This window comes from Martes martes (genome assembly GCF_963455335.1).
Source record: "Martes martes genome assembly, chromosome: 5".
NCBI classification, from domain to species: domain Eukaryota; kingdom Metazoa; phylum Chordata; class Mammalia; order Carnivora; family Mustelidae; genus Martes; species Martes martes.
In genome coordinates this window covers 118,430,325-118,502,413 of record NC_137892.1, presented here as the reverse complement: position 1 = coordinate 118,502,413, position 72,089 = coordinate 118,430,325, and the positions used below count along the sequence as shown (strand labels likewise).

At 42.2% G+C, this 72,089-nt stretch overlaps 1 protein-coding gene across 1 annotated transcript; it reads right to left on the bottom strand.

The window, feature by feature from the left end:
- Positions 1–34,718: 34,718 nt before the first annotated feature.
- On the bottom strand, positions 34,719–69,517 carry TIMD4 (T cell immunoglobulin and mucin domain containing 4; the record flags this gene model as incomplete). Its single annotated transcript, XM_080804806.1, is given in 10 exon segments — positions 34,719–37,542; positions 38,458–38,497; positions 39,763–39,856; positions 41,260–41,306; positions 58,528–58,611; positions 59,723–59,806; positions 61,438–61,692; positions 64,060–64,398; positions 69,411–69,486; positions 69,488–69,517. Coding segments are annotated over 10 exon segments (1,134 nt in total). The 3' UTR covers positions 34,719–37,457.
- Between the last annotated feature and the right edge of the window lie 2,572 nt (positions 69,518–72,089).

Sequence of the window (72,089 nt, the reverse complement as noted above, 5' to 3'; positions counted from 1 at the left end):
ATTTCTGCAAAGAAGACATCCAGATGGCCAACAGACACATGAAAAAATGCTCCACATCACTCGGCATCAGGGAAATACAAATCAAAACCACAATGAGATACCACCTCACACCAGTCAGAATGGCTAAAATTAACAAGTCAAGAGATGACAGATGCTGGCGAGGATGTGGAGAGAGGGGAACCCTCCTACACTGCTGGTGGGAATGCAAGCTGGTGCAACCACTCTGGAAAACAGTGTGGAGGTTCCTCAAAAAACTGAAAATAGAGCTACCCTATGACCCAGCAATTGCACTACTGGGTATATATCCTAAAGATACAAACGTGGTGCTCCGAAGGGGCACGTGCACCCAAATGTTTATAGCAGCAATGTCCACAATAGCCAAACTGTGGAAGGAGCCTAGATGTCCATCAACAGATGAATGGATAAAGAAGATGTGGTATATATACACAATGGAATACTATACAGCCATCAAAAGACATGAAATCTTGCCATTTGCGATGACGTGGATGGAACTAGAGTGTATCATGCTTAGCGAAATAAGTCAATCAGAGAAAGACAACTATCATATGATCTCTTTGATATGAGGAAGTGGAGATGCAAGGCGGGGGGGTGTTGGGGGGAGGTAGGAAAAGAAAAAATGAAAAGATGGGATTGGGAGGGAGACAAACCATATCAATCTCAAAAAACAGACTGAGGGTTGCTAGGGGGAGGGGGGACGGGAGAGGGTGGTGGGGAAATGGACATTGGGGAGGGTATGGGCTATGATGAGTGCTGTGAAATGTGTAAACCTGACGATTCACAGACCTGTACCCCTGGGGATAAAAATACATTATATGTTTATTAAAATAAAAAATTTAAAAAAAAACACACAAAAAAAAGAATGCAGCGCAGAAAGACAGAAATGAAAATTCCTGAAATAGAGGCTCACAGAATTAAATGGAAAAAAAAAAAAAAAACCCAAACACCAAAAATCCTAAATAAAGTATTACCAAGTTGATTTTATCAATTTATTAACTATGGCTATATGAATGCAAGAACTATTTAATAGAATAACAGATGGGAAAATATGATCTTAACATATATGGAAAAATATTGATACCTATCAATGTTTATTTATAAAACTAATCAGCAAAAAATAAGAATAGAAATTCCTTAATCTGGTAAAAGACACACATCAAAAACTCCTAACAAATATTATACTTCATAGTGAAAGGATAGGATACTTCCTTTAGGATCAAGTGTAAAATTGATCACTGCTTTTTTTTTTTTTTTAATTTAACTGAAAACTCTAGCTGGAAGAGCAAGACAATGAACAAAATCAAAGGTCTATTCTGTCTGTTGAAAGGATCAAGAAGCAAAGACCTGTCACTAGCAACGGGCATACCTAACAGTCAGATATTGATCTCTAACACTGTTCTCAACTGAAAGAAAACCCAGGTTCCTAAGAGAGGTGACCGACTTCAAGAATCTAAGATATAGGCCAGTTCGTGACAAAACGAGCTTGGGATATCCTGAAATATTCTAGAAAGTTAGAAAGCATGCAAAAAGTGATGAGTGGGGCATCATTAACTGACTGGATGTCTCAGTCAGTTAAGCAACTGCCTTCAGCTCAGGTCATGATCCTGGGGTCCTGGGACTGAGTCCCACATTGGGCTCCCTGCTCACTGGCAAGCTTGCTTCTCCCTCTTCTTCTCTCCCTCCCACCCCTGCTCATGCTCACTCTCTCTTTCATTCTCAAATAAATAAATAAAATCTTGACCAAAAAAGTAATGAGCACCTGTTACAAGGACACAAGAGCCAGCTTTGGAACCAAAATAATTTAGGCGGTAATGAATTATAAACCACTGAGAGAAAATATAAGGATTCATGACTTTATTCCTATAAGAAGTAGGTAGGTAAATAAAGTAGAATTATTACAGAAAAATGCTAAGGGCCTACTGGTGAATATGGAAAGCATACTGAAGTTATAAAATGGTAATTTTTCAGTTTTAATAAGTATACCAAAATTATGAGAAACATTATCATTAAGGGAAGATTTGTAAAGGGTATATGGGAACTCTCTGTACTGTCTTCAGAACTACTCTATAAATTATTTCAAAGTAAAAGGTTTTAAGAAAAAAACAACATAAAAGTCTGTATTTTTTCAAAAATGCCTGTTTTTTAAGACAAAGTCTCTGGAAAGGTTTCAGATTTTTTAAAAGATTTTATTTACTTGAGAGAAAGCAAGCACAGAGGGAGAATGGGAGGGAGTAGCAGACTCCCCACTGACCAGAGAGCCCAATGCAGGGCTTGATCACAGGACCCTGAGATCATGACCTGAGCTAAAGGCAGATGCTTAACCAACTAAGCTGCCCAGGCACCCCTCAGATTTTTTTGAAAAAAATCTAAGGAAAGAGAACAACTAAATGTAATACCTGACTCTTACCATGTCCCATATTGGTAGGATAAAATTGCTGTAAAGATATTGGGTCAACTGGCAAAATTGGAACATGAGTTTTAAAGTATGGTATCAATGTTAAATTCACTGATGTTGATAATTATATTGCAATCAGGGAAGAGAACATATGTATTCTTCAGAAATATCACTGAAGTATTGAGGGAGAATGGTAAGGAGCACACAAATGATAAAGCAAACAGGGTAGGATGTTAACAACAGAGGAATCTGGGTAACAGGTATTGAAATGTAATTCTGACACTATCCACCCAGAATTAACAGCACAGCCCTCCACAAGACTGGCCACAATTCAGACACCATCTATGAGTTCTCAGGTCCCAAGCCACCTATATTTCCTGCACACCTGCCTATAAATTGAGAAATTCTCACTATCCCTTCAGGTTTGATAATTTGCCAAACAACTCATAGAACTCCAGAAAACTCTATACTTATAATTGCAATTGTGTCATAAAGGATACACTTTAGGACCAGCCAGATAAAGAAATGCATAGGGAGATGTTTGGGAGGACACCAAATGTTAAGTTCCAGGTCCTTAGGACATGTCACCTTGCCGGTATTGATTTATAATTACAATCAGGGAGGTTCTCCTGAGACTGTTTTTATTGGGACTTCATGGCATAGACATGATTGACCTCAATCTCCAGGCTTCCTCGCCTCCCCAGAAGTCAGGCTGATGTTACCTGACTCAAAAGCCCCATCTAGTCACATGATTGGCATTTGCAGCCTGGCAGCCCCCATCCTGACTCATTATCTCTAACTTAAACTTGGGAATGGTCCAATGAATAGTGAAGAGCCTCTTATTGCTCAGAAAATGCCATGGATTTAAAGATCACGTCCTAGGAACCAGGGAAAAAAGCCATATACTTTTTTTATTCCAATTTTAGTGAGATAAAATTGACATATAACTTTGTATAATTTTTTATTAACATTATGTATTATTTGTTTCAGGGGTATGCGTCTGTGATTCATGAGTCTTATTATAATACCAGTGGTCATTACAACACATACCCTCCCCAATGTCCCTCACTCAGTTGCCCCATCCCTCTAACCCCACTCCAGCAATGCTGTTTCCTAAGATTAAAAGTTTTAAGTATACAATGTGATGATTTGATGCATGTATATATTGCAAAATGTTTAGCCGAATAAGGTTAACACATTCTTTACTTCACATGTTTACCATCTTTTTAAAATTAACTTATTTTAATTTCAATTAACATATTGTATCAGTTTCAGATGTAGAGTTCAGTAATTCATCAGTTGCATTTAACACTCAGGGCTCATGACATCCTTAATCTCCTTAATGTCCATCACCCTTTACCCCATTCCCCCACACACCTCCCCTCTAGCAACCCTCAGTTTGTTTCCTAGCGTTAAGGGTCTCTTAGGGTTTCTCTCCTTCTCTGATTTCATCTTATTTTTCCCTCTTTCCCCCTATGATCCTCTGTTTTGTTTTTTAAATTCCACATGAGTGAAACCATATGATAATTGTCTTTCTCTGATTTATTTTGCTCAGCACAATACCCTCCAGTTTCATCCATGTCAATGTAAATGGCAAGATTTCATCCTTTTGGTGGCTGAGTAATATTCCATTGTAATATATACACCACATTTTCTTTATCCATTCATCTGTTGAGGGACATCTGGGCTCTTTCCATAGTTTGGCTATTGTAGACATTGCTGCTAAAAACATCGGGGTGCAGATGCCCCTTCAGATCACAACATTTGTATCCTTTGTGTAAATACCTAGTAGTGCAATTGCTGGGTTGTAAGGCAGCTCTATTTTTAACTTCTTGAGGAACCTCCATACTGTTTTACAGAGTGGCTGCACCAGATTGCATTCCCACCAACAATGTAAGAGGATTCCCCTTTCTCCACATGCTCACCAACATCTGTTTTTTCCTAAGTTGTGAATTTTAGCCATTCTGACTAGTGTGAGATGGTATCTCATTGTTGTTTTGATTTGTATTACCCTGATGCCAAGTGGTGTTGAGCATTTTTTCATGTGTTTGTTGGCCATCTTTTTTGTTGTTATAGTGGTAACATTTAAGATTTACTATCCTAACAATTCTCAAATATATGATATAGTATTGTTACCTACAGTCATATTTTATACTAGATTCCCTGGAATTCATTAATCTTTAAGTTTGTATACTTTGACCAAAATCTTTCCTGCCCTCCAGCTCTGTAAATACCAATTTACAATCTGTTTCTGTGAGTTCAATGTTTTTAAGATTCCACAGACACGTAATAACATGTTATATTTCTCCTTTTCTGGCTAGGTTATTTAATGTAGCATAACGCCTTCAAGATCCATGTTGTCATGAATGGCAAGATTTCCTTCTTCTTTATGGCTGAATATTCCATTTTGTGTGTGTGTGTGTGTGTGTGTGTGTCCATCCACTGGTGGGCACTTGGGTTATTTCCATGTCTTAGCTATTTTGATTAATGCCCCAAGGAAGACAGGAGTGAAGTTACTTTTTATAATGTTTTATTTAAATTCCAGTTAAAGAGTGTAATATTAGCTTCAGGTGTACAATATAGTGATTCAACAGTTCCATACAATAGCCAGCATTCCTCACAATAAGAACTCTCTTTAATCGCTATTGGCTATTTAACCCACTCCACTTCCCTTCTGGTAACCAGCAGTTTTTCCTCTATAGTTAAGAACCTGTTTCTTGGTTTGCCTCCTTTTCCCCCTGCTTTGCTCATTTGCTTTGTTTCCTAAATTCCACATATGAGTGAAATCATATGGTATTTGTCTTTCTCGGACTTATTTCACCTAGCATACTTCCTGGCTCCATCCATGTTGTTGCAAATGACGAGATTTCATTCTTTTCAATGGGTGAATGATATTCTATTGTATATATGCCAATATTCCATTGATATCTTTATGGATACCTCTTCTTTCCCAGTTGATGGGCACTTGAGCTCTTTCCATAATTTGGTTATTGTAGATAATGTTGCTATAAACATTGAAGTACATGTATTCCTTTGAGTTAGTATCCTTGTATCCTTTGGATAAGGATATAGTAGTACAATTGCTGGGTCCACAATAGCTCTATTTTAACCTTTTGAGGAACCTCCATACTGTTGTCCACAGTGGCTGCACCAGCTTGCATTCCCACCAATAGTGCAGGAGGCTTCCCCATTCTCCACATCTTTGCCAATACTGTTATTTCTTACGTTGTTGGTTTTAGCCATTCTGACAGGTGTGAGGTGATATCTCATTATAGTTTTGCAGATAGCTCTTTTAGATAACAATTTCATTTCCTTCAGATATGTACCCAGAAGTGGGATTTTGGGGTCACATGGAAGTTCTATTTTTAATTTTTTGAGGAACTAGTTTACATTCCCACCAACAGTGCACAAGGGTTCCTTTTTTCTCCACATCCTCACCAGCATTTATCTCAAATGTTGTTGATAGTCATTCTAACAATGAGGGGGTTAGTCTATTGTGGTCTTAATTTGCATTTTCCTGCAAAAAATGATTACTGATGTTGAGCAACTTTCCATGTACTTGGTCATTTGTAGGTCTTCTTTGTAAAAATGTCTACTTGAGTCTTTTGCCCATTTTCAAATTAGATTATTCATTTTTTGTTATTCATATGAATTCTTTGTATATTTTGAATATTAATTATCAAATATGTGGTTTGCAAATATTTGTTCCCATTTCCTAGGTTGTCTTTTCACTTTGTTCATCCTTCCTTCCCCTCTTCCTTCCTTTTGTTTCTTTTGCTATGTACAAGTTTTTAGGTTGACACAGTCTTACTTGTTCATTTTTGCCTTTGTGATTTGCTTTTTGATATCATATCCAAGAAACTGTTGCTAAGAGGAGGTCAAGGAGCCTTTTCCCATTTTCTTCTAGGAGTCTTATGGTTTCAGGTCTTTAATCTAAGTCTTTAGTCTGTTTTAAGTTAATTTTTGTTAGTGGTGTAACATAGGGGTTCAATTTTATTCTCTTTCATTTGAATGTCCAGTTTCCCCAACACCATTTATTGAAGAGACTATCTTTTCCCTTTATCACCTCTTTTGTGGGAAATCAGTTCACTATTTATGTGTGGGTTTCTTTCTGGGCTCTCAATTCTGTCCCATTGGTCTTTTTGTTTTTATGCCAACACCATACCATTTGGCCACTATAGTTTTGTAGTAAGACTTGAAATGAGGAAGCCTGATACCTCCAGCTTTGTTCTTTCTCATAAGGTTTCTTTGTTCTTTCACAAGGTTGCTTTGGCTTTTGGTGTTCTTTGTTGCTTCCTAAGAATTTTAGTATTTTTTTTCTAATTCTGTAAAAATGCCATTGGAATTTTGACAGGAACTACATTGACTTTATAGCTCATAGATAATATGAACGTTTTAACAATATTAACTCTTCTGGTCCATGAACATGGGATATCTTTCCATTTAACTGTTTCATCCATTTCTTTCACTGATGCCTTAGTCTGTAGACCTTTCACTTCCTTCAATTTATTCCTAAATGTTTTATTGTTTTTGATAGTACTATAAATGGGGTTTTTAAGTTTTTCAGAGAATTCATTTTTAGTATATAAGAGTGCACCTGATTTTTCTACTTGGATTTTGTTTCCTGGAACTTCACTGAATTCATTTATTAGTTCTAACAGGTTTTTAGTGGAGTCTCAAGAATTTTTCTATATATAAGAACATGTCAACAGCAAACAGAGGTAATGTTACTTCCTTTCTGATTTGGATGCCTTTGAATTTTTTCTTGCCTACTTGCTCTGGCTAGGACTTCCAATATATGTTGAGTAGGAGTGGTGAGGGGCATCTTTGCCTTGTTTCTGATCTTAGATGAAATGCTTTCAAGCTTTCACCATTGAATATGATACGGATTTTTTGTATGTGGCCTTCATTAGGTTGAGGTATGTTCCTTTTATACCAAATTTGTTAAGAGTTTTTAAACATGAAAGGATGTTGAATTTAGTCAAATGCTTTTTCTTCACCTATTGAGACCATCATAAGATTTTTATCCTTCATTCTATTAATATAGTATATCACATTTATTTATTTGCATATGTTGAACCATCCTTGTGTCCCAAAGTAAATCCCATTTGATCACTGTGAATAATTCTTTGAATGAGCTGTTGAATTTAGTTTGCTAGTATTCTGTTAAGAATTTTTGCATCTATATTCATCAAGGATATTGGACTTTTTTTTTTTTTTGTAATGTCCTTATTTGGCTTTGGTATCAAGATAACACTGGACTCCTAAAATAAATTTGGGATCTCTCCAGTTTTTTGGAAGAGTTTGGGAAGAAGTGGTTTAATTCTTTAAACATTTGGTAGAATTCACCCATGAAGTCATGTGGCTCTGGGCTTTTTTAAGAGAGATTTTTGATTTCTCATTCAATCTCCTTTCTAGTCTATTAGTCTATTAAGATTTTCTATTTCCTCATGCTTCAGTCTTGGTAGGTTATATGTTTCTAGGAATGTATCCTCTATATACTCTGTTTATATAGTACAAAGACTGCCTAGTAAGAAGAACTAAAAACATTCATAGAAGAGGTATTGTTTATATATGCATTTTCTAAAAACTTAAGCTATAAAACATTAAAGTCCTACATTTAATATATATATTATGTATATGTAAATATATATACACATGCATACACTTATATATATATATACAAATACTATAAACATGATATATGTTATTATAAAGATAGCCATTCTCCTCTAAATTGTCCAGACAGGACTGTAGTTAATGTTCTAGTTGTTATTATTGCTTTTTAAAAGTGTGTGTGTGTATGTGTGTGTGCATATATAAATGGACAAGCAGAATCTTAAATTTATGTGAAGGAGCAATGAACCAAGTATAACCAAATATAATCAAAAAGAATAAAAGGACTGCCCCACCAGGTATTGGGATTTACAATTAAGCCATATTAATTAACACAATGTATAATTTGATGCAGGGATACACAGAGCAAATTTCAGTAATTACTGTAACAAATAGATGCTTTGGGCTGCAAATAATGGGAAAACAGTGACTCAGATGGCTTAAGTGATTTAATAGGAAATCCAAAAGCAGAGTTACTTTTAGGGTTGCTTAACTTTTTGGTTTGACAGCATCATCAAAAAACCAGGTTTGCTGTATTTCTGTTCTGCATCCTCAATGTGGTGGCTTTGTCCCTGGGGCTAGTACTCTGTATAGCCACAAGATGGCTGCCACAGCTCTGGGTATCAGAGCCAGAATCCATGATGACAGAAGCAGAAAGGGTAAATAAATATCTTCCTTTTTTTTTCCTCTAAGTTTTTTTTTTTTTTCTCCTAAGTTATCTTCTCCTAAGTTAGGAAACCTTTTCAAAAAATCCCCCCAAAAGTTTACCCTCATGTCTTCATGGCCCCTGTTACATCACTCAATTCCCAAACCAAATATATGCATTCCTAAATCAGATACTGGCAAGGGGATTGAGGTCATCATGGTTGTCTTAGACATGTAATTTTAGGTAGAATGGATGTTGAGATGTCATATATCAAGACAGTAACGTTCATCCTGGTTGATGAGAAAAAGACTTTTTGATGTTATTCTTTAAACTTTTCCCCCCAAAACAAAAAAAGCTAAATTAATACATCACTGAAAGAAATTCAGATGTCCTACCTAAAAACCATCATATTCCATCTTCTCTTTAGATGCAGACAGTTGAAAAACATTTGTTGAGTTTCTACAAAATATCAGACACTGTGCTGAGTACACCATTATATTCAATCCTTACAAACTTCTTCTAATTTCAGTGATTCTCATTCTATGAATGATGAAATGAAGCCTAGGGAAGGAACAGGATTTGCATGGAGTAACTGGTTGAGTATGTGGTTGATCTAAAACTATATTCTGACCTTTGAATGAGGGCCCTATTCTTCGACCTGGCCCCTGTTCTCTACCATTATTGAACTACCCTTATTTGACCCCACCATCTAGCAAACCCTGGAGACTCCAAGGCAGTGCTCTGGAAGACAAGATGGTCCCAGAGCTGTCTCTCCAGGGCCTGAACAAGAGACAAGGCAGAAGGGTGGGCCAGTCCCCCTCCAATCCCCCCAGGAAAGAAGGGATGCATTCGGGACATCAGTCTCTCAAATCTTATGATTTGACATATGAACCCATATACCAAGAAGAGTTGTCAAATATCTCCCAAGAGTGAGGTTTTCTTCCCCATGAACTATAAGAATAAAGGATGATAAATTTCAGAATTCTTAAGACCTACTCTCAACCAACAGACAATGTGTTGGATTCATAGGAAATAAATCTGTCAACCCAGCCTGAAAGAATTTAAGAAACACAGACATTCTGTGTAAGGCAAACATTCCTGTGTCTCTCCCTCACTCTCCCACTGCCACCCCACTCACAATACTTCTAACACCAGATGGGTGGACATTCCACACATCAAGCGACTCTGTAATACCAGCTGGGTGTCCTATATTTCAATTCTAACACTAAGCGCTCTAACACTAAGAGGAGTTAACACAGACTCCGAGGTCAAAGTCTCAGTCCCAGGAGAGATGGCCTCCCGCTTCAGATGTCAACCTCAAGTAAAATGTCCCAGGTTCCCAGGTTCCCATGACCACTCCCCCACCTTGGATTCCATTATTTGCTAGAACATCTCACAGAACTCAGGGAAAACTTACCGACACTTACCGTTTCTTAGTGGTTTTTTTTTTTTCTTTTTTATTACAAAGGATACTGTGAAGGTTACAAGTGAACAGCACGATGAAGAACTACCTAGGGCAAGGTCCAGAAGGGTCCCAAACATGAGAGCGTCTGTCCCTGTGGGGTTGGGGTGTGCTGCCTTCAGCACATGATGAGTTTACCAACCCAGAAGCTCCCTGAACCCATACTATTGGGATTTTTTAATTAAGGTTTTCACATGGAGGCATGATCAATTACCAACTGAATTTTAAACCCCTCTCTTCTCTCTGAACAGTAGGAGATAAGACTGAAAATTCTAAACTTCTAACTATGGCTTGATCTTTCTGGTGACCAGCCCCCATTTGGGAATACAGTCACCTCATTAGAATAAAAGACTCTGCTACCAAGCGGGAAGTTCCAAGGAATTAGGAGCCCTAGGTCAGGAACCTGGATCAAAGCCCAAATATTAGAATGAAAGGTACTCCTAGTGCTCTTCTCACTTAGGACATTACAAGGATTTTAGTAGGTCTCCATCAGGAACTGGGGTCAATAATTAAACGTTAGTACACAAGATTCTCCTAGCCCCCCCCCCATTTACAAGGGTTTGGGGAGCACTGTGCTAGGAACTGGAAGCAGGAATCTCTATGTATATAGTCAATATGATAATTATCTCCCAGTTCAGCCTCCCCATCGTACCCATTCATGAAAACCAACTTTCATAAACCTTAGGACACCTTGGCTTCCTGAAGGTGTGCGTGCATTAGGGATGTCACCAATCTAGGTGGATGAGACATCAGGTAATGAAGGGCAGAGCACCAGGGGGAAAGTCCTGAGAAGGATAAAGGTCAACCTGGCGGGTCAGGCGGGAACTAAACAGGCCGGTGCTACAGAGGATCGCCAGGCCAGTGGTGCAGGTGTGATGGATAGGCTCCTCTGAGGCTGCCTGTGATTGAAGCCACGTTGTCAAAAACAGACAGTAAACCAGGAGAGAGAAGCAGGAAGTTAGATGGTGCTGTCAACGTGCCAGGGGATATGCAGCAAAGAGTATGGACTTGCATGAAGAGTATGGAGAGGAAAAAAGGAGAAAAAAAGGAGGTGAGGTTGTGGATGAGTTTTTAAACAGCCTCCAAGGACACCCGTGAGAAAATCTGGGCCATCTGATAGTCTAACAATGATGAGTTTGCAAAAGGTAATCTTCTCACCTCCCAGGACAGGAGGTTCTCTGCTGGGACCTGGTCTGTAACCTGGCTGGAACTCGCGGAGGGCCCCCACCACCTAGCAAACCCCAGAGATTCCAGTGCAGTGCTGTGCAAGATGGGATGGTCCCAAAACCATCTCTCTAGGACCTGGACAGCAGACAAGGCAGAAGGGTGGGCCAGTCCACCTCCATCCCCCCCAGGAAGGAAGGGATGCATCTGGGGCCATTAGGAAGGCTTGGCTCTGTTCTAGAGCTGCGGCTCATAACTCCTGAGAACCATGGGGCAGCTGCTTCATGAATTTCATCTTAAATTTTACTGTAGAAGGACAAGCCTGTTAATCTGCAGCAGACCACGAAATCCAAAACCCCAGGGGAAAACTGGCAATGTGCTCTACAAAGTCCTAGGCATTCTGTGAGAATGTCTCAAGGAAATAAGTGGTGGGCAGGGGGGACAAACAGCAGACGGGTCTCCTAGGGGAACAGCTTCCCCTCCACGGGTGTCAAGTTTCAGCTAACATTTATGAAGGATTTACACATGCCAGGCACTGTGCTGAGCAGTTCCACCTGCTTAGTTCTCATAGCAGCCCCAGTATGGGGATGCTGTTAATATTTCCATTATAAAGGAGAGGAAACGGAGGCCCAGAGAGGTTAAGTAACTTCCCCAGTGTCACACAGCAGGTATAATCGGCAGTGGTGGCATTTTAACAGAGCTCGTTACAACTGTGTTCTCAGAGGTCCTCTGTAAGACTCCCTGTGATGGAAGGGTTTTCTACCCACCCCCTGCCACCAACAGAAGAGCGTTTATTTCACAGGCAGCCACCTTAAGACTGACAGACTGAGTTGATCAAAATCTCTGATGGCAGCTCTGAAGAAGTGAGTGTCACAGCTGCTCTGCAGTTTACTCTGCCATCTGTTAAAATGAGGAGAATATTAAATATTGACCTCTTGTGGATCAGGCAGGCTTTGTGAGTTTTAAGGATTTAATGTCTGAAAAGTGCCTCTTGCAGTAACGCTAAGCACCTTACAGTAGCCCTCTGGCAGCATCAGGCTTTTTCTTTTCCTCACCCCAGAGATGATGAAGGAGCAGAAGCCCATGTGAGGGCTTTCCCCACACAGTCACCGCTGAGGGCAGTGTCAAGAAAAGGAGGAAGGAGAGAAACTGGGAGACAGAGGTCTGGAGGTGCAGATGACGGAGAGAACTCAGAGTAAACATGGGAAATGAATAAATTGATGTCTTTTACACTAAAGAAGGAAACAGTTTGTCTTCTGATGAGTCTCTGTGTTGTCATGAGACCACTGAAAGACAGCCCTGGTGTTTCTACTTTGCCTGTAAGAGGACTTGGTTACATTTTATGTCTGATTTCAATCTATTTCCTTAGCTTAGAATTTCGGCAAGCAGCTTCGCCCTGACAATAAAACCCAAAACTATCCAAAATGAGGTAACTGTGTCTTGTTATGATCAGGCTTCATATTCTTTTTGGGGAAGTGGGCAGAACGTAATACATTATTATGCTAAGATGAAAGAGTATACACTGGCCCAGGAAATGCGCTAAAAGAGATTCAGTCCTTGATCACCCAGGATTTTCTCTGAAACAATCTTCACTTCGGAAACAAATTCTTAGAAAAAGAATAATAAGTTGCTTTTTTAAAACATTGTACTTAATTTAGAAGTGTTCAAATTTTTTTAATTAACTTAAAATGTTGATGATACAGAAAGAATCTGAAATAAACATGGAAATACTAGCATCTCAGTAGCAGGCACGTGGCTCTTTCTACGATTTTGAAATAGATCACACTTTTGAAAATAAACCCAAATTACTGAGAAGAGAGAAGTCCAGCTGGCATGAGAATTAGAAGCTCTGGACAGCCTGGTTTGGGGGATATAAAGAGCTCATAATTGGAATCTGAAGTCGAGTGAGATTAAGGTAAGGAACAAAACTCTGAACAATCAGGAGGCTGCCAATTAAATCATTTGAAGACATTTATAGAGCTCTACTGTATACCTGGGACTTTTCCAGGCCTTGAGGATATAAGGTTGAACAGAATAGATGTGATGCCTAACTCCGAGCTTCCAGCCTAGTGGAAGACCAGACAAGAAATAAACAAACGAGTGAATAGTTACGCAGTGTGGTAAGTGTTCTGACAGGGGTGCCTGGGTGGCTCAGTGGGTTAAAGCCTCTGCCTCCAGGGACGCCTGGGTGGCTCAGTTGGTTAAGCAGCTGCCTTCGGCTCAGGTCATGATCTCAGCGTCCTGGGATAGAGTCCCACATCGGGCTCCTTGCTCGGCGGGGAGCCTGCTTCTCCCTCTGCCTCTGCCTACCACTCTGTCTGCCTGTGCTCGCTCGCTCTCTCTCTCTAACAAATAAATAAATTAAAAAAAAAAAAAACTTTTAAAAAACTTTTAAAGCCTCTGCCTCTGGCTCAGGTCATGGTCTCAGAGTCCTGGGATCAATCCCAGCAGGGAGCCTGCTTCCCCCTTTCTCTCTGCCTGCCTTTCTGCCTACTTGTGATCTCTCTTTCTGTGTCCAATAAATAAACAAAATCTTAAAAAAAAAAAAAAAGTGTTCTGACAAACAAGCATGTAGGGCTGAGATAAAAATGATGAAGGGGCTTTGCTCAATTTAGACAAGGTGATTATAGACAGCCTCTATGAGCAAGTTCAATTTAGCTAAAAACCAAAGCAGAAGAAACAAGAGAGGAACAATCCAGAGTGGGGTCAGTGGATACGTACATGCCTGAAGCAGGATTATGCTGTATAAGGCCCCAGGGACAGAAGACCAGAGTGGCTGGCATACGTCCTTGAGGAGAGAGAGGAGGGAAGGTGTGGTTCAAGAAATAGTCAGGGGCCAGACCAGGCATCGCTCTGGACACACGGGAAGGAGCTGACTTTTTATCCAAAACAAATATGGCAGCCACTACACATTGCAGTTACAATGGACTAACAGGTTCTGAGGATACCCTGAAAAAGATCACTCTGGCAACTAACGTGAAGAGTTGGCTTCGAGATTGGTCGGAGTGGAGGCAGGGAGAGGAGGAGAACAGGGATTGGCTAACGGCAGCCTGAGAGCCAAATCCGGTGGACTGCGCTGCCTCTTTTGTACGTAAAGTTTCATTGCAACACTACATGCTCCTGTTCCTGTATAGTCTCTGGCTACTCTCACACTACAACAACAGAGTTCACTGGTCGAGACAGAGGCTATATGGCCCATCAACCCCCAAGTATTTCCTATTTGGCCCTTTACAGAAAAGATATGCAGTCTCCTGAGTTTGAAGTTAGCGTCACTAGCCCCAATAAAATATGGTAATAGCCAATCAGCTTTCATCCAACAGTTATTGAACATCTCCTGTGTTCTCAAGGGAAAGAAGGACCCTAGAAAGAAAAATACTGCTAATAGACCAGATATTTTCTTTGATAACTGTCCATCCCATCAGATCGGTCTCCTCACTTAGCCTTACCTAGTCCTACTCTTCTGATGCCTCCGCTGTTTTCTGAAGCTGGAAATCTGGGTCAAGTCCTAGACCATCCATAAAGCATTTCCTGACTTACACCTTACCCTATTTTTTTTTTTTGAAGATTTTATTTATTTATTTGACAGACAGAGATCAGAAGTAGGCAGAGAGGCAGGCAGAGAGAGAGGAGGAAGCAGGCTCCCTGCTGAGCAGAGAACCCGATGTGGGGCTCAATCCCAGGACCCTGGGATCATGACCTGAGCCAAAGGCAGAGGCTTAACCCACTGAGCCACCCAGGTGCCCCATCCTTACCCTATTTTTGAGCCCCAGCCATAAGCATCTCCTATGTTATGTTCTTAGCCCTTGATTAGGCTCTATATACTTATGGTTTTAGATGACCAAAATAGTTTTCCTATGGTTAGGAAAAGATGAACTCTCCCCACCTTGTCCCCTAGCCTTTGGGGTACCACTCAAGCTTTTAACCCAATGAGAGAACTCTAGTTCCAAGGTGACAGCAGTTGGTTCAGAGAAAGAACATGACCCTAACAGAAACTTTCCTCCAGGGTCATCTGCCAGAACCAATGAAAATGATCATCTCTTGTCTTTGCTGTGATGGTACTAAAAGCTTCTGAAAGCCAAGGATTGCCAACATCCTGCCAAATGGGCCTGTTCGGATACACACACCTGACCCACCCTCAGGAAGGGGAGAGGCAATGGTGAAAGAAGCAAATGGGAGTCCTGATGGTTTTTCCCACGCCCTGCCTCTCACAGGACCTCTCATTTTTACTAAGGACACAAGGTGATAAGTCTTGACTATTTAAGTTGATTGGGTTTTTGCCATTTCCAACAGAAATCCTGGCCATTATAATAGCCTTCATCAGCTCTCCCAAAAGAAGACCAGGTTGGGGTCATTGGGTAGCTCTATAACCCTCCTCCTGGTGCCAGGAAAACACAAATTACTAATACACTAAATGCTGGCTGTTTGGCAGGCACACAGGCCTTTACACTTTGATCTTGGCAGTGAAGGCTTCACCTACAATCAGACTCTGCTAAGAATAAATCTAGGGAGGGTCTAGTACAAAACCAGGATACTCTACCTTTCATTACGGCAGAGGCTGGCTTGGTCACAAACTTGCTGTGTGACTTCAGGTAAGCCCTCAATACCCTCAAGCTTTTCCCCCCTAGAAAATGAAGAAACTGGTCTTTCTGAACAACCATCTCCATGCCCATTCCTGAGCTTGGGTCTGCCCAGTTCCTCCAGGAAAAAGTGTATTTGTATCCCACCACTTTGGGACCAAGGGGACTGTTTCCACAGAGCATTATTTGATTTTGTTCTAGAAAATTTAATCTCCGAGCCACATGGAGAAGCAGGAGCCTGCTATTTACACTGGACTTCTGGGTCGGCCCGGACTGGGCAGCCTCCACACACCAGGCAGGGACAGGCTAAGGGCAACAGGAACACTTTTGGTTTTGACTGTGGTTGCATCATGGGTCTCCTGAAATACCTCAAGAGCTTCTTGAAAAATGTATCAAAAAAGGATAAAAAGAAGATTTTAAAAAGTCTTAGAGGCCAGTATGACCTATGAAGAATTCTAAAGCCGGCTGAAACTGTTGGTTTTCTTGTTTCCTACAAAGGCACCTTATTAAAAACAAAACAAAAAACAAACGATCTCTGGCAATGGTTCCTTGTTTCTGTCCTTAGCTGCATTTCTCATGAGCTCTGTTAGTCCTGGACCGCCTGGCTATAATACAGGTCAAGGTCATCACAGTGTTTCTCAGCTAGGGCACCATTAACATTTTAAATGAGGTTTTTCTTTGTGCTTCAAGGTTCCCTGCATTACAAAACATGGACCCTCCCAGCTAAATGCCAGTCGCACAGTCTCCTATCATCATGATGCACAGTCCAAAAGACTCCTAATCATTTCCAATAATCCGAGGTGGGCGGGTACTTACTTTTACGAACGAGAGAACTGGGATCCAAAGATGTGACATGATTCCCCAAGATCACACATGTGAGACAGGGCTAAGGGACGAACCTGAAGCCACATATTTTGACATCCAATCCCAGTAATCCTTATGCTACCTTAACCCATCTCTGATAGCTGTGGGTTTCAATTCTACAGCTGATGTTGTTATAAAACTTACAACCAACCTATTAATATTAATCCCAATATCAGCCATTAACTTCCAATTATACTTTGATTGCACTTGATACATTCCCATACTGTAGTTCAGCAAGTTTTTTCATATTCATGAGGGTCTTCCCTATCCTATGTAGCTCATCATACTCACATTTGTTAGTAGAGAAGAAGTGGCCTACAGAATCCAAAAGCAGACTCCTAATTCTTGCCCATTGTCCTCAAGAAGCAGAGAGAGGAACCGGTGGGCATGCCCCCAGAAGGTGGTAATCAAAAGATATTCAGCAACCGAGGAAGCTACTTGGTCCATAAAATCCTAGCATTTCTGACATTTGGAGTCCTGTTTGGTCAATGTTCAGGTCTTCTCATGAGTTGCTCCTAGTGAGTGATTCCACAAGTTGTCTAGGATACTTACAGGGGGATGGTCTAAGTTTCTAGCAGTAATCAGGTGTTAGGGGGAAATCAGCTCCTCTCCTATCCATCACAGCTCCCCAGATCCCACCCCGTCACTAAGTGCTAGAGGAGATGCACAGATAGGAAAAGAGAGAGGTTGGTTACATTATTACAGTAGCTGGCATTTGCTCTGCACGGTCTTCTCACAATAGAGTTGCTGGCAACAAGGATGGAAAAGCCTGCCCACATATCCTTGGTCTCAGAAGCCTCCTCACACTCCTGCACACCATATCCATCAATATTGTAGGAAGGTGAAAAAGGACAGAGCCTCAGGACTCTATGTTCTCATGGTATTTTCAGAGCAATTCATGAGCCTCTTTTAATGCATTTGCCTCCGCCAAGGTGTGCTTCAGACAAGCTCATATGATCAATGATCGAGCGATGCCCAGTCACTTTTTCGGAGTTTGGTAGACCAACAGGTCTGGAGTTGCATTTTAATAGCCAACTCTTGCCTATAATCCAGAGTCTTTTTTTTTCCCCCTGCATAAGAAATTTGAAGACAGAAAATAGATTGACTCAAAAGTTTAATGCAAGAACAAAGCTAAGGTCCTAGGTTTGTAAGCATTTAAAGCGGTAAATATAAGGTCATGGGAATACCAATTTATAGCTAATAAACATCAGGGGAAAATGAAAAATAAATATATGTGTGACTGTGTGTCTGTGTGCATGCAAACCTCAAAAAAAATGTGGTAGTGGCAGAGTTTTCTTTCCCGTTTTTAGCAGTGGTATTAGAAACTCATTAGGAGTCAATTACCATTTTATTTCTCTGTAATATCCAATTACTGTTTTGCTGTCGAAATGATCCTGCATATCACATAGGCCATTTAAAACTAAAATTTTGCCTTTTTTTCTCTCCCCCACCGCCAAAAGAGGGTCAGTTTTGAAATACAAGCTCCAAAAGTCCTTTTTCACTTTTGACTCTTATCTTTCAGGGAAACCAGAGAGACTGGCCAATTCCTACAAAAATGCTGGCAGCTAAGCACAAGGATGCCCTCTTAATCTCCCCTCCCTTTGTAAAGCTGAGAGCTATCCAGACTGTTTATCCAAATCCATTCTTCAACAAATATTTGTTGCAAACAAGGAGAAAGCAATACTGTTAGCAAGGAAAAAAAATGCTACATTTGTGGCGGGGGGGGGGGGGGGGGGGGAGGGGGGAAGACCCTAAAAAAATGCAATTATCCAGCAAGCCTTAAAGCTAGTCGTAACTATTTTAAATTATTTTGTATATAAATAGCAGTTACCCCAATGGGAAAATGTAAAGACCAAAAAGAAATGCCAGAAATAAATCTGGCACTATAGTTGGTAAAGTTATGCAGGACAGAAATGCTCTCCTCCCCACACCCCCAACTCACCTTCAAGTCTTTCCTGTGAGGCATATTTGCATGAAAACTTTCTGATGGGGGGGGGGCGGGGGGCAGGGAATAGAACTTGGAAGCAAATCAAAATAAGGGCTTCAGACAAAAACCACTAAGACTGATCTTCAACTCAATTATTTGCCCTCTAGGGATGAGGAGCTCTTACTACAACATATTTGTAAATAATCTACTAGCATAGATTTGGTTTGCTTAAATACAGCTTTGCACCCTGCTCCTTGCCACTTTTTCATTCTTCTCCTCCCAAGACCTCAGCTTCATCCTCAAGAGGTCCCCATTCAGAAATCATCAGGGAGAAGGTGGTTGTCTTGTTGCAAACTACTGGTGGTAAGTAGTAGTAGATGTATTTTGAAAATCTTGTCACAATGTGGACAGCAGATGTTTCAAAGCTGAAGTGATTCAACTTTGATCATTTTGGCTCCAAATTCTTTGGCCAATAAAGTATCTCAAGCCTTCTGACCCTAAAGAGTCAAAATCCTCAAGCAATAGAAAATGCTCTTTTGTATTCCCCTGGAGACCAATGTTCATGAGTAAAGATGCCCAGGCCAAGCACGTCTTGTGCCTGAGGACCAAAATTTGTTTATTTATTATGTGTGCATGTACACACACACACACACACACACACACAGAGTGGGAGGATTGTTTAAATAAATCCCAAGGGCAGAGTAGATGTTTTAGAAGAGTGGTCATCAGAAATACTGTAGATGAAAAAGGCAAGAACCTAACAAAGATTCTCTCCTAACCAAATATTAGACTCCTTGAAGCCCTTTTCGATTAGACCTTATCCTTGGGCCTTGTTTTCAAGTACAAGAATCCCCTACCCCCCTGGGGGTGGGGGGTGGTGGAGCTGATCATCTAGTCAAATTCCTCATCCCTCCCAACCCCCAGGTGATACCTGATCACTCTGGCCCACCTTCTGCAAGCCTCCTGTGACATTGACTCATCCGGAAATGTCCCATTAGTAAATTTCCCATCCACTGACCCCCACCCTGCTCCTTGGCTCTAAAATCCCCACTGGTTCATATTCTTGTTTGTTTGTTTGTTTGCTTTGTTTGTTAAGATTTTATTTGGGGGAGAGAGAGAACCAGAGAGAGCGAGTGAGCGGGGGGGGGGGGGGGGGGGTGCTAGAGGAAGAGGGAGAAACAGGCTCTGTGCTGAGCGAGGAGCCTGTTGTACCCGAGTTTTCGAGTCTGAGAGACCACCAAGGAGCCAACACTGATGCAATCACACGAGGGTTTATTTAACAAGCTTAAGCTTGGGCCCAAGTACCCAACAAAGCGGAGTAGGGACTTGGACCCCGAGCTTAGTTAAGGCAGGGGTATCAATGGGTTCCTGTTACTAAAGCAGGGTGGGGGTCTCTGGAACCAAAGCAGGGTGGGGTTCTTGGAACTAAAGTAAAGTAGGGGAAAGTTCAGCCTTTGGACACAGGGGTGAGATGGCTGCCGGAGCTAAGATGGCTGTACTTATGCTAAGGCTAAACCTGAGGTGGGATGGCCTTAATTTTTCTTGGCCTCCACAGCACCCAGTGTGGGGCTCTCAATCCCAGGACCCTGGGATCATGACCTGAGCTCAAGGCAGATACTTTTTTGTTCATGTTCTATTTGGAACTGAGCCCAGTTCTACACTGAGGTCTCCGTTCCCTGTTGCAATAGTTTTGAGTAAATCCGTTTTTACCACTTTCACTACTGTTTAGCTCTGGTTTGCCTTGATGGAAAATCATGGAAGTGCAAAAAATAAAAAGTGTCTGTGGGAGGGCATTTCTGGGGGTAGTCTGCATTCATGTGAGCACCTCCTGTCTTTTTGTGGGTTTTGTTGTTGTTGTTTTATTTTGTTTTTCCATCCAATGGCCTCTAATGTTCACAACACCATGAATGCAAGTATCTCTTTTCTTTTTGTTTTCAAGTCTTAGCTCAAAAATCCTCTCCTGGGGCACCTGGGTGGCTCAGTGGGTTAAGCCTCTGCCTTCGGCTCGGGTCATGATCTCAGGGTCCTGGAATCGAGCCCCACATTGGCCTCTCTGCTCAGCGGGGAGCCTGCTTCCCTTCCTCTCTCTCTGCCTGCCTCTCTGCCTACTCATTATCTCTGTCTGTCAAGTGAATAAATAAAATCTTTAAAAAAAAAAATCCTCTCCTCACTTTCTCACTTCCACAGAAGTGGGTGATGGCTACATGAATTCAGGGTTTCCTGTGGCTCCTATGCTCCAAGTCTTAAAAGTGGCTTTTTATTCAGAGAAGGAGCCAAACGGGAGGGGTTGGGTGGGGAGGGGTGGCGCAGAGAAGACCATCCTGGGTAACTGATCTAAAAACAAACTTTCAAGGTGGTCAGGTCACTGAAGCTTAATTGCTTCAACCTTTTGTTTCCCCCTCGACCTAGAATCTTCAACGATTACTGAGGTTCAGAATGTTACCCTAATAAAATTTTCTCTTTGTCATGTCAGCAACTACTAAGAGAATAGAAACAAACATTTGGAAATGGTTTTAACAACAAAATCCAGGGGAGTTAGCTGTGATTTGAGGATGGGTTAAGGAAAAAAGAAATTTTTAACAATGCAGGAAATGCAGTTCACCCAGAAAATGCCAATCCCCACACATTCTGGTTTATTAAAGATGTGGAGCTTGCTTCTGAAATTGTCTTATAGGATAAAAAGCAGTGACATCAACTAGCAAGGCAGTGATGAGGGTATGGGTTCTAACCTCTATTTTGACCATTTTGGCAGAACAGAAGGCACTCCAAGGAAATGGTAGGAGCTACACTTGGAAAGGGAGTTGGGGGGGATGGGCAAGGTGAACCAAAGATTTTGAAGAAAAGAATGGCTTTGATTGGAATTATGACTTAGAAAGCTCCCTGGGAGAGCTGATCCTTGATGAACTGACAGGGGGTAAACACCGTAGGTGGAGGAACCCGTTAGGAGGGTCCTGGGGCCGTGCGGACAGCAGTGAGCCGGGGAGCAAGCATAGGAGAGGGTGGATCCCAGGAAGCTCTGGAAGGAGAAGCAAGGTAAGAGGCTTGGTTTGGAACACGCTGGCTTCCACGAATGGCATTTGGACCAGAACTGTTTGGAACAATGGGACATGAGGGTGAAATGAGGAACAGGTTATCAGAAATACAGAACCAGAGAATCAGAACCAGTTAAAATTCATGGATTTCCTGCAAGGTGCCAGGCCCCTTTAACTGTATAGGAGGTATTAACACAGCAAATTCGTCTATACAACCAAACAGATGCCACCTGCTGCAAAAACCAAAGAGCACGAAGAGACCTCAGGAGTAGCCCTGCTCCAACAGCCGGGCCTGGAAATGGCTTCACATATGCCGCCCTTGCTTGGAAAACCCTTGGCCGTGTACTTGGGTTCCTCGGCGACCGTGTCCAGCCAGTCACTAGATTAATCCTATAATCCAGCTCCTCTTTCCTGGGGGGAGGGTACGGTGAGCTGATAAATGCTGCAGCTGGACCAAGGGGCCGGTGTGCCTTGACCCCAAGAGAGGGTTGTATTTGGCCGCTCCCTTTGAGCCCATCTCTGAGAACTTGAACACTAGCGTTTTGTTCCTCTGCCTTGGTAATAGCCTTCTTCTCCCAGATCTTCATGGCCCCCAATCAGGGAAAAGGTCTTCCTCTCAGTAAGGATCCCCCAAAGACTCAAGTGGACCCCAACATTCAGGCCGTGTCACTCACTTATCTGGCTTCAGGCAACCATGAGCTTTCTTCCCTTTGTCCCACTCTCTACTTAGTAAAACTGCCAGTTAAAAATAATGGAAAACCTCCTAAGTGCCCAGCAACACTGCAATTGGTTAATAAATTAAGGATCCTTCATGCAGTCCAGCCCCATTCAACACTTAAAAATTCAACGAAGCTTATCTACTTACCACTGATATGGAACAATCCCTAGACGCTCAGTTAAATGAAGAAAAATGCTAATAGTGTGTTTTACCACCATTTGAGCCAGGAAAGAGGCTCTGGGTACTTGTATCCAACAGCTCTGGCACAACACTGTTTTTTGAATTACAAGCGGTCACTCTTGGAACGTAGCGCCCACAGGCTTGTCCCAGGGGTGGGGCTGGGGGGTGGTGTCGGGGGAAACAAAACTTACAAGGAAATGAAGGATTCTAGCCACTACTTGACTTCTATTCTACGGAAATCGGTAAAAACAAGTTTTCTGTTAGTGTCTTGTTACCAGGATACCATTTTTCCAATTACTCACAAAGAGCAGAGATTATTAACCCTGTGATTTTCTTCCAGTGGGACTATTCAAGATCGCACTTCCTGCCATCTACCGAGGTTAAATAATGAATTACGAATGGCACAATGGTAATGAAATTCTCAGAGTGAACTTCTGTACACTCCAAATAGGTTTTCTGGGCAGGGTGGAAGGGGCCAGAGAGGAAAGGCAAGCATTAAGAGTGTGAAGGTCTGATGGACCCAATTTGATTTTGTAGAACAGTGAGGAAGCCCCCAGAGCCTCTGCGAATGTACCCAAATTCCATTCAACAAACATGAAGCCACAGTGTCTGGGAGATTTTAGAATGAAATGCAGCAGGAACCAGTTGCAATGGTGCCCGCTGTAGAATTACCTTTGGAAGAACCTTTTTGCAATTTCCAGTGAAAGAGGACGGCTTGTCAAACTCTGACCTCAGCAGCCTTCCCCGTACAGAAAGGGGGTCATCTGGAAAAGCCTGCCCTGGCTCATTATCCCTTATATTGAGTTCATGGGAGATCTGTGAGGCTCTCATGTGAGCCCCCCACGTGCAGGTCACTGAGGGGCAGAAATGGGTACAGCTGGTTCTAGGAGGGGCTGAGGGCTGAGCCTGGGGCTCTGGCTGTTTATCACACCAGCAAGCCAAGGAAAAGCCAGAGCAGCCCCTGAGAGCTTGTCGAAAATGCAGAATCATGGGCCCTATCCCACACCTTCAGAAGATGCATTTTAACAAGATCCCCAGGTTATCTGTATGCACATATAGTTTGAGTTGTACTGATGTTAAGTAACAGCCATGAGAAATGCTGCATTGAATACAAAGCAGCGGGGGGGGGGGGGGGGAATGCCTCCCTTTTCAGCCTAGGCTTGCAGAATGTTCCAAATTTATTATTTTCTCAAATTTCGGCATGGCACGGAGACTTTGGGAAGATACTCCTGCCGAGAAGCATGGCCTCCCTCGTTCACCCCGTGCCAAGAGGTGGAAGAAGTAGGAACACTGCAGTGAAGGTTCTGTTGCAGGTGTAATTACTAATTCAGTCTGATGTCGGGCAAGTTCTCTGCCATTTCTGCATGTCATTTGCCCCGCAAGTGACATGAAGACTTTAGAAAGAGACCATCTTCTAAGGCAGTGACTGTCTTCAGTTCTATCCATGACAAGAACACTATCTGCTATGAGGTCTTCAATTTCCCCCCTTCACTGGCCCCTGGATTAGACAAGGCCCTCTTGCCGGAGCCTGTTTTGATCTTTTAGGCTTTCTTGGTTGTGCTTAGCAGCCTTTCACTCTGCCAGAAGCACTCAGATTTACCTGGAGACCAGCCTGGTCTGCATTTCCAGGACTCTTTGCTTTAGGGGACCTCTTAGTCATTCAAAGACACAGATTGTGAAAGTCTAAGCTTCTCTCAGGACATAAGGCTCCTTCACAGAAGGAGGGATTGCACCAATACACAGAGAGAGAGAGTTTATGAAGATGAATAGTTTAGCTTCTCTGGTATTTGCTATGTAGTGATAAGTGCTAATATTTGCTATGTAGTGATAAAAATCTACCACAACATAAGCCCAGCTGATTACCCGTAACATAGAATCCCAGGGTGAAAAGTCTCCTTAAAGATCAAGTACCCCAATTATTATTTAAATATCCCCTTTAGAACACAATGACAAGCACATCTTTCAATCACTGATTAAGTACCCTGATTTGGGGGAAACTAATGACCTCCAAGAGAGCCCATACCATTCCACTTGCTCTCTAGAAGTTTCCCTCAGCTTATGGGTCACTTCTGGCCACTCTGCAAACTGAGTCTGTTCTTCCTCATAAAGCCCCTTGGCCCCTCTTCTTCGGGGTAGGCTTCCAGCTACTGTTTTCTAATGAAGCGTCCCAGCCCCAGTTCCTCCTAAGACATCGTTCCAACAGCACCCGGACTTGACATCTGTACTCTGGCTGTGGAAGGGAGCAGGACTCATCGTGGCTGTTTTGCTCGCTCTTTTTCAGGAAGGACGTGAAGGGAAGGCATGATATGGAAGGATGATGTGTTGAGATACACTTTATGTTTTGTGCTTCCTCTTTGTCTGACCATGCTACCCAGACCAGGTAGGGGACCTTTGTGCTCCCATACTTCTGGGGTGGTTTGCATTGCAAAATTAAGAACAGAAGTTGCTCTCGGAACATTCTTGACTTTTGTTTTCCAGGATCTTATACTCCTTGACAGACGTGGGGGATGGCAGGAAGAGCAGAGAGAAGGGGTGATGGCCCTTGAAGCAGAATGGGTGAAGCCAAAGAAAAAATTGAGAGATTCTTCAAGAATGAAAAGGGGATGGAGGTAATCCACAAAGTAGTGGCGATCTTTGCCAACGTGATGCTTAAGAGATGTGGCATCCCATGCAGAGGATCCTATTACATTTTCAATAACCATTGGATATATTGCTTAGGCTATGGTTTAAAACCTTGAGCCCAAAGCCAGAACATCCGGGTTTAAACCCTGGCTCTGTGTGAGTCTGTGTAACTCTGGACAAGATCGTTACCCAGCCAACATTTCAATGTCTTTATAAAATGGAGATAATAATAGTAGCTGGTTTGTAAGGTTTTGTGAGAATTAAATAATATAATCCCTGTAATGTGCTTGGTACATTTCTAAGTGCTAATTAACTATTATACATGGAGGAAGTTGACGTGAAAACATTTGACAAAATTAAACACATCATAAAAATGTAAGTCATCATTATTAAGTATTTGGTATTTCAGTTGACTTGAAAAGAAATTTCCCCATTTCCTAAAATAAATTAAACATCTGGATCTAAACATATAGAATTGTAACAACAAAAGGAGAGAAAACGTTTACATCCACAGATGGGGAATATTACTTATTTAGGCCTAAAAATAACCCAACACTGTCATATAACTTGGATCCTGTTCCATAAATAATCATAGGAAGGTTAGTGATGGGACGTTAAAGTACAGTATTCAAAACTTCTTTTCTGCATATGCATCTGAATACGAACATCTTTTAAAATTAAAGTTTTCCTTCATCTGCCAGGCAGATAATACAAAGGTCTTATCAATAATTCATCCTGCCAAAGAAACTCATTACTCAGCCAAGGCTATGACGAAAATCCTGTCAAGAAGCCTTGTTTTGGCTAAATAAGACAACTTAATTTAGTGCAAAGTGAATAATCCGACTCTAAATCATTCATTCTGGGATTAAACATTATGGATTTCTCCATTATATATGCATCCCAGGCCTGGACATGTGTTAACTTCTGTATTGCTTGGCCCTGAGGGATGGCCCCAAGGGATGGCCAACCCAGTGTTCTTGGAGCTCTCTGGGGCTACGAGGTCTGGTGGGCAGAACAAAAGCCAAGTAAAGGAGAGTTTTGGAGAAGCTAAGAATTTAGAGTTGGAAGTTCTCAAAGTCAACCTTTTGCATAATCTGGGTGTCCCTTCCATAACTACTCCAAAGGTTGGTCATCCCCTTCTATGGGAATACTATCATGAATATGGAGTTTCCTACCCATTTTAGTTAAAACTTTCTACATTAAAAAGAACAGAAAAGCCAACTCAAGCTAGTAAAAGCAAAATGGCAATTTATTTCCTCATGTAATACCACAAGAACAGTCTAAGATTATACTTTCAGTCTTGGCATGATTGAGACTCAACCAATGTCACCAGGGTTTGCTTTTTATTCCCCTGTCTGAGCTGCACTTCCCCTTGAAGAGTCGCCCTTGTGTGTGCAAGCACAGTGGCAGCGGCAGCCTCCCATTCTCTTCTTCACAGTCAGCAGGAAAAGATCAACATCCTGCATAACTGAAACAAAAAGCTTGGAATTGGGTCCTTGGGGCTCTAATTGGCCTAACTTGGGTCTTGTGTCCATCCCTGACCTACTCATTAGTGCAGAGAAGAGGGTAGGGTGATGCAGTGCTCTGATATCCCAGGCTCGGTTGGATAGAGGATAAGTCAGGTGCAAGGAAACTACAAATAATGGAAAGACAGAAGAGAAGTATCAAAGAAATCAGAACAGATGAATGCTACGTAGCTAAAACCCTATTCACCACATATTCGAAGATTTCTGGTAAAGCATTCCTTTGGTTAGATAGAAATTGTTTTCTGGAATTTAAAATTCCCAGTCCTAAACTTGCCTTCTGGAATTACATAGAACAAAACTACTTCCTCTTTCCAGTGGCGGTTCTTCAACTGTTTGTAACACATGTCAAATCTCCCTTGCTCTATTCTCCTCCAATTAAATGTACCAACATACCAGAAAGAAGACTTTTGGGATTAGAAATAAATCAATGCATACTATTAAACAGTAGAATCTTATTGTGGGAGTAAATACATTTTCGTTCTGTTCATCTTTGTTTCAAAGAAAATGGTTTTATTAATAAATTTGGTAATGGTTAGTATTAGCAAGGCTATTGGGGAAATATACATTTTTAAGACCAATGAGTTCTGAAAATGTTCGTTGGGTAATTTGGACTAACCATTGAAGACACAGAAGCCCAAACAAAATGCTTCTCAGTTTTCTTTAAAATATCAAAGAGCTGGGCACCTAGGTGGCTCAGTGGGTTAAGCCTCCGCCTTGGGCTCAGGTCACAATCTCAGAGTCCTGGGACTGAGGCCCGCATCAGGTTCTCTGCTCGGCAGGGTGCCTGCTTCCCCTTCTCTCTCTCTGCCTGCCTCTCTGCCTACTTGTGACCTCTTTCTCTCTCTGTCAAATAAATAAATAAAATCTTAAAAAAATAAAATAAAATATCAATGAGCTAACAAAATAATGAAAAATCACTAGGCCTAAAACCAAAGAACATGCTAAATCAGAAAGGAAGTCTAGAACACAAAGTTGCCTTTGTTTTGGAAGTGTTTTCTAATCTGGAAAAATATATCTGCAAAATTAAATTGTGGTTTTGGCTGCCTTATGAAGTTAGATGAAAAATGTCAGGGTGTAGAACTCATCAAATTTAGGGAGGTTGATAAACCATTCTCAGTATTAGCTAGATCAAAAAGGGCTATACCCTCAGGATAAGGGTGAACCAGTAGGAACTCTGGGCTCTCAGGATCTTACAACCTGACTTCAAGTCATCTAAGTAATCCATGGAGCTTTAAGCAGTGGACTTGAGTTATGATCGTCCTAGACTGATGACACACAATATAGCAAATGCAAGTTCTTTCTGGAAAAGATCACAATATGCTGGGACTCAAATTATTCCTACAAATAAACATCAAATGGAATAACTTTATACAATCAAGATAGCCAGGCAGACAAGAAATTAAGACACCATGAGTAAGAATATGACAAGACAAAAGACAACAAAAACAGAGCCCAAAAGACCCCAAAGAGTGGAATTATCAGACAAGCATGTATAGTATTTTCAAAGAAATAAAGTTAAACTTGAGTTCCAAGTCCATTCAATGGCAAAAAGGAACATCTCTTTAATAGATGGTGCTGGCACAACGGGATGTCCACATTCAAAATAAATAAATAGATAAATAAAGTTGGACTCCCTACCTCATACTACACACAAATCAAAATGAACCAAAGGCCTAAATATAAGACCAAACCAAAACACTCTTAGAAGAAAACAGAAGTATATTTTCATGACTTTGGATTCTTAGATATGACACTAAGATAAAAAGCAACAAAAGAAATCATATACAAAATGGACTTGATTAAAATTAAAAACCTATGTGTAAAGGGCACTATCAAGAAATTGAAAGACTAAATATAGAATGGGAGATATTTTCCAATCATATATCTGAGAAGAAATCAATATCCAGAATATATAAAGAACGCCTACAACTCAACAACAAAAAGACAAAAACCCAATTTAAAAATGAGCACAGGACTTCAATAGACATCTGTCCAAATAAGATGTACAGATGACCAGTAAGCATATGAAAAGATGCTCAACACTAGTAGTCATTAGTGAAATGTAAATCAAAACCAGAAGATATTACTTCATACCTACCAGGATGACTATATGTTTTTTTTTTCTTCAAATAGGCAAATAACAAGTGTTGATGAGGATATAGAAAAATTGGAACTCTCATACATTGCTAGTGGGAACTTAAAAAGGTACAGTCACTGTGGAAAACAGCAGGATGGCTCCTCAAAAAACTAAACACCCAGAATTACCATATGACCCAGCAATTCTACCCTCAGGCATATGGCCAACAAAATTCAAAGCCAGTACTTGAATGAAGACTTGTATGCCAGTGTTCACTGCCGCATTATTCATGACAGCTAAAACACTGAAACAACCTAAGTGTCCATCTTTAGACGAATGGATAAACAAAGTGTTGTATATACCTACAATGGAGTGTTACTCATCCATAAAAAGGAATGAAGTTCTGATATATGCTGCAACACAGACACACCTTGAAAACATTACACTATGTGAAATAAGCCATATATAAAAGGACAAATAGTATACAGTGCTACTTACATGAAATATCTAGAATAGGGGAATTCATAGAGGCAAAAAAAGTACATGGTCATCACCAGGGGCTGAGGGAACAGGTAATGGAGAATTATTGCCTAATAGTTACAGAGTTTCTGTTTGGGATGACAAAACATTTTGGGAATAGATCACGGCAATATTTGTACAGCATATAAATGTAATTAATACCACTGACTTGTACACTTAAAATGGTTAAAATGAAAAATTTCGTATTATATATATATATAAATAACAGAAATAAATAAATTTCATTTAATGAATTTTTTCATTTTACCATTTTAAGTATACATGTATTTAAGTGTACATATATATATATATCTCTCTCCACAATTTTTAAAAATTATATATCTATTTATCTATCTATATATCCACAATGTAAAAAGAAAAAAAGAATCCAGATAGAACCCAGAGCCTTTTTCTTATATTCTTCACCATTTGGCAGGGATGAAAACGCCCCACAAGGAACCAAGATATATGAGGTGGATTTAAAATTAAAATGAAAAGTAACCCAGCATACATCCTAGGGGCAATAAAAATTCAGTGCAGGGTCCACTCTCCACATTTCTGGTGCTTTAAAATTATGATCCAAATTCAAAATGGTGCCTCTGCCATCTTTCTAGATCTTCATCCCATTGGAAGCCCAGTGGGGTGGCGAGTACAAAAGGCATGCATGAGAGGCAGGAGACGATGGCAAATGACAGCCGTAACTAGTGCATAGAAGCTTCAGGAGTGACAGGGTCACTTTGGAACAGTTTCATGTGGAACACAAGATTAAGCCAGAGCCAAAGCTCAGGCAGGTAGGGGAAGCTGACGGTATGAACCAGCGGGTGAGAATGTTCTGGGGCTGGCTACGGTGAACCAAGAAAGGACAGAATCAGAGCAAAACCAGAGTAGGGCACAGGGTCCGAAGACAAAGGAAGGTAAAAACAGGATCAGAATCCAGGAAAAGGTGTCAGGGCAGAGTGGTCAGGAATCAGGCTAACTACCATGAGGGCTGCTTAAATGTCAACCTGTGAGACACACTCTCAGAGGATCCACTGCCCCATGCTTCAGATCTCTACCAAGATCACTAAAAATTCAGGTAGCAGGGCCCAATTCCAACTCAGTGAATCAGCATCTCTGGGGGGTGGACCCAAGTAAATGCATTTTAACATACTCTCAGATGAATTTTAGGCCATCTAAAGTATGAGAACCCAGATCAGGGGACACATGTGCAGCTCCTGAGGTAGACCAGAAGTCCACAAGTTCAACATTCCAGTTTTGCAAGTGCACCATATGTATCCTCAGTGTAGAACTCTGCAGATCCTGCCAGCAACTTCAGTTAACATAGACTTATAACTCTACACTGATTAGTGCTGTGGACCTGAGCTAACAACAGTGCCTGCTACTCATAGAGCCGCTACCCTGTGCCAAGCACCGGGCCAACTGCTTTTCTGGTATTGCTACACTTAATGCTTACTTAGGAGGGTCCCATGACTATCCCATATTTACAAACGATCAAGCTGAGGCTAAGAGATGGCAAGCAACATGTCCTGGGCCACCCAGCCGGGCAAGAGCAGCTTTGGGCTCTAGGCCAGTTTAACTCCAAGACCTGTGCTCTTTCCACACACCAAATGTTGCAAAATTTTCAACAATAGTTTAAAAAAAAAAAAAGGCAAGAAAGCAGGGGCTGGTGGTGGAGGTTATAGCATTAATTGATGGTGAGTCTTAGGTTAATTAAAAAACTTTTCTCACTACAGCATACCCAGGGTACGGTGGTGAAGCAAGACTCTGCTGTCTTTTCTAATCATCTTGATCCCCAAGCCAGAAGGTATTGTCAGGTAATGTAATCTTGTTCTGGCCTTTTCTTCATCTAAGTGAAGAAGGGGCTGAGATTAAGTTTGGGAAGAGATTGAAAAGCAAAGCTCAGAGGAACAGATTAAAATGATGCTGAGGCATCCCGGAGCAGGAGAAAAAAAAATGATAGGACTTTATTGATGGAGCTGCTGAAGGGAGATAAGACACATCTCAGAGGGACCAGAGAAGGGAAGGAAAGAAGCTGAGGAGGGAACAGAGATAAACAGGGTAGAGAGAAGAGATAAGAGGCAGCATGAGGGCGAGGCAGGGAAGAGGAAGACGGGATCAGGGGCTCTGTGGGAGAGTGGGACCCAGGCCCTCTGCTTTCTCTTTGTTCAGGTATATTTTTAAAGGGGGAGGGAGCCACACTCATGGAATAAGTTAAGTGCCAGATCCTGATTAATCTCCAAGCCCAAACAGTCCCATTTGAAAGTAAGGCTACACTTGAGTCTCTTCAAGAATGTGAGACCCTCTGGCTTTGTGCCCTTCACACTCCCCCATCCATTTCCAGGTTGGCCCAATCAGACAGATTTAGAAAGGGAGGACACCGAACCTAAGACCCCCAGTGCAATCCGGTCCACCTCACAAGGGAGTAGAGTCATGAAGAGCTCACTAAGGCCCTTCATACACCTGGAAGGTCCAGAGTGCAGGGGTTGAGGACATGGGCTTTGAAGCTGCTCCAGGGTTTGAACCCCAGCTCAACTGAGGGCTGGCTACCTACTTTATGAATCTGGACTTCCATTTCCTCACCTGTCAAACAAGGATAAAACTGGCAACCCCCTCATAGAGAGATTCTTATGATTCTATAAAATCATGCATATAAAGGGCTTAGGGTAGCGTCTGACATCCAGAAAGGGCTCAGGTAATATTAGTGATGACTACTAGTGCTTTTATTAGGCTCAGGCACAAAACTACATACACACAGTAGGCACCCCATGAAAATACTTATCCATTGGATTGAGGGGAAATCAGGACATTTGCTTCTAGTCCTGTCTCACTCACCACGGTGGGAACACAGGCCATGACTTGACTTCTCTGTGCTTCCATTTTTCTCCCCTATCAAATGGGGATGTGCTCTTGCTCTGAGTATTGTGGGTTTGGAAACTCTTAGAAAAGTAGGAAACAGCGTAGAAATACAGAAGAGGTTATTTCCCTTACTCTACCATTGCACTTTGACTCCTAGCTGCCTACTCTCTGACATACTTACGAAGTTTCACCATGGCTAAGAATTTTTGCCACAGTTTTCTTTACTGACCTGGGCTGAATATTTCTGCCTCATTCTTCTACTGATGCCTGACATTCGCATGAGAGGTTCAGTTCCCTGGCTTCAAGAAGGTGTGTATGCGGAATTTCTAAGCTTTTATCCTGTTTATATCCCTCCATTCTTTTTGCTACTCAGGTACATTAAAAATGATCCAAACATTTGGAATCACAAAATGCATAATACAGACGGAAGTGGTTCTGTAGACTGTAAGCTGTCAGAGAAGAGGGACTAGGTCTGTCCCATTCATTTATCTGCCCCAGCTCCCAAAAGGGCCCTTTGGCACACAGGAGACACTCAGGATACTTCCATTGGATGAATGTGTCAGAAATCAAGGTCGTTGACCCAACAACCACTCCCAGTTTCTCCCTTGCTGATTGATTGTAAGTTTTGGCTAAATGACTATGTGTACATCCTGGGGCTGAGTCATGATTGGTGTAAATCAGTCCCAGATATCTCATTCTCCTTGGCCAAAGGGTAGGCATGTGATCCAGTGAAGTATATGGCCGATGAAACATATGGGAGGGTTTTCTGGTAACTTCTACGGCAGATTTCCATTTTTGATAAAGGGTAAGAGTCATATTAGGGGAAGAGTCCTATTCCTTTCCATGTCCTTCCTTCCTGTTTGGCATCCTTTTGTGTGAGGGCACATCAGAGTTGTGACAGCCATCTTGCAACCATGGGGGAGGAGCCAAAAGAAGTCACAGAGACTCTAATATCTCATTTCCATGAAGCTGCTGAACCAACCCTCAAACAGCCTATATCCAGATTTCTAGTTACATGAAATAATTAAGTCTTTAAGTCACCACTTTTTAGTATTCTCTTACTTGCCGCTGAATACAATCTTTCTAAGTCAATGAATAACTGTGCCCTGAGAAGGGTCTCCCATTATTTTTAGGTACAAGAGGGCAGAGAGTTGCCGATTTCCAAGTTCTTTACTCTGCAATGAAGGTTTCCACTTAACCAGTCTTCCATGTTTCTCTTACAATCTTAGCATCATCCCATTACCCCTCTGATGTCTCTGAAAGATTAATAGCACCACCTTGACCCCCAGACATTCTCTCTCCATTTATCTTTTCTGTTTTCTCATTATCACTTTCCATAGACCAAATATTATATCTTGGTTTTTAATTACTTTAATGGGCCTCATCCATAGTAATTGGGACATTTAGGTCATTATCCTGTCTCCTCAGATCTTCTTGAACAATTTTATTGATCATCTCTTTGAGCAAAATCATGTGGGGGTACTAGACCCACATAAACTTGTAACTTAGGCCAAAAGTTGTCCTGATTAATTAGCAACATTTCCTTCTGGCGCAAAGCTGCCCTCCCTTTAGAATCGTGGTTCACAGTCATTGCTGCGTATTCAGGTGGCCTAAAAGCTCCCCTGATAGCCAGGTCTCCCCCATGCCCATTAAAATCAGGATCTCAGACGGGAGTCAAACATCATTATATTTTGTTACTGAAATCCCCATACGATTTCCATGTGCAGCTGACTTTGAAAATCAATCAATGCTTTAGGCCAGTTCTCAGTCTTTAATGTTCATACGAGTAACATGAAAACCTCATTAAAATGCAGATTCTGATTCCGGCCTCTACGGTGGGGACTGACACTCTGCACTGCTAACAAGCTCGCAGGTGATGACCGTGATATGGTCTGAGCCCCACATTTTGATTAACAAGGGTCTAGCATCTAGATTTAATAGTCCATTTTAAGACTGGACCATTGCAGCGAAAAAACGATCACTGCAAGAGAGTCGAGAACTCAGGGTGGTTGTTTCCATTTCTGGTTTAGTTACAGACTTCAGTGGACAAATCATCCCAGTTTGCCTGGATTTGTGAACATGTTATAGTCATTAGGGGTTCCTGAAGGGGTTCCCAGCATGCAGGACTTTGAGTTTTAAAATGGGAAAAGTGGGACCACCTGGGTGGCTCAGTCGTTGGGCATCTGCCTTCGGCTTGGGTCATGATCCTGGCGTCCTGGGATCGAGCCCCGCATCAGGCTCCCTGCTTGGTGGGAGGCCTGCTTCTCCCTCTCCCACTCCCCCTGCTTGTGTTCTCTCTCTTGCTGTGTCTCTCTCTGTCAGGAGTATGGATGGAATCTTAAAAAAAAAAGGGGGGGGGGACAAGTTGGTCACCCTCATTACAGGGTGTTCTTCAAAAAGGAACAGAACAGCCAAGCTTCACAGTTCCACATTCTCATTCCTCTTTCTGGGTATGGGAGTCCACCCCAGGGTCAAGGGTGTTCTGGGAAAGATGGTTCAAGGGAAAGAAACACTGAGTTGCATGAACCAGGAATTTAATGTGACCTCAAAAGGATAAACAAACAGGTAGCTCCAGGTTGACCTAGAAAAATCCAAGAACAGTTTTATGACATGGCCACAGAGAGAAGTCCAGGAGACGTGGTTTAGGTCTGCCCTCTGGCCCTGTGTAGCCTGGGGTAACTCAGTCCCCTTATCTGGCCCTCAGTTTCATCAGATAAAACATGAGAGTTGAATTGCTGGATGTGTCCGGATTTTTCCCGGACACCCTCCCAGCCCCCACTCCCCACACAGCACTGATAAAGCACACAACTGCAGAACAGCACCTTTCCAGCTCAGATGGAAAGTAAACCCATCTTCTGTTTCATGAGCAGCTAGCTCCAGCACGCCCCAAGACCCTCATAACAATACCAGCATTCATCTTACTCCAGCATCCTTCTCTTTGCTGTCCTTTGATGTTCAGAGAGCTGAGAACTCACGATGCTTTTTTTTTTAATGGCGATAACATGTTGACAAATCCAAATGAAATTCTATTTTGAGACCCAGCCTTTTGGTTACAAGTGGCTTCCTCCTTCTGATGTTGCCTTCACCCAGGGAGCTCACTTCTCAACTTTTTGTTTTCTTTGGAGAGACAAAGAGTCTCCCCAGCCACCCATTGCTGGATTCCTGTTAACCTTTCATTAAGCCGCTGACAGCTGGCTCCAGCTCTCCATGAGTTAGTTCAACACATTCCCATTTAAATGTGTCCCACCTGGCTTCATTAAGGTTCCTGCCAGGTTCTCCACTTGCGGCTTCCTCTGCAAATGCAAATAAGATTCTGAGTAAATAATATGGAGACAAGGGAAGATTGAGCTATAAAGGGGTTGGGATGGGAGAACCATCAAAACACTCAGGTCACCGTGGATTTGAGCAAACTGAAACCCATTTGGGACCCACGCAGGCCAATACTGCAGTTCTGTATGCACTAAATGTTAAACTAAGGCCCCGGTTGTGAAGTACAGGGTAGTGGTTAAGAGCGTGGAGTCCTTCCAGCCTGCTTCAAGGCCCTGCTCTGTCATGGGGGATTGGTCCATGCGACCTTGGGCAAGTTCCCTCACCTCTCTCTGCTTTGTTTTCTCAATGCCAAAAGCAGGAGTAATAAGCCTGTTTTGCTGGGCTGCTGGGAGGATTCAGTGAGAAATGGCCTTGAAACATAGTCAAGTACCTAGACCATAGCAAATGCTACTTAAGGATTGGATGTTATCTCTGATTTAGCCTAGAAAGACCAAGGTCAAGGTTGCAGAATTAGTTTGCCGTAAATCCTCAAGATTGGATTGTGGACCCACCATGTAAAAATCAATTGTAAGAACCACATCTCCATCAAAGTCCTTCCTTGTGCAAATGGAAAATCAACACTGATTCCATTCTGTTGCATTTCCCATGTGTGTTTCATCTCATTTAAATTTTTAAGCTGTCTAAGGGAAGCAATCTTCTCTCCTGGGCCCTAGATACTAGGAAGTTATTTGTACGTGGCTACCAATTCATCCTGATTGCATGGAGAGGGAAAGAGGAATTACTAGACCAACAGTCTCCTCTGACTGGGGAGTCTCAGCTTAAGATTTATGTATTTATTAATTCATCATTTGGTAAAACCCACACCCTGCCTCCTGGACTTTGGAGTCTCAGACTGGTTTCCTTGTTCTATCCTGTTGTCCTGGGTTGCCCAGGACGTTACTCTAAGTTGGAGTGGTAAGGCCGTCCAGTGGACACAGACATGTTCCACTCTGAACCGCACCGGCACTTCCCTAGCCTCACTCATCTGTGGTAGCTGCCTGGCCTCAGGCAGAGCCCAGGGGCTTCTTCCACACTATGGCTAGAAGTTGGGAGACAGGACTCTCTGATCTGCATTTAAAAAAGGAGATTTCTGCCACAGGTGGAGAACAAATTGGAGGGGGGAGGACTGAAGATGGGAAGTCCAACCCACACCAGCTTAAATGAGGGCTCTGATACCCACCTCCACCTGGACCTTTACCTCCTGCTGCAGGAAACTCCTGACTCTGTGCCACCACACCTGTCCCCACAGAGCCCTGGTTAAGGGAGAACCTTTTCTCAAAAAAGAAAATGTGAGCCAAAATGATGGTGAAGTTCTATATTGCTTCCGGCATTACTGATGAGACCCAGACCCAGGGTTGCTCCGACCATCCCTGGAGGGGGGCATGCACTCCGAAAGTTGGGCATAAACAGAGAGATGCAAATGCATAGGAGGCAAAGGCAACTAGGGTCAAAAAGGAACCCGAAATAGTGTCCCAGACGCAAGGCAATTTGGAGAGACACGAGATCCTCCTTCCCATATCTGGATAGCTGCCAGAGAGAAGAGAGATTACACATGTTCTGTGTAAACACAGTGAGTTCAGCTATGACCCATAAGCAGATGCTATCTGGAGACAGACCTTGTTTTAAATATTTCTAAGTCTCAGAACTGTCCTGAGATGGAATGATCTCCTTTAGATGTGGTAGTGAGCTCACCATCACCGAAGTTATTCAAGCACAGTCTGGAAGATCACTTAGCATGATGCTACCTGGGAGATTAAAGCACCTGGCAGAGAAGGTGCTAAAGGTCTCTAAAGTACTTCCACTTGTGAAATTAAAGCAAGACTGGACCATGACACCAGTGGAGTCGGTGGGGCTTTAAAAACAAAACAACACAAACAACACATTCTAAGACTTGTTTTGACAATTCCCACATCATATCCCCGTCCTCAATCCTGAGAAAAGGTGGCACATTAGAGCGTGAAAAGACCATCTTCGTCTTCTCTTCCATGCTGCATGTCACCAAAGTTGTTTTTACATTCTCCAACATTGTCTAGCCTGCGAGGAGAAAGGGGAGTCTGAGAATGGAAAATGCAATGACCAGAAAGAAATGGACGTTGCTCACTCACAACATCACTAACCACAGTTGTTAGAGTTCTGAAAAGGGCTCAGACTCCGTCCCGTCTAAGCCCCTTCATTCACACACGGGAAAACCGACACTGTAGGAGATAAAGGCTTTTGCCAGTCTATTCCAATAAGGGAATTAAACGTTTCTATATTAACAGAATATAAGATCAATATCACAATGTGTGTATGACTTTGGAAAGCTGCCTTGCTGAGTCTCAGTTTCCCTACTTGTTAATATTTATTTGGTAACAGATAATTTGGTATTGATGCAATTAAGGGAAGGCTACAGTCGTCAACAGAGTTTACACCACTTCTTTTCATTTCTTTCCCCAAAAGCTATAGAACAGGACAGATGTCCAAAATCTCTTTCCAGAGACGCTTCAAACTATTTAAAACAAAACAAAACTGTTCTGGTGGTCTAATATTGGGCAGAGGAACCAAACCCCAAGAATGATATTCTACATGTTTTTCATTTTCCACAGTGCCAACTCTCTTTCTCCATAAACTCCTGTTTAATAATGTCCTTTTAAAATGAATTGCCCAGAGTTGAACAAACAATTCTGAGCACAGAGGACAGAGGCATATCACCTTCTTTCTTTTGCACGCCATGCTTCTATTAATGCAACCTGCCTTTGTATTTATATTTAAGAGAAATATAACAGTGTTAACCAAGACAAAGGTTAATGTGAGTTAAATCCCACATCTTTTTCACCTCTAATGCCACACTTTTCTAACCCTTAATTTAAACTGAACACAAGCACAAGTCATTAAACCACTGAGTAGTATCTAATCATTTGTAACAGCTTGTACAGTCATTACAACAATCAGTCATGCAAGATGAATTACCTTGTGTGTTTCGAGAAACAACTGGTTTTCATGACTTTCCCTGAAAAGAGAAGGCCATGGGTAAGCAGGGTAGCCGTGCTAGAACATGTGAAATTCCGGGAAAGCCCAAAGCTGCCTTACCAAGAGCAGAGTTGGACCCAAGGTGAGAATTTAGGGGCTGGTTCTGGCAGACAAAGCCATTGCTTTTACTTCTTCGGGCCCCAAGGCAGTGCCCATCAGCATCTGTTCCCGTGTTGTTGGCAACAATGTTAAGCTGCTTCACTCTGACGTCTTTGGCCCACCCAGAGTTGAAGCACTCACTTGAGTTTTAAAACACTTCCTTATGAGACATACTCAGAAATTCCAAAACTGTATGAGGACCAGTGGCCTCTGCCTTTACAAAGGGCTTTGCAGGAAGGGTAATCGCAGGCTTCCTACTGAGTTCTGAATTTCCTTTGTCCGCGTTCACTAGGAACAGGTATTGAAACATGCAAGTTTCACTACTGTTGCGTGAAAGGGCCAAGATGGTTAGCAGTTCTATTTCCTCATTTACCACCTCAAAACAGTTTCTGTTAATGACTACAGAACAATTTTCCCCTGTTTTACAACAGAACCAGATGTCACATACCTCTACTTTGCATGACAACTATAAACCCGGTTCCATGACTCCTTTTTGCAGTGTGTTAAAACTTTTTTTTTGAAGAGGTGTGGGGGGGGGGCGGTGGGGAGGTGTAAGGTCATAGACAGATGGGGAATCTAATATGACTGTGGGCTCCACCCCCTGAGAAGTGCAGATCGGAACATGCAAGTACATTTGCACAGGATTCCAAGGGAATCCCTTTCCCCTGAGGTCTATCTGTGGAGCCCAGGTAAACAAAGCTTGCTTTAAGGCAAGAAGCCTGAGATCATTCATGGCTTTCTTCCTGGGGCAGTCCTAGCCAGAGCAGTGGGCTGGACCAGGGTTTCCTCCACCCTAAGACAATGATAATAATAGCATTTTTCACTTAAGGCAGTCATGAGGAGGAAAGGAGTTAGACACATCAGGAAACTAACAGCAGGACTGTCAGTGATTGAGTTTCCGGAAAAGTTCTCGCTTTTCTTTTCCAAAATAGAGACTCCATCAGGAAGATGATATGTGAAGGCTTTAGCATCCGGGGGGAGAATAAGTTTCCCTGTTATGGCCCTGACCAGGATGGAGTCAGTGATGGAAATGGGACTCTGGGGGAAGGAGACAGGGGCAGGAAGCAGAATCAGTCCACTCCCACATCCTTCTGGAGGCTCCCCAGTTCCGAAGGGCACCATCCCACCTGGGCCTGCCCTCCTTACCTTGAAGGAAAAGCGCCACAAGCAATGCCAACAGTACGAATCCCAGGGAGGGAGCGATGATCATTAGCAGGTCAGAGTTGATGATCATTTTTACCTGGTGAGACACAGGGATGGCGATTGGGCCAGTCCTTTCTGAACATTACCCCTGCATGATTTTCCTGTGCCAATCATACCTTCCACTCGCCAGCAGCTTCACTGCTTCCCCCTACCCTCAACTTTGCCTGATAGGGCTCAAGATAGAGGCAAAGCAGCCTTACAAATCAGAATTTTTTAAAAAGATCTTTGCAAATCTGGAACATTTACCCAGACCACCCAATTCGCCTGTCTTTGACATCAGGCATATGGGCTGCGGGGTTCAGGGGTCTGAAGGTAGGAAATCTGCCCAGTCCTGGGCAGCTCTCCTCACAGCTAATTTAGACCTCCGGAGGCAATAAGATTTGAGAGAAAAAGGAACTCAATTTCAAATTTTCTACAGCTCTGGTTCTCAAAGTATAGCCAGGGGACCCATGAGATCAAAATGATTTTCACGAACATTATTTGCCATTTTCACTGTCATTCTCATGAGATGGACAGTGGGGTCTTCCCCAAGGTGGCTTGACCAGTGATGTGCTGAGGTCATCCTTCCAATGTTAGAATATGTAAGCAGATGCGACATTCTCTCTGCTTCCCACACCCCCAGATAGTCGAGAGATTTGCAGAAACCTAAAACAATGCCACTAAGGCCATTTTTCTAATATGGTTTCATTGGGGAAAATATAGTTGTATTTCATGTTATTCATGTTCACGTGTCATGGATTTGTTTTGTTATTCTTGCTTTTAAATGAATTCATCAACATCGTTTTCAATTTCCGTTTTAATGTTTATGAGTATAAAGGGGTCCTGACACCAAATCGTTGGAAGAAGGCTGTTCAGGCAGCTCCTAGTTCCGGGGGGGGCCATGTCACCCCTGCTGCCCAGGCCACATCCATTTCCTCACCTGCCTGGCCCTTTCTCGGACACAGCAGCAAGGAGAGACAGCAATCTCCCTCTCAGGAGGGAGAAGGGAAGGAAGAAAGAAGGGATGCGGGGGGCCTTCCCTTTTCGCTTACAGGTGTCAATTCTGCCTGCAGTTTTTACTTAAAGCAGCTTGAATCACTTTGGTGACAATAAAAATTAATGAAGGGTACACTCAGCAACTAAGAAGGATGCTGGTGGCAAGTGTCGGTCCTGCAGGATGTCACTAATCCTGGGCCACACACGAGGCACACAGGATGATTTTTCTATGTTTTTGTATTTTTTATTTCTTTTTGTTTTTCAGAACGTCTGCACATAGAGAGGTAATGATAGGAATGTGATTTCTGCCAGGAGCACGAGGCACCAGCCTACAAATTGCTTAACTATTTCCCCTACCTACAGTTGCTGCTCAGATGTATCTGCCTCCTCAGTTCATTTCTGCAAACCTCTATTGTGGTAAAAAAATCAAAGTCATATGCTTCAAATACTTCTCAAAAATTTTACCTGTTCTGATTCAACTCCATTTTGCACAGGCATTTCTGTCTCCGTTGCTAGGAAGGAAGAAGATTGGGGGAGAAATGTTTATATTTCCTCTGGGGGAATAAAATACCACATCCTGCAACAGGCATTTCAAAGCTCATCTGGAATTTCAGTTGACATGTTTAATCTTTTAATCCCATCTTTCCTTTTTTGTATAATTTATTTACAACACATTTGTTTTGAGATGGTTTTACCTGAAGCTCACCCGCTATCCAACATTATCCCCCAGGAACATCTCCATTTTATAGATGGGTAGGACAGGGCATTAGACCAGCAAGCGACTGGGTCTAAATTTTCGGCTGGTGCCAGCAATGTGTCCGGGGTTTTTATCCAGCAAGAAAACATTCCGTCTATCAGTTAACAAATACTTATTAAGCATTTACCTGCTAGCTGTACTATCACCCTTGTTGACGAAACTTACAACTTAATGCAGAAAACCAAATTTAAGCAAATAAGGTGAAAAGTTGAAAAAATGTTAAAATTGTGCAACGTTCTGGGAATAAAGAATACAACGGTGCAACGTTCTAGAAATAAATAGTACAATAAATAGATATGGTTAGGGACATACCGCAAGGATGGCTGACCTGTTCTGGAGGAACAAGGGTAAATGTCCTTGAGAATGTAAATTTTAAGCTGAGACATGGACTCATTTATTTATAACTGATAGCTGAGTTCAACAAGCGAGACATACGGTGCTAAGCACTGTTCCAGGCACTAGGAATACTAAGATGAATTCAGCCCCCCTCCCCCACCATGAAATTCACAGTACATTAGAGAAGGCAGACCAGAAGCTCATCTCAGCCTCACAGGCCACTGGTGATGAAGGCGTGTGTGAGGTTGCCAGGGAGCGCAGGCAGAGGGAGAGGCACATAGCCCAACATCGTAGCTCAGTGAGAGCTGTTAGAATCAAACTCCTTGAGGACAGTGTCCCTCTCTGCTTCCTCAACAGGGGGACCCTAACACTGCCTGGCACACACTCGGTGCTCAATAAGTGTTTGTTGAATGACTAACATTCATGAGCTGAATTAAGATTGTGTTAGAATTAGCAAAGAAAGATGGTAAAGGCCTTTTAGGTAGGGCAGCATCAGCAAAGCCATGGAAGTGTGAACCAGTGTGGTTCCGTGTGGAACGGCAGGCAGCTGTGAAGGCAGAAGATGAGTGGGAGGGGGGATGGCAGGGATGACCACAGAGATGGGCAGGAACCAGTCAGGGAAGGCCTTTGTTTCATGCTGGTAAGTGTCTGTTTAATTCTGTAAGCAGTGGGAAACCGCAGAAACATTTTAAGCGTGCTATGGTCCAGTTAAGAGGATAAGGAAATAGCCAAGATGAGAAGATCAATTATCCTCTGATGCCAGGTCTGAAATTCAGAGCTAACAGAAATGAAGGGAGAGAGGCAGATTCTAGAAATGCTTGGAAGGGAGATCAAGAGGATGTGGACACTGAACATGGGGGTGAGAAAGAACCAAGTCTTAGATAACTCACAGATTCCTTCTTGAGACTCTGAGCCATTGCCCCACTGTCTGCCAAGATTGGACACAGCAGAAGCAGAAGGGTCCGTCCCGGGGACACAGACGCCAAGCTCAAATTCACAGTCATGGCATAAGGCACCCAAGAGACACACACAAACACCAGTCACCTCACACGCAGTTGATGGATTTGAATCTGAATCAAACTCTGGGGAAGGTTGCAGTTGCAGATACTGATTCCGGAGTCATCAGTCTCCAGGGAGCAGTTAAAAATCTTCTGAATGTAAAAGAAATCCAAGGGTCACGTGTCCAGAGAGAAAAGAGCAGGGATCCTAAGAAACCCCAGCTCCCGAAAGGTGGACAGAGAAGGCAGGGAAAAGAGAGAAACAAACAGCAGAGAGCACAAGTGAAACCAGGGTCACATAAGCCAGGACAGGAGAAAATGCCTAGAAAGGACATGAAGTCATATGGACAATAAAACCTGCCTAAAGAAACAGAACATAACGCCACGCATATACAAGGCCTGAGTAAAACAAGAATCAAGGTGAATAATTACTGAAATTGATCATTGTTTCTCCCAAGCTTCTTTGCACTCCAGGTGTAAGAAAAATGTGATGGGTTTTCTAAAGCTCATAATTTGGTACAAGAGAGCTTATTTGTTCGACAGGGAAAGTGACTTGTTGAATGCCTACAAGCATAAAACTCTGAGGGGAAAATTCAGCGTGTTTTCATATCCTACAACTCAGTTATTGTTGTTTTTCTCTCCGCTATTATTCCCTAGAGCTGGAAATTACAGGTAAGAATTCAAAACTCCTACCCCTGTTCTGTCAAAATCCTATAGTATTACAATCATTTGTGATAGATAAGACCGAAATTGAAACCATCAAAGAGAAAAGCCAGCCTAGGTCAGTGTTGTCAGAGCTAATCTGTATTTTGAATTGGAATTGTCTAATAGGACAGACATTTTGCAAACACAAACACTACTAAGGGATACCGAGCACTACTTCCTCCCCCCCCTTCCTCTTCCTCCTCCTCTTCCTTTTCTTCCTCTTCTTCCTCCTCCTCCTCCTCCTCTCCCTCCTCCTTCTCTTCCTCCTCTTCCTCTTCTTCTTCTGAAAATGCCAAAAGCCCGAGTGGGAAGCGCTCCAAAGCGACAGTGTTAGACACTGAAGAGCGGCAAGGAACACAAGTGGATGGCGATGTTTGATCCTTGCCAAACAGCAATGCTAGCAGCTGGGGGGTGGGGCAGACAAGCGAAGACTACTCGTCTCCTGGTCTTCTGTGCTATCTTGGCCCTGACATTCTTAAGACCCTGAACCCTTAAACAAGCACATCCAGGCAAAGGCAGGACTGCCCCATACCCCAAACTTGCACAAAAAGCAATTCTGGGAGAGGGGAACTATGGTAGGTTGAATAGTGTCCTATACAAATGCATGAGCCCTCAGAACCCCCGACTGTGGACTTTTAGAAGTAGGGCAACTTTGCAGATGTAATTAGTTTGAGGATATTGAGATGAAACCATCCTAGATTTAAGATAGGTCCTAAATCCAATGGCAGGTGTCCTTATAAGGAGAGAAGATGCAGAGAGACACACACACACACACAAAGGCCACAGAAATACAGGCAGAGATCAAAGGGATGTAGCCTCAAGGCAGGGAATCCTGGGGGCACCAGAAGCCTCTTCCCTTAGAGCCTTTAGAGAGAGCATGGCCCCCCTGACACCTCAATTTTAGGGCTTCTGACCTCCAGAACTGTAAAATAATACATTTGCATTGTTTCGCACCTCTACATTCCGGTAAATATTTACGGCATCCCTGGGAAATTCATACAGAGACACAGACTCTGTATAGGCTCGTGGTCATTAAGATCTTCCATGGGAAACTCAGCCTTGTGGAATGGGCACAAGGAATGCAGGGAAGATTGACCTTTCATTTAAATGTTTTTTGTACACTTAGTACCTTCACCATATATATGTCTTCTATCTAAAAGAAATTAATTAACATGTAATAACAATAAAGAATCTTCAACCTAACTACACTTTTCCCAGGTCTATGGACTCACCAATACTTCTGATTAATATTAGATTTGCCTACAGGGTGAGAACGTATTTACATTTAAAAAAAAAAACCCAAATATGGACTCTCTAAGCAGAGTTCTCATTGTAAATTAGTAAATTGGCTTTCTGGTTTAATTTTAGGCTCTTGATTGAGTTCTTGATAAGCATGGATACTCCAGCAAAATGGAATTCCTACAAAACTTAACCCCAGACCTTGAGCTCTGTGAGGCTGCCCCTGGGCCTCCCCTACCCTTCACTGTCACTGAGTATCTGTATGCTCCACATTTCTCGGCTGGGTGACCTCGGGCATGACATTTCCTCTCTCTGAGCCACAGTTTATTCATCTGAAAATGATGGTATTGCACAACTGATCTCCTATGTCCTTTTTATCCTTTATATTTCTGGATGCCTTTTTACAAAAAATTTGAATGACCCAAGAAAATGATCATCTCACAGTAATTTTTTAAAAAGGATTTGAAGCTATACTTACATAGGAAATGAATATGTAAATATTTAAGAAACACACCCATACCTCTTCCTCCACAAAGAAAATTTAAAAATACTGAAAGACTAAATACATCTGACTTTGAGTGGAAATATTATAGGCAATTAAAATTTTTATCAGTACTCCTGTATACTTTCTAAATCTTCTCAAATGAGAAAATTTTAACTGTAGAATATATACCATGTGTTAATCATTGAAACTTGGCAAGATGCCTGAGTCAAGAGCCAACTCTTGTAGCATTTTTCTGAAACAACTCCACAGTGCCCGTCTAAGTGAAACTTTGAAGACTGCTGTTAGAAACCCATTAACTCACAACTAAAGAAGAGCTAGGGGATGCTATTGGTAAAAGACACACCCCTAGATATAAGAGTCTGGCATGCAAAGATGTTCAGGATATGTATATACTTTTTTAAAGATTACTTATTTATTTATTTATTTGACACAGAGAGATATCATAAGTAGGCAGAGAGGCAGACAGGGGTGAGGGGAGCAGGCTCCCTGCTGAGCAGAGAGCCCGATTCGGGGCTCAATCCCAGGACCCTGAGATCATGACCTGAGCTGAAGGCAGAGGCTTAACCCACTGAGCCAACCAGGCGCCCCTGTATATATTTTTTTTTACTTTTTTTTTTTTTGATTGGTTTTAAAGAATGAATGCATGTAAAAACTGGGAAAATCCAAGTAGAGTTTGTAGACTTGTTAATTGTATGGTGTCAATGTCAATTTCCTACTTTAACCGTGTGCTATAGTTATGTAAGATGTTGGGGGGAAGCTGGAGGAATGTAAAGATTTCTCTGTACTATTTTTGCAAGTTTGTGTTGAGTCTAAAATTGTCTCAAAACAAAAAGCTTTTTAAAAGTGGTTTAAATACCAGCATGGTTCAATCTAATATATGCATGACACACAGTGGCTTTGCAATAAAGATTTGTTAAACAAAAATTGTTGAATAAATGTTAAAACAAATTTCAAAATGATTTTGTAAAAAAATTTAAAATTTTTGTAAAAAATAACGATAGATGTTACTATGTCATTAGAAAAAGAAAATGATCCAGAGTGCCTGGGTGGCTCAGTCGGTTAAGCATCAGGCTCTTGGTTTCAGCTCAGGTCATGATCTCAGGGTCCTGGAATTGAGCCTCACGTTGGACTCCAAGCTATGCCTAGAGCCTGCTTCGGATTCTCTCTCTCCCTCTTCCTCGCTCTCTCTCTCTCTCTCTCTAAAAATAAATATTTTTTAAAAAAGAAAAAGAAAATGATCTGAAAGGATATAGCCCATACTGTTAGAGCAATTATTTCTTCTTCTTGGTCATTTGGGGTGAGGAGTTGGGGAGAATGTTTGGAATGCAAGGAAATTCACTTTCTACTGTTTTACTGTTTTCTTTGACAAGAGCAAGTACTTATTTTATAATATAAAAAAATTAAGGATAAATGTGAAAACAATAACATAAAAACACTCACTTTACCTTTAAAGAACTTATAATCCAGTAGGGTAGGAAGCAGTTTTCAGTGCCTGTGCTGGATGAGCCCTGTTGAAATAGACTCACACTGAGTCTATTTCTAAAGAACGTGTCCTGTGTCTGGGTGGTGTAGATCAAGGGTTGGCAAACTACGGCCTGAAGGTCAAATCCACTCCGATGCCTGATTTTTGTACAGCCTGAGAGCTTAGAATCATTTCTATATTTTTTAGTGGTTGAGAAAAAAACAAAATACAAATAACTCCTAACACATGTAAACTACAGGCAATTCATAGTTCCACGTCCACCGATGAAGTTTTATTGGAGCACTGCAGTAGCCATCTGTTCACTTTACCTCAGTCTGGTTTTGCATAAAAGGGCCAAGCTGAGTAGTTGAGACCAACAGCATGGCTTGTAAGGCCTAAAACAGGTACGTCTCACCTTTACAGGAAAAGTTTGCTGACTTCTGGTGTAGTTATCAGAGCATGATTTTAATCTTAAAACCTTCAGACCTTCAGGCCCTAAGGTGATGAGACTTCCCCTTCAAGGTGATTATGCCTAAGTTAGGAGACTCGAACCCACCCACTGAAATAAAACTATGTGCTCTGGGCAGATCTGGAATGGCATTGAATTTTTAGATAAGAAAAGCTTTTAAAATCCATTTTGAATATCACCGCTGTTCCCATCCCACTGGGCAGAAATTGCCTTCAAAATTACTTGGTACTCCCTGTCAAAATCAATTTATTGAGCACTACAGTGTGCCTGACATAGTGATAAGCACTTCATGTAAATGATCTCATTTAATGCTTATACTATCCATTCTACAGATGTATAAACTGAGGCTGAAAGAGTTTAAATCACTCACTTTAAAGTAACACACATAATAAAAGGAAATTTGAACCCAACTCTGAATGACTCAAAAAATCAAGTTTATAGCCACTCCGAGAGAAAAGATAAAGAGCATATTAAAATCCTGTTTGAAAATACAGACTCTCTCACCAGTGGGCTTCATGCCAGAAATGAACTGGAAATAAAAGCACTCTATCTTCTCTGTGGGTACATTTAAAACTGATATTACATATTTTGACTCACCATTAAATTCATAGACACAAGGACTCAACTATCTCTACTTTTAAAACAAATTTAGTTCTGATATAAGTCAACTCAATGATACAATCTTAACACAATCATAGGATTTTTAAAAGTGACAGCCTGAGGTCTTCAGTGGTTCTTTCCTGGCTTATGCTGCCCCTCACTGGACGACAGGTGCTATGGTCTTAAATAATCCGAAGGAAAGAAAAAAGATGCCCAAATCCGTCAAAGTGTTTTAGACTTGAAAAGAATTAGACATTATCTCCTCTGATACCCCTCTTTTTTATCATCACCAAGAGAAAAATTAAAATCTAGAGACAGTTTCATTTACTCAAGATTTCACACCAATGAGTAACAAAGGAAATGACTAGAACCCATATTTTCTGAACGTGCCTGGCAGCACTCACGCAGATCTGGAATTTCCAAAAGTCTTTTGAAAATAGAAACACACATTTGACTTCACAGACTTCCCTTAAATTTCAGAGACCACTGAATGTTTTTAATATGAGCAATGATCAAAAAGAGCACTATGTACTTAAATAAATCAATATTTATCTCCAAGAGTCAGATGTTCTTTAGCACCAGGGGCAAAATTGGGTGAGGACTTTTTTTTTTTTTTTTTCCAAATCCGGAAGGGAACAGAGACCAAAATGTTTTGGCATTCAATGTGGTTCCTAAAGCAGGAGGAACGGTAAGATGAGTTCACGTTTTATGCTGATGAGATAACAGAAGGAAACCTGGGACTGTAGAACACCATTACTTAAGACTCACTGACCCTGGGTGGCTCAGTGGGTTGGGCCTCTGCCTTCGGCTTGGGTCATGGTCCCAGGGTCCTGGGATCAAGCCCCACATTGGGCTTTCTGCTCGGCAGGGAGTCTGCTTTCCTCTCTTTCTCTGCCTGCCTCTCTGCCTCCTTGTGATCTCTTTCTCTCTGTTGAGTGAATAGATTTAAAAAAAAAAAAAAAAAAGACTTATGGAGTTCCAAACTTGGCCTCAAGATTCCACTGCCTCTCAGGATTCCCCACCAACAAAAACATCATCATTGTGAGAACCCAGAGCTGTCACCTCAGGCTTCTGCTCTCACGTGCCAATATCTGAGGGTCTCACTGAGGCATAGATGAGACCCCATCCCTAAGCTTTCCCCCACGAAATCGTCTCTGAAGGGCAATGTCTGTATGGCTCTTCCTACACCCAGATGATCAATAAATCTTGATTGAGGGAGATCGCAAAGTCCTCATTTGACCAAGAACCCTCAGAAGTATTAACAACAACAAGAAAAATAATAATAAACAGACACCATATACCAAGCACTAAACCATACTGCATGCCAGGTACAATGAGAAGGACTTCCACGTTTGATCTCAAAAAATGCTCTGCAGGAAATGCCATTATTGTGCTCACTGCACCGTGAGAATCCTATGGCCTAGAGATGTCAGGTGACTTGCTCAAGTCACATAGCTAGGAGAGGAAAGAGCAAATCTCAGAGCCAGGGTTATCTACCTGCAGAGCCCAAGCTCTTATCCTCTGAGCTCTAGAGCCTTTGGAAAACATGGCAAGCGCTCACACACACGTGCTATGGAAAGATCAGTACTGGAGTGAATGATCTTGCTACGTGGTAGCGATCCATTTGGAATCTAATCTTTGGCTGCTTTGGTGGGTGCAGTTTCTGGAAAGGAGAGTCTAACCATTATTATTGGTGGTGATGATGATGAGCACCAGGTAAGCAGCTCGAAGTGCACAAAACACTTTCACACTTATTATCACTTTTGAACTTCAAAATAATCTACTGATGGAGCCCTCAGGTGGCTCAGTTGGTTAAGCATCTGCGTTCAGCTCAGGTCATGATCTCAGGGTCCTGGGATGGATCCCCGCATCGGGCTCTCTGCTCAGCGGGGAGCCTGCTTCTCCGTCTCTCTCTGCTATTCCTCCTGTTCATGCTTTCTCTCTCTCAAATAAATAAATGAAGTCTTTTTTAAAAGTATTTTTAAAAAATAAATCTGCTGAGGTAAGTAAACTTGGACAGAATTATTGCAAGAGGAGGAACCTGAAACTCAGGTCCCACATCTTACCCAAGCCTGCATAGCTAGTAACAATTGCTAGTAAATGGTAAAGCTCTGCTCAGTGGCATCATAACCAGCCAGGGTTACCTGAGGCATGGTTATTGTTGATTGAAAACTTTTCCCAGTTATATCTGCTTCCACGCTCCATGTCTGCCCCCTCGCCCCACCCGATGCGCACCCCCCGCCCCCGCATTGTGCTTCTGAGCATCCCAGGGTTCAACAGGCTGCCAGGGCTAGGACTCTTGCCAATGGGTATCAGTACCTTTAGCCAATGACTTGATCACAGTGGGAGAACAGATGCTTCACCTCCTCCTAGAACTTGCTGAGGTGTGCCATTTATCCTACCCACTGGGAGACCAGAGATCTCTCCTGTGCCTAGCTCTGTGTCAGAGGAACATTATGGTCTGCAGAGTGTCATCCAGCTCCCTTGGTTTTCCAGCAACGAGGACCCATCTTAGGGCCGACTCCAGGTTCTGTTTCAGTGGCTGGCACCTTCCTTCTACTTCACTCTATTTGCTTTCCAAGGCCATACCTCTCTTACAGCTTGGCAACCCTCTTTGTTCTTATTTGGTTGACCTTTCTGAAGGTGAGCAGTTAGAGGTTAGAATTACACAGATTCAATCCCAACTTTATTAATGAAAAAATATCATTTGTACAGTTGGTAGAATAGAAATACTATTGTGAGAAGAATCATGAGAATCCATTCTTTGTCCTTTGCCTTTATCCCCAGACTGCCGGCCGACCCGCTGATTCGAGCCTGTGTACAGTGTGGCCATGAGAGATAAAACAAATCGGCTAATGCCTCGCAAAAAAATGTTGACTTTGAAATCAACTGCATCCAATTTCTTTCCTCCTAACAACGGCATTTGTGAGTGAAAATGAGCTTTGCTTCATTCCCCTGCCTTCCTCTGTTCCTTCTGCTGAACTTGGACTGAAAATGGTAATCCCCCTACAATTTCTTTGTGTCCTTGACCAACCGAGGACCCAGAAAAATGTCAAGTTTTGACATGGTTCAATTTTGCCTTTAATAAAATAGCACAGTGTAGGGGAAAGAGCTCTGCTTTGAGAGCCAGAAAAGAGTCCTACCTGGGGCCTCATTCCCACTTCTCTTTGAACTTTTTTATGCCTCTCTGCCTCAGTTTCCTTCTATGCAGAACAAGGAGTGTGCACTACACCAGCAAATCCTAAATGCCTTCTTGGGGCCAGGGATGGGCTAGCTTCAAAACAGTCTCCTGAAGAAGTTTGTTAAGCAAACAGTTTCTTGGACTCACACCCAGAGGTCCTAATTCTGCAAGCCTTGGGTAGACTAGAGCAATCCATACTTTTACTAAGTATCCTGTGTTTCCAGACCATAGCCAAGTCTAGTAAACATGGACTGGATGACCAAAAAAGTTGAAGGTCTTGGTTCCTCAGTGTTCTCCTGTTCCCCTGGGAAGTCAACATGAGATCAGATGGCTCCACACCTTCATTTATTCTAGCCTCATTCCCTTTTCTCTTCCCTCCATTTCTAGACCAAACCCTACCTCCCTCGTGTTTGACTGATCCCCTTCTCCTACACCAGGACCACCCTTGCTCTATTCACTCTCCCCTTTTCTAAATTATTCATCCTCAAATCCCTTGAAAGAACACCTAACATTCATTCTGTAACAGTTTGGACTTATTCTTTAATATCTTGGACTTCAGTAACTCCACCCATAGAGCTAACGCTGTTCTCCTAACGGTCCCCCTGTCACAGTTCACAGCCACCTAAGTGCTCATCCTATTTGACTGGCATTCTGAATTTCCTAATATTGGGTGACTCCCTCCATTACCTTTGTCAGCCCAGCCCTCTCTGCACTCCTGCTCTCCTGGATCCCTTCCTACTTTTGTTGTCTCCCTCTCTGCCTCCTCGCCCGGTGTAGTTGTTAGTTTACAAGCTTCCGCCTCTTCATTTCCCTTTTCATCTCACACAGTATCTTTAGGGGATTCCGCAGGAGTTTCAATTACCCCGTGCTAATGAGACAATATAATAAAATGCCTAAGAGCTCAGTTTCAAGAGCCAAGAGACCCAGGTTCAAACTCTGGAAAAAAAATTTTTGAAGCTTATTTTATTTATTTGGGGGGTTAGAAGAGGGACAGAGGGAAAGGGAGAGAACCAGACTCCCCAATGAGCGAGTGTGGAGCCTGACCAGGGCTTGATTCCAGGACCCTGAGATCAGGACCTGAGTGGAAATCAAGAGTCGGACACTTAACTGACTGAGCCACCCGGGTTCCCCCCGGGCAAATTTCTTAATGTCTCCAAACTTGAGTCACTTTCCTTTATAATGGACATAATAATAGAATTTTTCTCACAGATCCAGACAATGCCTCACAATAAGACAATATACCCAGGCTTGGTATATAATAAGCACTCAGTAAGTATCATTTACTATCAGTGTTTCCCCAAATTATATCTACAGCCCTGAACTGTCCCTTATGAGATAATATGTATTAAAGTATTGGTTAAGTAGCAAGTTCCTGTTCAGCAATTATGTGAATCATAGGAATTATTATTTGATCAGAGGTCTTTCATCAAAGACCCCCATCCCCACCCCATCCGTAAGTCAGCCCAGCCCCACATTTCCAAGGGGCTCTTTGAACTCCAGCTCTCCCAAACAGATTTCACTCTTCCTCCTGGGGTTCCTTACTAGTTAACCTGTCACATCGATCTAATCTCCCAAGTACAGAGAATCCATCATCCTTCATTCTTACTTCGGTGACCAAAACCTCTCGATCTCAACTCCGAAGTGGCTCTGACTCTGTCGCCTCTCATAGCTATGGGTGCCATCATTCTAGTCTAGACACTCATCCCTGGCCTGAATTATTGCAGGAGACTCCTGGGTAGTCTCCTTGCCCCTAGGCTTGCTCTCACTCATATACCTTCCACACTCTAACCAGAGCAATGTCTCCTAAAGCAGAATTGGAAATGTCATTCCCTACCCAGAAAACATGAATCGTTCCTTATCATCCTGGAATAAAAACCTAAATTCTTCAGCCTATCAGTCAAGTCCTTTAAGAACCTAGACCATACCTTGCTTCCTGTCTCTACTAGATTAAACTAGACTATTAGACAATCTCCAAAGATTTCCTGCTCTTAACAAGTCCCCATCTCTTTGCTCGTGCCATTCTACCTGCCTGTTCACCCTTCCCTGCACAAAGAAATGCTCTCATCCAGGAAGAAAAACTTTCCATACTTCTATCCCAAAACAAAACCCACTGGGTGATTGTTTGCTAGGCACAGCGTGTCCCTCCCACTAAAGTGTGACCCCTGTGGAGCAGATGTCACAACTTTTTTATTCCTGTGCCATGTATAGAGAGGCTGCTCAGTCAGCCATGTTTAATTAATGACAGATTTGAAAGGCTTTTACCAAAAATCATGTTACCTATTTCCATGTATCCAAACCAAATGCCAAGACAAAGACAGAAAATCTCACGTCCAACCACTTTGTCCTCTGAGAACCCTTTGACTCCATGGAAAGGTCAGTTTGCCCTGGAGCGTGAAGCTTGGGATGACTTTGTAAAATGGAAAGGTACAGTAATAGAACAGATCTTTCTAAAAGCATTGCCTCCCCATTCTCTCACCCTCCTACCCTGGGACCATAAAAAAAAATTACTATAAAACTCTTAAGAGAGGGAAAATATTATTATCAAAGCATGTTCATGGGGTGCCTGGGTGGGTCAGTTGTTAAGCGTCTGCCTTCAGCTCAGGTCCCGATCCCGGGGTCCTGGGATCAAGCTCCACATCAGGCTCCTTGCTCAGTGGGAAGCCTACTTCTCCCTCTCCCACTCCCCCTGCTTGCATCCCCTATCTCTCTGTCCCTTTCTCTGTCAAATAAATAAATAAAATCTTTAAAAAAAAGCATGTTCTTTTATTTTCTAATTTTATTGGATTGATAGCAAAGTCCTCATGCATATATAGGTGCCTTAAATTTGAAACTTTTCTGCAGCTTTGACTTCATGCTGGTGATGGGTATAATGCTCCATCTAGGGGCTGAGAAAAAGTGAATCCTAATACTTTAGGAGCAAAAATGAAATCTCCCCTTGGGGAAGCTCCATTGAGAGACAGTGGCTGCTAGTCCTCAAACGAAGGCCAGCTATACATGGAATCAGGAGAACTGGCCTCTGGTCTCATCTCTCTTCCCAGGTCCCTGCAAGGCCTCTCCACTTACGAGCCTTTCCTAGATCTTATTTTCCCATCTTCTCAGTTTTCCGGTTTTCCACAGAAAACACCCCTCCCCAGGAGTTCATGAACACAAGTTTAAAATCCTGAAACCTGGGTGTGAGTCTCAGCTCTTCTCCTATCTAGCTGTGTGATCTTGGGCAAGTCATTCCACATCTCTGAGCATCATTTCTAGGCAGCCTTAGAGTGGATGTGAGGATTTGCCAGCCTGGGTGGGGCCTCTTCTAATGATGTCTGCAACAAATGCCTGAAAAGTGGAGGGGGCACTGAAGCAGGAGATACATCCCTGGAGTTGTCTTATAAAAGGTATAACATGAATCTGGAAGCTCTCCTATGACACACTCAACTACAGCTCTTTTTCCAGCATGACTCGGTTTCCAAGCCTACATTATAGAGTGGAGCCTCCCTAGACTGAACAATGTGAGAGGGACAAAAGCCAAGGGGCAGAAGATGAACAGTGTCCAGAATGAAACCAATAATTGGGAAATCTGAGGGCCCATGTAAAGGGACTCAGTGAAGAGCTTTCAAAATCTCAGATTTCCTCCATCCGTGAGTAGAGAATGACTACTGTGATATTTTAAAAGCTTTTCTAACTTCCCCAGGTTTGTAATTTTGTCACTCATTGGCTGTTTCCCTGGTATGGTTAGCAGTTTAAAAAAAAAAAAAAATCCTTAAACCAAAAAGTGTCTGTGTACTTATAAGGAAGAGCAAGCCAGCTGGGAGCTGGTAGCAGCGGCCTCTTGTCACCTGCTGGAGTGGCCTACAGATGAAGGTGTGTGAGTAGGAAAAGCAGAAGAGGTGGAAAGAAAAGAGGAAATAGGTGTCTGGCAGGATGACTATCATTTACTAGCCACTAGTCTGTCTCATGCATTTCTTCACTGAACATTCCTATGAACTAAGCATTCCTATTATCTTCACTATACATTTTGAGGAAACTGAAATTTAGGAAAGGATAAAATAAGTAATTCACCTGAGGTTCTGAAAAAACAAACAAACAAACAAACAAAACAAAACCCCCAAAGAGTGCCTCCATACACACACAAAATGGCAGAGCTGAGATAGAAGCCTGAGACTTGAGACCCTGTGGTGAGCTCTCAGTTCCCACTCAATGCTACCTGGTTGACAGTGAGGGGGAAAGACTAGGAAGAAAAGATCAGAGATGTTACTGAGGCAGTAGAAGGACCTGAGGCATAGTCAACGGAAGACTTGATCCCAGGCTAATTGATGACATCTTCATGGTCCTTCCCTAGTTAGAGACTAGATCCTAACGGAACAATCTGGGACCATTTCACACATTCCTGCTGCCAAGAAAAGCAATGAAATTAACCCTCAGGCTGGACAGAATGACTTGAGTTCCTAAGCACCTGGAGGGGTCAGAGCTTGTATTCCTCGAACAGACTCTCTTTAGCTGAGGGGAGACACCTATGAGTGTTTTTATTGTTGTTGTTTGTGTTTGAATTATGGTTCTGAACCATCTGGAGTTTTGCACCATTCCTGGAGAATCTCAAGAAATGTCCTAGACTTTCCCTCTGAAAAAAAATGTGTGTGCACATATACACACAGAATGATAAATATAATTTCACGGGGTTCATACCCTTTAGCCCATCCATAGACACTCCACCCAGGAGCCCATGGACATAGTTTAAAATCCCTGAGGTCTAGGTGTGATTCCCAACTCTCCCTCTCCCAGCTGTGTGATCGTGGGCAAGTCACTCCACATCTCTGAACTCCATTCTAGGGAGCCATGGAGTGAGGATGAAGAATTGTCACTCTGAGTAATGCTAATTTTAGGGAATAATAATTTTGACCAGATCTTCTTAAAGGATTTAAACCAGCCCGCATTTATGGAAGGCTTGCCATCCAAAATTACATGAAGAAATGAGGAGGGAGTCAGGGATATTTAGCAAAGGGAAAAAACCCACAGAAACATGTGGGCTCCGAAATGAGTTGAAACCATTTTCATGGGGATGAAGAAGTAGGATTCATTCTGAATTATTCTGTAAGTGGCTCCAGCGGAGGGTACTGGGTCTGGGTGGGGCGTGGTGGAGCGGGAAGCCACTCAGCATGGTATCAGAGTGGCATCACAGTTGAACAGACACAGGTTACACTGAGGCTGTCATTCACCAGTTAAGTTAATAACCGTCACGGGCTCTGAAACGGAGGTGACAATGGTACCCATCTCCTAGGATTTTGTGAAAAGTCAAATGAAGTAATGCGCTTAACACACACGGTGTTAAAACAGAGACTTCAGTGGATGGCAGCTTCTTTAATAACATCTCTGACCCTCCATTTCTTTGTCTGTAAAAGGGGGATATTCTCTGTACCCGATCAGAAGGCCACTGTGAGATTTAAACCAGAAAATGCACACAAAACACCCGACCTACAGCACCTGATACATAATTGAGTCCTCAGCAGGTGGAAAGTGCAATGATGATTACAAAGTTTTCGTGACAAAAATCAATGGGAAGAGAGGAGGGTAAAGGAAATGAACATAACCTTTTATTTCAAAATGGAAGGTGAGGCAAAAATAAATAAATAAATAAATATATATATGTGTGTGTGTGTGTATATTCATACATATATATATATGTATGTATATGCACGGACTCAGAGCTAGACTTCCTGCATCTGCACCTGAGAGCAATGTGGCTTGGGAAAGTTGCACAAAATAGGGATATAAGCATCAGCTAAAAAGGAATTGAATGAAGTGACCCATGAGAAGAGCTTGGCTCCACACCAGCATGTAACATGCGTTCAATAAGTCCTGGTTTCTTCCATAACAACTAAAGGTAACACAGAGATAGACCTTCTTATAAAAAGCTCCTCTTCAGCAGAGTAGGTGAGTGTTCTCTTTCCTCCGGGATTTATCAAGGAAGAGAGAAATGAAATCACCAGGGATATTATAGAAGAGGGTAAAACATCAAGATGACCTCTTGTTCCCTTGCAATTCAGTGTAAGATAGTCTGAGTTTAAATGGAATGAATGAAAACATTTTGAAAAGTCCTTGCCTACCCTCCATGATTTTTCTACTTGCTACCTTCCCTTCTGCCAGAAAATAGCCCCCCACCTTTACCCCATGCCATGGACAAAGAAGGTTTGGAACTTGGGCATCTAGCTTCCCTTCAATTCACAACAACTAGTCCAGATTTTCTGTCTTGCTGCTGGACAAGGTAGCACATGCCAAAGCTTTTCAACATGAGATCAGCCTTGCATTTCATCTTGACTTATAGTCTTCCTTCAAAACGTATCCCCCCTCCACTCACTCTTATCTGTCCCCTCCGATTGTGTCTTCTGAGCCTTTGCGAGTGATGTCCCATTGCCTCCTTCACAGAGCTAAAGAACTACCATTTTCTGGCTAGTAAACATATAGAAAGATGCTCAAACTCTCTGTTAATCAGAACAGCAAAAGCATAAGATGACATTTTTTCCTTGGGAGATTAAAAAAAAATTAAACAAATGGTCATATCAAGTGTAGGAAGGATGTAGGAGGGCAGACACTCTCTGGATGGGAAAATAAATTGGCAAGGCCTTTCCAGAAGACAATTTTGCAATGGCTATTGAATTTGAAAGTGGACATTTCTTTCATCCTAACATTTCTCCTTCTGGTCACCCCACTAGTGAGAGAAACACCGGCATAGACACTTAAGGCAACTCTCACATACAAGGATGACCCCTGCAAACTACTTATGGTAATGAGCTATTTGAACAACCTCAATGTCCCTTAGTGGGCAATGATACTCTAAGTGTCCATAGTATAAAATACCATACAGCAATTTAACACAATGAAGCAAATCTACATGGATTGGAGAAGAAACTGGTCCAACATATAACATCAAATGAATAAAACAAAATGCAGAAGGCTGCGTACACTGGGACAGAATTTTTTTAAAAATCCACACACAAAACGAAGCTGAACTTTTTCTATATCTATACACACACATAAGCAAATAGAAAAAGATCTGAAGAATGCTCATTTTCAACTAATAGCAATGATTATCTCAGAGGAAGGACTGGGATTCAAGACAGGGAGCCAAAGAGAATTGTTTTCTACTCTTTTTATGTCTCCCTAACAAAAATACATTAGTGCAGTATTTGGGCAATCTACCACAAATTACTAATATATTTTTTTAAATGAATGAATGATTTTCTGGCACTTCTACCTTCAAGACAGAAGCAGCTAAGGAAGAAGGGGAATCCCAGCAGAGGGGTTTCAGAAATGAGGCAGAGGAGGGAAGAAGCCAGCTCGGAAGATGTTAGCACATTTCACTTTCATCCTAGCCTGTGGGAAGACAGAGGGTGTGACCACAATGGAACCAAAAGAGCTGAATCCCAAGAAAAGCAGACAGATGACAGATCAGATTGTTCCCACGGCCAAAGACAAAACCAAGCAGGAGCACGGCCCCTTACCTCCTGTCTGAGGAAAAGTCACTGGGTCACTCATTTCCCACATGGAGGTCTGGGATGTTGACTGGAGAAACCAGGCTTCAGACTCTGAAGAAAAAAAAAAAAAAAAAAGGAAAAGAGAAAACAAACTTAGTAAATACCTCTCCTTTTTTATTTTTGGTGCGTCACTGTCCCCTAAACTAACTTCTGTCATAAAAAATAAAAGAAAGCCAATGTTTACTGAGCATGTAGTACATGTCAGACAGTGTTCTAAGTGATCTCCATGCATCCTCTCATTTAACCCTCAGAAAGAGACAAGGATGGGTGTTGTTATTAGTCCCATTTTACCAATGTGGAAGCCAAGGCCCAGAGAGAAAAAATAACTTTCCCAGAGTCACACAACAGATAAGAAGCAGGACTTATGCCCAGGCACTGTGACTCCAGAGCACACACAGGACCCCCCATCATACTACCGCCCATACTACTGTACTAACGTAAGAATTGATTGATTTTTTTTATACTCCATAGATGTCTGCTTCCTTCTACTTTATTATAACCCCATAAGTAATATCTTCCACTTGAGGCACTCAGCCGTAGCCATTATATGCATGAAGTTATACAGCTCTCCAACTCACCTGGGAAGGAACCGAGGCCAGAGACCCCTGGCAAAAAGGAGTAGAAGAGGGAGCCAAGGCTGGGCAGTTCTCTCTGGCAGCCCCATGGATGTGAATCATGCCTTATCTTTAGGGTAGTCTCTGCCCTTGGGCCCTAGTAAATACCTAAAGAAGGCTTGAGGGATGGATGAAAGGTCCCATGTATGAAAGAATTCTCCCTCTACTACAGAAAGCCAGTGAGACAAGTGAGGATATCCCTCAAAGGGATCTACAGAGATCCTTGTGCTTGGAATTAGGATGAGACAGCTAAGCACTACCTCGCCTAAACCGGAAAGGCAAATCTTCCAGAGAGTGCTACCATGAAGAATTGCTCAAAAACAAATCAAGGTCAGTCCCAATCTCTCTCCCTCTCTTTCTCTCTCTCTCCCTGGCCCCCTTTCTCTCAAAGCCACAAGAGTGAATGAGCCACAAATATTGTCCAGTTTGTCCTAGGTGGGGTTCATGGCACACAGGACCCAAAAGTCAACCCTAATCATCTGATTCAACAATACTTTACTCTCCTCAGTGTAAGAAATGAGGAAAAGAAAAAGAAATTGTCCACGTACCTTTGGATGTCAGCAAGGCAGTGCTTCCAGAAGTCACCTCAGTGTTTCTCTCAGGGTCTCTGGAGAGAAAGAAAGTTTCTGACTCTGGAAGAGAAAAAAAGTTCAGTAAAAGGGAGCAAAAAATAAGTGTTTGTGCCGAGTGCTGGGATTCGGGCCTATTTTTATAGTTTTCCTGTGTGCTTTTTTATGTATTTCAGGTTTTCTTCAAGGATTCCAAGTAATTTTTAGGATCAAGGGGAGAAAACTACAAATATTATATTTTAAGATGATTATTTTAAAGGCCAAAAGAATAAAAAACACAGACAAAAATTGACTGGCTTATGGTTCATGGACTTTAGATGACTACTCAGAATATACAAGGATTCGTAAATTCAATGTTGTCAAGCTATTTAAACTATTTAGGCCTTACTGAGGCAGCTGGGACACCTAAGAAAGCCTCCACACTATCTCTTAATGGTTTTCTAATATTCTTACATCGGAATCAGAGATTGAAACATGGTGGGACCTTGGATAAGCCCTGTAAGTAATGGAGCTAGTAACTCAACAAGGGCCCAAGATGCAGGCTCAAAAAGGATTGGGTGGAGGAAGAGGGGGAAAGAAAGGAACAGAACAGAAGGGAGGGAGGGAAGAAAAAAGGAAGGAAAAAAAATAAGGGAAGTTGGGGCACCTGGGTGGCTCAGTTGTTAACGTTCTGCCTTCGGCTCTGGTCATGATCCTGGGGTCCTGGGATCGAGCCCTAAATCGGGCTCCCTAATCAGTGGGAAGCCTGCTTCTCCCTCTCCCACTTGCCCTGCTTGTGTTCCCTCTCACTGTGTCTCTTTCTGTCAAATAAAGAAAGAAAGAAAGAAAGAAGCAAGCATAGAACTTGTTCATCATCAAGGGGTATTTTAAGGCATCTGGAGACATTTCCTCAGTCTCTACTGCCCAGGCAGAGACTTAGCCCCTGGCAGACTGAAACCAGATTCTGACCCTGGGTGACATTTCCTGGTTCTTCAGTAAATATCTCTGAGATTCCTGGAAGGTCAACTAGAGAACCAAAAAAACAAGACAAAACAAAAAACAACAAAAAAACTGACTTTCAAAAAAAAGGCGGGGGGGGGGGAAATAGGGTGAAAAAAGGAAACTATAAAACAAAGAAAAGGAACAGGTAGTGAAACCACATCCTCGCTGACACCCACACACACAAACACACGCACACACACACTGCTATAAGCTGAATTATATTCCCCAAAATTCATATGTTGAAATTCTAACCCCCAAAACCTGAGGACGTGGCCATATTTGGAGAAAGAGGTAACTAAGGTACAATGAGGTTATATGGAAGGGCCCTAATTCGATATGAGTGGCGTCCTTATAAGAAGATAACTTTACGCCACACACTCACAGAGGGAAGACCATGTGAAAACACAGGAAGAAGGTGACCATCTTAAGCCTAGGAAAGAGGCCCCAGAAGAAATCAATCCTACTGAGACCTTTATCTCAGACTTCTAGCATCCAGACTGTGAGAAAATAAATTTCTGTTGCTTAAGTCTCCCAGTGTGCAGTATTCGTTATGACAGACCTAGCAAACCAGTACACACACACACACACACACACACACACACATCCAAGTGCAAGTCTCTGGACTGCCCCATTCAGTAAAAAGAGCCCTGTTTCAAGGGTCCAAGATACATGTGACCAGCAGAAGGGAAAGCATGGCCAAATGTACCACATACCTGCAGTGAGGATGGGCCCCTCCGTGGAAAGCTCAGTGGCTGGAAGAACTGTGGTGGCTTTAGAAAGAAATCCTGATGTGGCTGGAGGGCATGTCGTTGCCACTGTTGTGAGGGCGGTGGTGGTTCTTGTCTGAAGTGGTGTTCTGGTTGTGAGCTCAGGTGTAATCACAGCTGTTGTTGGAAGCACAGCTGTGGTGGTTGTCAGAGCAGTGGTGGTGGTTGGGAGACGTGTTGTGGAGCGCCTGGTTGCTGGGGCTGTAACCAGTAGAAGATACGTCTGGTACCAATCAGAGACAGAGGAGAAGGGAAACCATAGAAATATATGTGGGATGTGTCTATTTCTCTTCATTTCTGCTGCCCTTACCTGGTCCCCTGAGCTGAACCACCGTACTGCCCATGAAAGTTGGGTTTCTTACCTCTACTCTTGGCCTTTCCAATCTGCTCTTCACAGATTGGTTAAAATAATCTTTTTATATGACAAATAATTATGTCAGTTCCCTGTCTGAAACTTTTTACTGGGTCCTCCATGCCCCTGAGATAAAGGACCCAATCCCCAAACTTGACCCAAAAAACTCCACCTGATCCTGCTCTTTCTTTACAATCTCATGTCTCCACTCTACTCTCACTTTTCCCCAGCCAGCTGACCTTTCCTCATCTCTCTGAACAGTGACCTCACCTTGGAGGGACTTTGTACCTGTTGCTCCCTAGCCTCTCCCTTTATTAGGCTGACTCCTACTGAACCCTCTTGTAGCAGCTAAAAGGACACTGCTGCAAGGAGGTCACCCATATTCTGCCATTGTGATTAGGTTTCTTGGTTTTGCAATGCCATACTTTGCCTTCACAGCATTTATTGCATTCCTAACTGCACATTTTATCTGACGATTATGGTTTAACACCTTCTTCTCCCACTTGACTGCAAGCTCCATGAGGGGAAATCTGGTGTTTACTTTGTTCTCTGCCACAAATCTAATACCTACCCCAGTGTTGGGCACATAGTAGGTGTTCCAAAAACATTGCATCGGTGAGCAAATGAACAATTGCATCAAAAGTGAGCCCAAACAGGGGTGCCTGGGTGGCTCAGTGGGTTAAAGCCTCTGCCTTCAACTCAGGTCATGATCTCAGGGTCTTGGGATTGAGCCCCGCATTGGGCTCTCTGCTCACCAGGGAGCCTGCTTCCTCCTCTCTCTCTGCCTGCCTCTCTGCCTACTTGTGATCTCTGTCTGTCAAATAAATAAATAAAATCTTTAAAAAAAAAAAAGTGAAACCAAACATAAAATCCCAGTCAAATAAGATGAAGAAGCTCTAGAGTTGTGCTGTACAAAATAGTACCTGTAATTAACAATAATATATTATACACTTGAAAATTTGCCGAGTAGAACTCATCTTAGGTATTCTTTCCATAATAAGATAAAATTAAAATCTAAAAAAAAGTGAGCCCAAAGTATGCAACATGGGTTGAGAATATAGTCTCTTTCAGATATTATAGGTAAACTTATGCCAACACCACTGACCCCTAATATTTGAATTTGGGCTCATCAGCCACAATTATTCTATATGTGCTACCCTCTCTTAAATATGACAAATTTCAATTAACTCTAACAGATTCCAGTGAGCTTAGAAATGACCCATGGATATTGAGTTCAACAAGTATTTTATAAAATAATAGCTGGTTATACCAGGCTTGAAAAGAGAATGCTTGGATTAGCATCATTTAACTTCAATAAATCAGAAAAAATACCTTCTTGATCACAAAGTCACTTTCAGAGAAAAATATACTAATGTGTATGAATGTTCTCTAAGGAGAAGCATCCATATAAGTTGTTCTCAAATTCTAGAGTGCATTGAAGTCCCCTGAGAATCCTGTTAAGTGTCTGGCTATAAGCATATGACCCTGCCTCCCAAGATGCCCACACAGTTAGGAACAGAGCACGAGAATCTTCCATCTTTGATGCAGGTTGAACACAGAGCTTACTCTGAAAGGCTCCATTCCAAACAAGCAGGAAAGCTGATTACTGTTAGCATAACTCAACCTTAGGCTGCTTTCCATGCATCTCAAATCTTTAAGAGTTCCACCATATTCCAGTTTCTTCAAAAGCAACTAATATTAACAGAAGGAAAGGCAACCTGAAAACTGTTATGATGGTCTCCAAATCTCATGCCCTTTCCCCTCTGCTGGAAGTCACAAACTATTGGCTGATGGGCTGAAGTTGACCCATGGACACATTTTATTTAGTTTACATGGTAGTTCTTTTTTTAATCTTAGGCAACATGCAAAAATCAATGCCATGCACATAAAAATTGGGAGATCTGAAAACACTGCACACAAATTTCTGCAAAGTGACAACCTCCTAGGTAAGAAGCAGATGCCCTCTGCACATTGATCCTGAAATTCACTGGTAGTCTTCTCCATGTACCCTCCACTCACTCATTTCTGAGGTCTTCTTGGCCCCCACGGCCATTTGCTCCCTACTGTGGCTCCTCTAGCCATAGAGACACATCTTAGATTTCATCTGCCCACTCGTGCTTAAGTACCTACAGCCTGCCCAACAGCACCCACTGAATCCATTCCTCATCCGCTGTTGGCATCTCCTTCTGCAGATACAAGCCCCTTCGTGCACGTACCTCTCATCAACTGCAGGCGAATGTTCTTCTTCACGTCATTGAACCAACCAGGGACCTCTATGCGGCAGCAGTACACACTGCTGTCATCTTCGTTGGTGTTGAGGATGGTCAAGGAGACATCGCCTCTCCAGATAATGCCGTAAAGTTCGTATTTGGGTGACTTCCTGGACAGCACCCACCTCCCATCGGTGTGGAGAAGCTCATCATTGCATTTGGATTTGGGACACTCGCCCTTGCCCCAGCACATGCTGTTCCTGTTGTGAGACCAGGATGAGTATATACAGGGCAAAGTCACCGTCTGACCCAAATACGCTCTCACAGTCTCTTCTGCAGCTGAACCTGTGAGGAAAGATGAGGAAAATAGGCTGTATGGTTCTAAAATCTCTCAAATATGCTACATGGTGTTTGTGTAGATAGCTGCTTCCAGGATGATGAAAAGAGTTGTAGTGTATATCTTCTTAGCCTAAATTCTGACATGTCCTTAGCTGCTGCTGAGTCCCTAACTCCACACCCTTTTGTACCCTAACTGGAGACAGTTGACCCGTGTGAGTATCCAGACTTGTCTCCACAACAAGACGTTTTGGCTGATCTTGGGGCACCTGGGTGGCTCAGTTGGTTAAGCATCTGCTTTTGGTTAGGTCATGATCCCAGCCCGCATCAGGCTCTCTGCTCAGAGGGGAACCTGCTTCTCCGTCTCCCTCTGCCTCTCTCTCTCTGTCAAATAAATAAATAAAATCTTTTTAAAAAGTAAATAAAATAAATAAAAATACCATTCAATAAACAAAAAAAAAATGATTTTGAGTACCATTCCATAAACAAAAAAATTCTCCCATCAAAAGGCCATCACTTTAATCCAATTCCACTAACTCATATGAGCAGATCCAAAACCAACACTCTACCCACTGTCTCTCAATAAGCAGTGAGCATGTGCTACAGACTCAAATGCCTCAAATGGGACTCGCTCCACCCTCCAACCCAGAGAATGCTGTGGAGTAACATAGGCTTTTAAACTACGTTCTATTTTCCTTCTCTTCTTTCAGTACTGGATACAGAAATTAATTGCTCTGGACCATTTATTTGTTGTTAGAGAATATGAAGTTAGGTGGAGTTTGAAAACATTTTTAATGTTAGAACTGGAAAGGACCATAGAAATTAGATACAATGGCAGCTATGACATACAGAAATGCTGGAAGGTTAGTCTTACCAGATAAGCTGTGTAAGATGGAAGGCATCACTATTTCTAAGATGAAGTAGTCATCTTTGCCAGCTTTGGCTGCTCATCAGCATGACCTGGGGAGCTTGTTAAAAATGTAAATTTTATTGTCCAACCCTGAATCAGAACCTCTGAGGCCATGGAAATATACCTAACCAAATACATTCTTTTTTTTTTTTTTTTAAGATTTTATTTATTTATTTGACAGAGATTACAGTTGGTGGAGAGACAGGCAAAGAGAGAGAGGAGGAAGCAGGCTCCCCGCTGAGCAGAGAGCCGAATGCAGGGCTCGATCCCAGGACCCTGGGATCATGAACTGAGCCAAAGGCAGAGGCTTTAACCCACTGAGCCACCCAGGCATCCCTCTCCAAGTCATTCTGATGTCGCTTGCTACTCGCCCACTGTTTGATGACCAAGAGACAAGCTCTTCTAAGATTACTCCCATCTCTGAGAATCTATTAAATATTTTCACTGCTGCAAATATCAAGCCCAGTAATTTAAGAGAGCATCAGCAATTATTCTAATACCCTCACCCCCCAAAAAATGCTCTTGAAGACAGACTGAAGCTCCAGATCATCAGGACTTCATCCTGCACCTGCTGGGGTCTATAGATCCTGCTTATTTACTCCAGTGTAACTTCCTGTGAGACTCTCCATTCACTAACTTTGTGGACCTATACGGCTAAGCTGTATAAGACAAGGCCAGCATTACCAGGTTCCTCTCTGACTCAAGTGTCAGGAATGTCCACATATCCCTCTCTAGAAGAAGGTGAGCACAAACTTTAAGAGTCACCAAATTCGGACCAGCCTAGAGCCTTCCCTGAAGGAAATGTTTCAATTTCATCCTAGTAGATGTTTTCATCCTAGTAGAAATGTTTCAATGTTTGTAAATGCTCTGGCAGTCCCTTCAGCCCACCACAAAACAAGGAAAAATAAATAAATATGAAATTCATTGTCATCACTTTGAACTATATTAACAACACAGAACATATGCTCCTAAAACTAGTAACTCCTACAATGTGAGCTTATTCTTTTTTTTTTTTTTAAGATTTTTTTATTTACTTATTTGACAGACAGATCACAAGTAGGCAGAGAGGCAGGCAGAGAGAGAGGAGGAAGCAGGCTCCCCGCTGAGCAGAGAGCCCGATGCGGGGCTCGATCCCAGGACGCTGGGATCATGACCCGAGCCGAAGGCAGAGGCTTAAACCACTGAGCCACCCAGGCGCCCCAAGCTTATTCTTATATTTGGAAAATTAATAACAAATATGTGCAGGACTTATTTCTGCTGGAAATTGGACAGTTTATTTTCCTAGTATCATAGTATGGAAGGAGGCATCATATTACTCAGTAAGAAAAGACCAGATACAGCAGACAAAACAGGCATAGATGAGGAAATGTGAGCAGCCAGTAAATTTCACCTGTGAAACTGGCAAAAATTTAGAATGTCATTGATATTAAGGTTGGCCAGACAGGGACCTAGGAAATGATTTAGACTACTGGAGTATACTGGAATAAAATGGGAAGTTAATTGATAGAGCCACACTATGGGGCAATCTGGCAGTTTCCATTAATACCAAACATGCATATATCCCAGCTAAGCCTTAGCAATTTTATGTTTTGTTATGCACACTAGAAAAACACACATTCGCAAAGAAACCTATTTGCAAATGTTTGCTGCAGCTTTCATGTATATATGAGTGAAATGAACAATGCGTGCATGGGGAATGGCAAAACTATGGCATATGCATTCCAAGGAATCATGAATGAATCATTCATTCCCTGTAACCATTCCAAGGTTAGTAAAAGTAGAGAGATCTGTATCAGTTGACATGAAAACTCCTTATTAATATATGAAAAGGACAAATTCATAACAATACATAAAATATAAAAGCATCTGTTAACATAAATAAGACAATTTGCTTTTTTTTTTTTTTTCTTTGGTGGGCACGGATGGATGAAGGTAAATGCATAGAAAAATGTCTGGTGAAATATACACCTAACTCAGTGTACCAGTCACCTCTGTGATCAGAGAAAAGGAACTGGGGCTGGAAGTAGTGGTCAAAGGGACTTTAGCTTTATAATGGCTACTATTTTTTCACCAAGAGTGTTTCTATATCACCGATCTGATTAAAAATTAATATTAAAAAAAGGAAGCAGGCAATTTGGTGTGGCAGAAAAACACTCATTAGGCTTACATTGTAAACCTCATTCTGCCAGTGCTTTTGTGTTCTTGGAGGAAATCCACAACAATCCTGACCTCATTATCATCAAAAGACAAAGGGGATATATAATACTTGCTTCAGAAATAGTTCAGAGTTTCACATGCCATGAAGTATCAAATGACACATGAAAGTAACAAAGTATTGGTACAAGTAACCAAGCATTTCAGAATTTATAAATAGGATGGGAACCTGTTCCTTGCCATTATAAAAGTATCTTGGAGTAGAGGAATCACTGGCATCAAATCAATTCCCCTCTTCAGAAATGGTAGGTGCAATGAAGGTTCTGGTGTCAGCTGGTTTCGTTCTCCAGCTGGTGACCTCAGAAAAGTTCCTTTACCAACCTGGGTTTCAGCTTCACCATTTAGAGAATAAAGGGTTTCATTCCACATCTTTTTCTTTTCTTTTCTTTTCTTTTTTAGGATTTTATTTACTATTTATTTGAAAGAGCAAAAGAGCACAACAGAGGCAGGGGAGGAGGGGCAGAGGGAAAGAGACAAGCAGGATCCTCCTGACATGAGGCTAGATCCCATGACTCTGGGATCATGACCTGAGCCGAAGGCAGACACAACCTAGTGAGACACCCAGGCTGCCCCTCATTCTGCATCTTTCAAGAGCATCTCCAGCCCTGACCGATTCTTTGTGATTCTGAGCAGTCACTCTCTTCTAAACTAGTCATTTCGGAAAAGGCACAAATGAAAAACAAGCAACAGACCATTCTCCAGGTACAGCTTCCTACATGTAAGGTTGGAGAAGCCCACACAATCAGCGTCCGGCCTGTAGCAGGAAATGTGGACCTAGACTCCAGCAACCTTCAACATAATGAAACCTCCACACCTCAACTTACTCAGGACAAGATAAAGACGAGTGAAGACACTGATAAAGTGACAGGGACTGCCTTCTTTCGGTGAACTCCTACAGAGTACCCAAGGAGGGAGACAATTAAATGATCAGTTACGTCAGGGTGATAAATTTTCTAATGAATGATTCCATGGGAGATAAGAATTCGGAGCAGAAACATCTAAACCTCTCCAGAGGCTCTGGGTGCTCAAGAAAAGCCTCACTTGGGTGGAGACCTGAGAATGCATGTAGTTTCAGAGGAAAGAAAGTCAGACAAAAATCAGCATGACAAAGGTTCAAAGGGTAGAGAGAATACATTTGTTTTCCTTGGAATGTGGATGTTTTCTCATGCAGCATATTTGAAAGATCATGTGCAAATAACTATGAACTTTAAAAAGTGCTAGGGACATTAGATACTGCCTAGTTCTAGAATCATGGATTGTTCAAATTGGTCTTACCAAAGCCCCTCATTTCATACATAGAAGAGTCAGCAATTTTCGAAAGGTTCCCAATGTTAATGGTTAGTGACCAAGACACAAAATGCAGAGCATTTTGCCCAATGCTGCCAGGATGCAGAAGTCTAAGCTGGCCCAAACTGAGTGTATACATCTGCATCATCCAAAACCTGGAAACAATGGGCAGAAAAGAAACCTTACCTTGAAGCCTCATCCTCAGCAAAATATAACACAAAAAGCAAACTATAACTCCTAAAAATCAAGAGGAAAAATAAGAATTATAGTAAGAGCTCTTGTAGAACATTCCCCAGACTCCAACTGTGCTAATAATACCTGCAGAAGAAATTTCTTTTTTCCATCTCATCTGACCCTTTATTTTGTGTTTCTTCTTAAATCGTCCTTTCTGATATGAACACAATTTATCCCACCCTAAAACTCTAAAACCAGTTGCAGGATAAAAATCCTGTGTAACAAAAAAGGGGAGAGACCCTCAAAGAAGGAAGCCTAGAGGGAAGGAGGAATGAAGCAGGCTTCTGCTCTATGGAGGCCTCATCAGCCATGAGAATCCAACACAGGATGCCAAGCTATCCAGAAACTACTGCATGGAAGGATTCAGAACACTTACTCAGAGAAAGCCGCCCAAGCTCAATCAGCAGCCAGAGAATAAGAGGCCCTTTGGACATTTTGATGGTTGGCAGGCCCCAGGAGTCTGTCTGTCTGTCCAAAGCCCATTTCTTATACTCCAGTGAATGCTGACAGGGCAGGACATTTTAGTTTCATTTCTCTTTCTGCTTCATAATCTTCCCTTTCCCCCCTCCTGAATGACTTCCCTCAATCTGGGATGTATGATAAAATGTGCTGAGCACTTTTCTCCTGGCCACTAGTGTATGCCAAATGTGTGCACAGATAGTGAGGTTGTGTGTGTATTCCTTTGTCCATGTGTATCGAGGGATTTCCTACCTGTGTGTTAGCATCCATGCATGTGCTGATGTGTATGTGCATGTGGGAGCTGTGCTCAAGCTACAGTCCTCCTGGCTACTGTGTAGCTCTGAATAAAATGCCATGAACTCTCCTCACTGGCAGCTGTTTACAAATGGACTCCTCTTAGGGGCCAAAGGAAAGTTAGCCTAGAATTTTCTTCTGCTCCCTTTGCCTGATTCACCTATTTCTCCATCACTCAGATTTTTTGATTCCTTTACCCCAATAATGGAAAAAGGAAAACAGGGCTGCAATCAACCATCACATAATGGTGATTAGAGTTTACTAGACAAGGAAAGAATAATTCAATAGAAGAAGGATACTGTGGCCATTACCGGATGGGCTCAGATAATAAAGAAACTCAAGGTCCAGACCCAATGCTACTACTTTTTAAGTGAAGCCACTTGATAAAAGATAATTCACAAACCAGATTACACGGTTTAACTCTATAGATTCAATGATCTATACAAGAACCACAGAACCAGTTATAGAAGGAACCAAATTAGTCAGTTGTGTTTTCTAAAATAGACTTAGGGGCACCTGGGATACTCAGTCGGTTAGGTGACCAACTCTTGATCTCAACTCAGTTCTTGATCTCAAGGTTGTGAGTTCAAGCCTCATGCTGGGCCTACAGCCTACTTTAAATTTAATTAATTAATTAGATTTAGATCATCATCATTGGTTATTGAATCCTTAGTTATATACCAGGCACTCTGCTACATGATACAGATGTATTATTTAATTCTCACAATCCTAAGAAATAGATATATTTTTTCTCATTTAACACATGAGGAAACTGAGACTTAAGGGAGCTACATAAATGACATTGAAGCTAAGAAGGTGTGAAAACAAGACTCAAGCCCAAGTCTCTCTGATCCCAAAGCCCTTGCCCCTAACCACTGCACCCTCCTTTGAACTGTGATCCTTAGGGTAACACAGCCATGGGACCACCCACACCAGTGGCCATCAGATCCCACCCAGCCCCAGAGAAGCAATTTAAGGATGCACAAACGCTCTAGATTAAAAAAAAAAAAAAAAATCCTCATTTGATTGTAACCAGTCAAATGAGCCTCAGACATTCAACATGGCTCACAGTAAAAGTATTGGTGAAAATACAAATATTGGACAGGGCTCTAGACTCAGAGAAGCCAGAAAAATGGGGAAGGAATGAAAATGAGGGACTCAGGGAAAGCCCTCCCATTGAAAACCCATTGATTTGTGGAATCCTCTCCCTAGGGAACTGGGGGGTTTATTCTCTGGATAAACTGAACAGCCCTAATAAAACACTTACAGATACTGATATTTACATTTCCCCCAATAATATTAACACAATTGCCCTTCAATAAAGTCACCAGTCCATGAGCCTCAGTCTTGTATGCAGCACTCCTAATTAGTGTCATTTTAAGTAAAAACGGACAACCAAGGATCTGAGAAATGTGGGGAAAGTCTTTAGTATGAAAAAGATGACAACATCCAAGATCACTTTTCCCCCTCACATATATAGCAAATTGATAAGATGACTAGAAGACCTAAGAGTTGGACAGGCAACCCTTTCCCTTCACATGGCCTTTTCTCAAGGCATCTTGGGCTTCCTTACAGTATGGCAGCCTCAGAGTAAATGAATTTCTTACATAGTATCTGGCTTTCTCAAAAATGAGTGTTCCAACAAGCTCAGGAAGAATCTGCAAAGGTTGTGACCTAAACCTACACGTGATTCAGTATCATTTCTACTGCATTCTGTTGATCAAAAAGTAAGTTATAAGGCCATCCCAGATTCAAGTAGAGGGAACAATACGAGAGTGTGAATATCAGGAAGTTCGCTGGAAGTAAAGGGGAAGCATCTTTGCAGACTAGTTACCACAATGAGCAAACCAGGCTGGAGCAGAAGGACAGAGAGATAAGGTTTGTGGTGGTAAGTGTAACTGGTAGATCATCTCATGCATTTAGGTATTTTAGAAACAGATTCAATAGATCTTTGACAAAAAAGGGTCGAATGGTTTTGGATGAATTTTGATAAACACTTGGAAAATTAAGAAAAGGAAAATGTGAGACAATTATTACAATCAGGAAAGATAAAATATTGTACAAGAAAGAATATGTAATTATAGTACATTTGCTCAATGTGAAACACAGTTATATGGTCATGATAACGTAAACTCTGGCTACTAGTTTAACACAAAATTGTAGTATGAATACATTGGGAAGATAGGCAGAGAGGAAGTGGGGGGAGGCAAGAAAGCCAAACCCTAGTCACCCTTAGAGGAGTTCAATAGATAGTGATCAGAGTAACCAGTCAAACAATACCAGTATAAGTGCATTATTTGTA